We start from the raw sequence: 71,683 nt of genomic DNA, 5'->3' as shown, positions 1-71,683 counted from the left end.
GCATTCGCTGTGTTCTCATTGCGGCTCTAGCTGTATCCTCTTTGCTGCTCTCGCTGTGTTCTCATTGCTGCTCTCGCTGTGTTCTCATTGCTGCTTTCGCTGGGTTCTCATTGCTGCTCTCGCTGGGTTCTCATTGCTGCTCACCCTGTGTTCTCATTGCTGCTCTCGCTGTGTTCTCATTTCTGCCCTCGCTGTGTTCTCATTGTTGCTCTCGCTGTTTCTCACTGCTGCTCTCGTTGTGTTCTCATTGCTACTCTCGCTGTGTTCTCATTGCTGTTCTCGCTGTGTTCTCATTACTGCTCTCGCTGTGTTCTCATTGCTGCTCTCGGTGTGTTCTCATTGCAGCTCTCGCTCTGTTCTCATTGCTGCTCTCGCTGCGTTCTCATTACAGCTCTCGCTGTGTTCTCATTGCTGCTCTCGCTGTTTTCTCATTGCTGCTCTCGCTGTGTTCTCATTGCTGCTTTCACTGTGTTCTCATTGCTGCTTTCGCTGGGTTCTCATTGCTGCTCTCGCTGTGTTCTCGTTGCTGCTCTCGCTGTGTTCTCATTGCTTCTGTCGCTGTGTTCTCATTGCTGCTCTCGCCGTGTTCTCATTGCTGCTCTCGCTGTGTTCTCATTGCTGCCCTCGCTGTGTTCTCATTGCTGCCCTCGCTGTGTTCTCATTGCTGCTCTCGCTGTGTTCTCATTGCTGCTCTCGCTGTTTTCTCATTGCTGCTTTCGCTTGGTGCTCATTGCTGCTCTCGCTGTGTTCTCATTGCTGCCCTCGCTGGGTTCTCATTGCTGCTCTCGCTGGGTTCTCATTGCTGCTCTCACTGTGTTCTCATTGCTGCACTCCCTGTGTTCTCATTGCTGCTCTCGCTGTGTTCTCATTGCAGCCCTCGCTGTGTTCTCATTACAGCTCTCGCTGTGTTCTCTTCGCTGCTTCGCTATGTTCTCATTGCTGCTCTCACTGTGTTCTCATTTTTGCCATCGCTGTCATCTCATTGCTGCTCTCGCTGGGTTCTCATTGCTGCTCTCGTTGTGTTCTCATTGCTGTTCTCGCTGTGTTCTCATTGCTGCCCTCGCTGTGTTCTCATTGCAGCTCTCGCTGTGTTCTCATTGCAGCTCTCGCTGTGTTCTCATTGCTGCTCTCGCTGTGTTCTCATTGCTGTTCTCGCTGTGATCTCATTTCTGCTCTCGCTGTGTTCTCATTGCTGCTCTCGCTGTTTTCTCATTGCTGCCCTCGCTGTGTTCTCATTGCTGCTCTCGCTGTGTTCGCTTTTCTGCTCTCACTGTGTTCTCTTTGCTGCCCTCGCTGTTTTCTCATTGCTGCCCTCGCTGTGTTCGAATTGCTGCTCCCGCTGTGTTCTCATTGATCCTCTCGATGTGTTCTCATTGATGCATTCGCTGTGTTCTCATTGCTGCATTCGCTGTGTTCTCATTGCGGCTCTCGCTGTATCCTCTTTGCTGCTCTCGCTGTGTTCTCATTGCTGCTCTCGCTGTGTTCTCATTGCTGCTTTCGCTCTGTTCTCATTGCTGCTCTCGCTGTGTTCTCATTGCTGCTTTCGCTGTGTTCTCATTGCTGCTTTCGCTGGGTTCTCATTGCTGTTTGGGCTGTGTTCTCATTACTGCTCTCGCTGTGTTTTCATTGCTGCTCTCGCTGTGTTCTCATTGATCCTCTCGATGTGTTCTCATTGATGCATTCGCTGTGTTCTCATTGCTGCATTCGCTGTGTTCTCATTGCGGCTCTCGCTTTATCCTCTTTGCTGCTCTCGCTGTGTTCTCATTGCTGCTCTCGCTGTGTTCTCATTGCTGCTTTCGCCCTGTTCTCATTGCTGCTCTCGCTGTGTTCTCATTGCTGCTTTCGCTGTGTTCTCATTTTTGCCATCGCTGTCATCTCATTGCTGCTCTCGCTGTGTTCTCATTGCTGCTCTCGCTGTGTTCTCATTGCTGCTCTCGCTGTTTTCTCATTGCTTCTGTCGCTGTGTTCTCATTGCTGCTCTCGCCGGGTTCTCATTGCTGCTCTCGCTGTGTTCTCATTGCTGCCCTCGCTGTGTTCTCATTGCTGCTCTCGCTGTGTTCTCATTGCTGCTCTCGCTGTGTTCTCATTGCTGCTTTCGCTTGGTTCTCATTGCTGCTCTCGCTGTGTTCTCATTGCTGCCCTCGCTGGGTTCTCATTGCTGCTCTCGCTGTGTTCTCATTGCTGATCTCACTGTGTTCTCATTGCTGCTCTCCCTGTGTTCTCATTGCTGCTCTTGCTGTGTACTCATTACATCTCTCGCTGTGTTCTCTTCGCTGCTCTCGCTATGTTCTCATTGCTGCTCTCGCTGTGTTCTCATTTTTGCCATCGCTGTCATCTCATTGCTGCTCTCGCTGTGTTCTCATTGCTGCTCTCGTTGTGTTCTCATTGCTGTTCTTGCTGTGTTCTCATTCCTGTGCTCGCTCTGATCACATTGCTGCCTTGGATGTGTTCTCATTGATGTTCTCACTGAGTACTCTTTGTTGCTCTCACTGTGTTCTCTTCGCTGCTCTCCCTGTGTTCTCAATTCTGCTCTTGCTGTGTTCTCATTGCTGCTCTCGCTGTGTTCTCATTGTTGCTCTCGCTGTGTTCTCATTCTTACTCTCGCATTGTTCTCATTGCTGTCCTCGCTGTTTTCTCATTGCTGCCCTCGCTGTGTTCTCATTGCTGCTCTCGCTGGGTTCTCATTGCTGCTCTCGCTGTGCTCTCATTGCTGCCCTCGCTGTGTTCTCATTGCTGCTCTCGCTGTGTTCTCATTGCTGCTCTCGCTGTGTTCTCATTGCTGCTCTCGCTGTGTTATCATTGCTGCTCTCGCTTTGTTCTCATTGCTGCTCTCGCTGTGTGCTCATTGCTGCTCTCGCTGTGTTCTCATTGCTGCTCTCCCTGTGTTCTCATTGCTGCTCTCGCTGTGTTCTCATTGCTGCTCTCGCCGTGTTCTCATTGCTGCTCTCGCTGTGTTCTCATTGCTGCCCTCGCTGTGTTCTCATTGCCGTTCTCGCTGTGTTCTCATTGCTGCCCTCGCTGTGTTCTCATTGCTGCTCTCGCTGTGTTCTCATTGCAGCTCTCGCTGTGTTCTCATTGCTGCTCTCGCTGTGTTCTCATTGCTGTTCTCGCTGTGATCTCATTTCTGCTCTCGCTGTGTTCTCATTGCTGCTCTCGCTGTGTTCTCATTGCTGCCCTCGCTGTGTTCTCATTGCTGCTCTCGCTGTGTTCTCTTTTCTGCTCTCACTGTGTTCTCTTTGCTGCCCTCGCTGTTTTCTCATTGCTGCTCTCGCTGTGTTCGAATTGCTGCTCCCGCTGTGTTCTCATTGATCCTCTCGCTGTGTTTTCATTGCTGCTCTCGCTGTGTTCTCATTGATCCTCTCGCTGTGTTCTCATTGCTGCTTTCGCTGTGTTCTCATTGCTGCATTCGCTGTGTTCTCATTGCGGCTCTAGCTGTATCCTCTTTGCTGCTCTCGCTGTGTTCTCATTGCTGCTCTCGCTGTGTTCTCATTGCTGCTTTCGCTGGGTTCTCATTGCTGCTCTCGCTGGGTTCTCATTGCTGCTCACCCTGTGTTCTCATTGCTGCTCTCGCTGTGTTCTCATTTCTGCCCTCGCTGTGTTCTCATTGTTGCTCTCGCTGTTTCTCACTGCTGCTCTCGTTGTGTTCTCATTGCTACTCTCGCTGTGTTCTCATTGCTGTTCTCGCTGTGTTCTCATTACTGCTCTCGCTGTGTTCTCATTGCTGCTCTCGGTGTGTTCTCATTGCATCTCTCGCTCTGTTCTCATTGCTGCTCTCGCTGCGTTCTCATTACAGCTCTCGCTGTGTTCTCATTGCTGCTCTCGCTGTTTTCTCATTGCTGCTCTCGCTGTGTTCTCATTGCTGCTTTCACTGTGTTCTCATTGCTGCTTTCGCTGGGTTCTCATTGCTGCTCTCGCTGTGTTCTCGTTGCTGCTCTCGCTGTGTTCTCATTGCTGCCCTCGCTGTGTTCTCATTGCTGCTCTCGCTGTGTTCTCATTGCTGCTCTCGCTGTTTTCTCATTGCTGCTTTCGCTTGGTGCTCATTGCTGCTCTCGCTGTGTTCTCATTGCTGCCCTCGCTGGGTTCTCATTGCTGCTCTCGCTGGGTTCTCATTGCTGCTCTCACTGTGTTCTCATTGCTGCACTCCCTGTGTTCTCATTGCTGCTCTCGCTGTGTTCTCATTGCAGCCCTCGCTGTGTTCTCATTACAGCTCTCGCTGTGTTCTCTTCGCTGCTCTCGCTATGTTCTCATTGCTGCTCTCACTGTGTTCTCATTTTTGCCATCGCTGTCATCTCATTGCTGCTCTCGCTGGGTTCTCATTGCTGCTCTCGTTGTGTTCTCATTGCTGTTCTCGCTGTGTTCTCATTGCTGCCCTCGCTGTGTTCTCATTGCAGCTCTCGCTGTGTTCTCATTGCAGCTCTCGCTGTGTTCTCATTGCTGCTCTCGCTGTGTTCTCATTGCTGTTCTCGCTGTGATCTCATTTCTGCTCTCGCTGTGTTCTCATTGCTGCTCTCGCTGTTTTCTCATTGCTGCCCTCGCTGTGTTCTCATTGCTGCTCTCGCTGTGTTCGCTTTTCTGCTCTCACTGTGTTCTCTTTGCTGCCCTCGCTGTTTTCTCATTGCTGCCCTCGCTGTGTTCGAATTGCTGCTCCCGCTGTGTTCTCATTGATCCTCTCGATGTGTTCTCATTGATGCATTCGCTGTGTTCTCATTGCTGCATTCGCTGTGTTCTCATTGCGGCTCTCGCTGTATCCTCTTTGCTGCTCTCGCTGTGTTCTCATTGCTGCTCTCGCTGTGTTCTCATTGCTGCTTTCGCTCTGTTCTCATTGCTGCTCTCGCTGTGTTCTCATTGCTGCTTTCGCTGTGTTCTCATTGCTGCTTTCGCTGGGTTCTCATTGCTGTTTGGGCTGTGTTCTCATTACTGCTCTCGCTGTGTTTTCATTGCTGCTCTCGCTGTGTTCTCATTGATCCTCTCGATGTGTTCTCATTGATGCATTCGCTGTGTTCTCATTGCTGCATTCGCTGTGTTCTCATTGCGGCTCTCGCTTTATCCTCTTTGCTGCTCTCGCTGTGTTCTCATTGCTGCTCTCGCTGTGTTCTCATTGCTGCTTTCGCTCTGTTCTCATTGCTGCTCTCGCTGTGTTCTCATTGCTGCTTTCGCTGTGTTCTCATTGCTGCTTTCGCTGGGTTCTCATTGCTGCTCTCGCTGTGTTCTCATTGCTGATCTCCCTGTGTTCTCATTGCTGCTCTCGCTGTGTTCTCATTGCAGCCCTCGCTGTGTTCTCATTACATCTCTCGCTGTGTTCTCTTCGCTGCTCTCGCTATGTTCTCATTGCTACTCTCGCTGTGTTCTCATTTTTGCCATCGCTGTCATCTCATTGCTGCTCTCGCTGTGTTCTCATTGCTGCTCTCGTTGTGTTCTCATTGCTGTTCTTGCTGTGTTCTCATTCCTGTGCTCGCTCTGATCACATTGCTGCCTTGGATGTGTTCTCATTGATGTTCTCACTGAGTACTCTTTGTTGCTCTCACTGTGTTCTCTTCGCTGCTCTCCCTGTGTTCTCAATTCTGCTCTTGCTGTGTTCTCATTGCTGCTCTCGCTGTGTTCTCATTGTTGCTCTCGCTGTGTTCTCATTGTTACTCTCGCTGTGTTCTCATTGCTGTCTTCGCTGTTTTCTCATTGCTGCCCTCGCTGTGTTCTCATTGCTGCTCTCGCTGGGTTCTCATTGCTGCTCTCGCTGTGCTCTCATTGCTGCCCTCGCTGTGTTCTCATTGCTGCTCTCGCTGTGTTCTCATTGCTGCTCTCGCTGTGTTCTCATTGCTGCTCTCGCTGTGTTATCATTGCTGCTCTCGCTTTGTTCTCATTGCTGCTCTCGCTGTGTGCTCATTCCTGCTTTCGCTGTGTTCTCATTGCTGCTCTCCCTGTGTTCTCATTGCTGCTCTCGCTGTGTTCTCATTGCTGCTCTCGCTGTGTTCTCATTGCTGCTCTCGCTGTGTTCTCATTGCTGCCCTCGCTGTGTTCTCATTGCTGTTCTCGCTGTGTTCTCATTGCTGCCCTCGCTGTGTTCTCATTGCTGCTCTCGCTGTGTTCTCATTGCTGCTCTCGCTGTGTGCTCATTCCTGCTTTCGCTGTGTTCTCATTGCTGCTCTCCCTGTGTTCTCATTGCTGCTCTCGCTGTGTTCTCATTGCTGCTCTCGCTGTGTTCTCATTGCTGCTCTCGCTGTGTTCTCATTGCTGCCCTCGCTGTGTTCTCATTGCTGTTCTCGCTGTGTTCTCATTGCTGCCCTCGCTGTGTTCTCATTGCTGCTCTCGCTGTGTTCTCATTGCAGCTCTCGCTGTGTTCTCATTGCTGCTCTCGCCGTGTTCTCATTGCTGTTCTCGCTGTGATCTCATTTCTGATCTCGCTGTGTTCTCATTGCTGCTCTCGCTGTGTTCTCATTGCTGCCCTCGCTGTGTTCTCATTGCTGCTCTCGCTGTGTTCTCTTTTCTGCTCTCACTGTGTTCTCATTGCTGCTCTAGCTGCGTTCTCATTGCTGCTCTCGCTGTGTTCTCTTTTCTGCTCTCACTGTGTTCTCTTTGCTGCCCTCGCTGTTTTCTCATTGCTGCTCTCGCTGTGTTCTCATTGCTGCTCTCGCTGTGTTCTCATTACTGCTCTCGCTGTGTTTTCATTGCTGCTCTCGCTGTGTTTTCATTGCTGCTCTCGCTGTGTTCTCATTACTGCTCTCGCTGTGTTTTCATTGCTGCTCTCGCTGTGTTCTCATTGATCCTCTCGCTGTGTTCTCATTGCTGCATTCGCTGTGTTCTCATTGCGGCTCTAGCTGTATCCTCTTTGCAGCTCTCGCTGTGTTCTCATTGCTGCTCTCGCTGTGTTCTCATTGCTGCTTTCGCTGGGTTCTCATTGCTGCTCTCGCTGGGTTCTCATTGCTGCTCCCCCTGTGTTCTCATTGCTGCTCTCGCTGTGTTCTCATTTCTGCTCTCTCTGTGTTCTCAATGTTGCTCTCGCTGTTTCTCACTGCTGCTCTCGTTGTGTTCTCATTGCTACTCTCGCTGTGTTCTCATTGCTGCTCTCGCTGTGTTCTCATTTTTGCCATCGCTGTCATCTCATTGCTGCTCTCGCTGTGTTCTCATTGCTGCTCTCGTTGTGTTCTCATTGCTGTTCTTGCTGTGTTCTCATTCCTGTGCTCGCTCTGATCACATTGCTGCCTTGGATGTGTTCTCATTGATGTTCTCACTGAGTACTCTTTGTTGCTCTCACTGTGTTCTCTTCGCTGCTCTCCCTGTGTTCTCAATTCTGCTCTTGCTGTGTTCTCATTGCTGCTCTCGCTGTGTTCTCATTGTTGCTCTCGCTGTGTTCTCATTGTTACTCTCGCTTTGTTCTCATTGCTGTCCTCGCTGTTTTCTCATTGCTGCCCTCGCTGTGTTCTCATTGCTGCTCTCGCTGGGTTCTCATTGCTGCTCTCGCTGTGCTCTCATTGCTGCCCTCGCTGTGTTCACATTGCTGCTCTCGCTGTGTTCTCATTGCTGCTCTCGCTGTGTTCTCATTGCTGCTCTCGCTGTGTTATCATTGCTGCTCTCGCTTTGTTCTCATTGCTGCTCTCGCTGTGTGCTCATTCCTGCTTTCGCTGTGTTCTCATTGCTGCTCTCCCTGTGTTCTCATTGCTGCTCTCGCTGTGTTCTCATTGCTGCTCTTACCGTGTTCTCATTGCTGCTCTCGCTGTGTTCTCATTGCTGCCCTCGCTGTGTTCTCATTGCTGTTCTCGCTGTGTTCTCATTGCTGCCCTCGCTGTGTTCTCATTGCTGCTCTCGCTGTGTTCTCATTGCAGCTCTCGCTGTGTTCTCATTGCTGCTCTCGCTGTGTTCTCATTGCTGTTCTCGCTGTGATCTCATTTCTGCTCTCGCTGTGTTCTCATTGCTGCTCTCGCTGTGTTCTCATTGCTGCCCTCGCTGTGTTCTCATTGCTGCTCTCGCTGTGTTCTCTTTTCTGCTCTCACTGTGTTCTCATTGCTGCTCTAGCTGCGTTCTCATTGCTGCTCTCGCTGTGTTCTCTTTTCTGCTCTCACTGTGTTCTCTTTGCTGCCCTCGCTGTTTTCTCATTGCTGCCCTCGCTGTGTTCGAATTGCTGCTCCCGCTGTGTTCTCATTGATCCTCTCGATGTGTTCTCATTGATGCATTCGCTGTGTTCTCATTGCTGCATTCGCTGTGTTCTCATTGCGGCTCTCGCTGTATCCTCTTTGCTGCTCTCGCTGTGTTCTCATTGCTGCTCTCGCTGTGTTCTCATTGCTGCTTTCGCTCTGTTCTCATTGCTGCTCTCGCTGTGTTCTCATTGCTGCTTTCGCTGTGTTCTCATTGCTGCTTTCGCTGGGTTCTCATTGCTGTTTGGGCTGTGTTCTCATTACTGCTCTCGCTGTGTTTTCATTGCTGCTCTCGCTGTGTTCTCATTGATCCTCTCGATGTGTTCTCATTGATGCATTCGCTGTGTTCTCATTGCTGCATTCGCTGTGTTCTCATTGCGGCTCTCGCTTTATCCTCTTTGCTGCTCTCGCTGTGTTCTCATTGCTGCTCTCGCTGTGTTCTCATTGCTGCTTTCGCTCTGTTCTCATTGCTGCTCTCGCTGTGTTCTCATTGCTGCTTTCGCTGTGTTCTCATTGCTGCTTTCGCTGGGTTCTCATTGCTGCTCTCGCTGTGTTCTCATTGCTGATCTCCCTGTGTTCTCATTGCTGCTCTCGCTGTGTTCTCATTGCAGCCCTCGCTGTGTTCTCATTACATCTCTCGCTGTGTTCTCTTCGCTGCTCTCGCTATGTTCTCATTGCTACTCTCGCTGTGTTCTCATTTTTGCCATCGCTGTCATCTCATTGCTGCTCTCGCTGTGTTCTCATTGCTGCTCTCGTTGTGTTCTCATTGCTGTTCTTGCTGTGTTCTCATTCCTGTGCTCGCTCTGATCACATTGCTGCCTTGGATGTGTTCTCATTGATGTTCTCACTGAGTACTCTTTGTTGCTCTCACTGTGTTCTCTTCGCTGCTCTCCCTGTGTTCTCAATTCTGCTCTTGCTGTGTTCTCATTGCTGCTCTCGCTGTGTTCTCATTGTTGCTCTCGCTGTGTTCTCATTGTTACTCTCGCTGTGTTCTCATTGCTGTCTTCGCTGTTTTCTCATTGCTGCCCTCGCTGTGTTCTCATTGCTGCTCTCGCTGGGTTCTCATTGCTGCTCTCGCTGTGCTCTCATTGCTGCCCTCGCTGTGTTCTCATTGCTGCTCTCGCTGTGTTCTCATTGCTGCTCTCGCTGTGTTCTCATTGCTGCTCTCGCTGTGTTATCATTGCTGCTCTCGCTTTGTTCTCATTGCTGCTCTCGCTGTGTGCTCATTCCTGCTTTCGCTGTGTTCTCATTGCTGCTCTCCCTGTGTTCTCATTGCTGCTCTCGCTGTGTTCTCATTGCTGCTCTCGCTGTGTTCTCATTGCTGCTCTCGCTGTGTTCTCATTGCTGCCCTCGCTGTGTTCTCATTGCTGTTCTCGCTGTGTTCTCATTGCTGCCCTCGCTGTGTTCTCATTGCTGCTCTCGCTGTGTTCTCATTGGAGCTCTCGCTGTGTTCTCATTGCTGCTCTCGCCGTGTTCTCATTGCTGTTCTCGCTGTGATCTCATTTCTGATCTCGCTGTGTTCTCATTGCTGCTCTCGCTGTGTTCTCATTGCTGCCCTCGCTGTGTTCTCATTGCTGCTCTCGCTGTGTTCTCTTTTCTGCTCTCACTGTGTTCTCATTGCTGCTCTAGCTGCGTTCTCATTGCTGCTCTCGCTGTGTTCTCTTTTCTGCTCTCACTGTGTTCTCTTTGCTGCCCTCGCTGTTTTCTCATTGCTGCTCTCGCTGTGTTCTCATTGCTGCTCTCGCTGTGTTCTCATTACTGCTCTCGCTGTGTTTTCATTGCTGCTCTCGCTGTGTTTTCATTGCTGCTCTCGCTGTGTTCTCATTACTGCTCTCGCTGTGTTTTCATTGCTGCTCTCGCTGTGTTCTCATTGATCCTCTCGCTGTGTTCTCATTGCTGCATTCGCTGTGTTCTCATTGCGGCTCTAGCTGTATCCTCTTTGCAGCTCTCGCTGTGTTCTCATTGCTGCTCTCGCTGTGTTCTCATTGCTGCTTTCGCTGGGTTCTCATTGCTGCTCTCGCTGGGTTCTCATTGCTGCTCCCCCTGTGTTCTCATTGCTGCTCTCGCTGTGTTCTCATTTCTGCTCTCTCTGTGTTCTCAATGTTGCTCTCGCTGTTTCTCACTGCTGCTCTCGTTGTGTTCTCATTGCTACTCTCGCTGTGTTCTCATTGCTGCTCTCGCTGTGTTCTCATTTTTGCCATCGCTGTCATCTCATTGCTGCTCTCGCTGTGTTCTCATTGCTGCTCTCGTTGTGTTCTCATTGCTGTTCTTGCTGTGTTCTCATTCCTGTGCTCGCTCTGATCACATTGCTGCCTTGGATGTGTTCTCATTGATGTTCTCACTGAGTACTCTTTGTTGCTCTCACTGTGTTCTCTTCGCTGCTCTCCCTGTGTTCTCAATTCTGCTCTTGCTGTGTTCTCATTGCTGCTCTCGCTGTGTTCTCATTGTTGCTCTCGCTGTGTTCTCATTGTTACTCTCGCTTTGTTCTCATTGCTGTCCTCGCTGTTTTCTCATTGCTGCCCTCGCTGTGTTCTCATTGCTGCTCTCGCTGGGTTCTCATTGCTGCTCTCGCTGTGCTCTCATTGCTGCCCTCGCTGTGTTCACATTGCTGCTCTCGCTGTGTTCTCATTGCTGCTCTCGCTGTGTTCTCATTGCTGCTCTCGCTGTGTTATCATTGCTGCTCTCGCTTTGTTCTCATTGCTGCTCTCGCTGTGTGCTCATTCCTGCTTTCGCTGTGTTCTCATTGCTGCTCTCCCTGTGTTCTCATTGCTGCTCTCGCTGTGTTCTCATTGCTGCTCTTACCGTGTTCTCATTGCTGCTCTCGCTGTGTTCTCATTGCTGCCCTCGCTGTGTTCTCATTGCCGTTCTCGCTGTGTTCTCATTGCTGCCCTCGCTGTGTTCTCATTGCTGCTCTCGCTGTGTTCTCATTGCAGCTCTCGCTGTGTTCTCATTGCTGCTCTCGCTGTGTTCTCATTGCTGTTCTCGCTGTGATCTCATTTCTGCTCTCGCTGTGTTCTCATTGCTGCTCTCGCTGTGTTCTCATTGCTGCCCTCGCTGTGTTCTCATTGCTGCTCTCGCTGTGTTCTCTTTTCTGCTCTCACTGTGTTCTCATTGCTGCTCTAGCTGCGTTCTCATTGCTGCTCTCGCTGTGTTCTCTTTTCTGCTCTCACTGTGTTCTCTTTGCTGCCCTCGCTGTTTTCTCATTGCTGCTCTCGCTGTGTTCGAATTGCTGCTCCCGCTGTGTTCTCATTTATCCTCTCGCTGTGTTCTCATTGCTGCTTTCGCTGTGTTCTCATTGCTGCATTCGCTGTGTTCTCATTGCGGCTCTAGCTGTATCCTCTTTGCTGCTCTCGCTGTGTTCTCATTGCTGCTCTCGCTGTGTTCTCATTGCTGCTCTCGCTGTTTTCTCATTGCTGCTTTCGCTTTGTTCTCATTGCTGCTCTCGGCCTGTTCTCATGTCTGCTCTCGCTGTGTTCTCTTTGCTGCTCTCGCTGTGTTCTCATTGCTGCTCTCGCTGTGTTCTCATTGCTGTTCTCGCTGTGTTCTCATTGCTGCTCTCGCTGTGTTCTCATTGCAGCTCTCGCATGTTCTCATTGCTGCTCTCGCTGTGTTCTCATTACAGCTCTCGCTGTGTTCTCATTGCTGCTCTTGCTGTTTTCTCATTGCTGCTCTCGCTGTGTTCTCATTGCTGCTTTCACTGTGTTCTCATTGCTGCTTTCGCTGGGTTCTCATTGCTGCTCTCGCTGTGTTCTCGTTGCTGCTCTCGCTGTGTTCTCATTGCTTCTGTCGCTGTGTTCTCATTGCTGCTCTCGCCGTGTTCTCATTGCTGCTCTCGCTGTGTTCTCATTGCTGCCCTCGCTGTGTTCTCATTGCTGCTCTCGCTGTGTTCTCATTGCTGCTCTCGCTGTTTTCTCATTGCTGCTTTCGCTTGGTTCTCATTGCTGCTCTCGCTGTGTTCTCATTGCTGCCCTCGCTGGGTTCTCATTGCTGCTCTCACTGGGTTCTCATTGCTGCTCTCACTGTGTTCTCATTGCTGCTCTCCCTGTGTTCTCATTGCTGCTCTCGCTGTGTTCTCATTGCAGCCCTCGCTGTGTTCTCATTACAGCTCTCGCTGTGTTCTCTTCGCTGCTCTCGCTATGTTCTCATTGCTGCTCTCGCTGTGTTCTCATTTTTGCCATCGCTGTCATCTCATTGCTGCTCTCGCTGTGTTCTCATTGCTGCTCTCGTTGTGTTCTCATTGCTGTTCTCGCTGTGTTCTCATTGCTGCCCTCGCTGTGTTCCCATTGCAGCTCTCGCTGTGTTCTCATTGCTGCTCTCGCTGTGTTCTCATTGCTGTTCTCGCTGTGATCTCATTTCTGCTCTCGCTGTGTTCTCATTGCTGCTCTCGCTGTGTTCTCATTGCTGCCCTCGCTGTGTTCTCATTGCTGCTCTCGCTGTGTTCTCTTTTCTGCTCTCACTGTGTTCTCTTTGCTGCCCTCGCTGTTTTCTCATTGCTGCTCTCGCTGTGTTCGAATTGCTGCTCCCGCTGTGTTCTCATTGATCCTCTCGATGTGTTCTCATTGATGCATTCGCTGTGTTCTCTTTGCTGCATTCGCTGTGTTCTCATTGCGGCTCTCGCTGTATCCTCTTTGCTGCTCTCGCTGTGTTCTCATTGCTGCTCTCGCTGTGTTCTCATTGCTGCTTTCGCTCTGTTCTCATTGCTGCTCTCGCTGTGTTCTCATTGCTGCTTTCGCTGTGTTCTCATTGCTGCTTTCGCTGGGTTCTCATTGCTGTTTGGGCTGTGTTCTCATTACTGCTCTCGCTGTGTTTTCATTGCTGCTCTCGCTGTGTTCTCATTGATCCTCTCGATGTGTTCTCATTGATGCATTCGCTGTGTTCTCATTGCTGCATTCGCTGTGTTCTCATTGCGGCTCTCGCTGTATCCTCTTTGCTGCTCTCGCTGTGTTCTCATTGCTGCTCTCGCTGTGTTCTCATTGCTGCTTTCGCTCTGTTCTCATTGTTGCTCTCGCTGTGTTCTCATTGCTGCTTTCGCTGTGTTCTCATTGCTGCTTTCGCTGGGTTCTCATTGCTGCTCTCGCTGTGTTCTCATTGCTGCTCTCGCTTTTTTCTCATTGCTTCTGTCGCTGTGTTCTCATTGCTGCTCTCGCCGTGTTCTCATTGCTGCTCTCGCTGTGTTCTCATTGCTGCCCTCGCTGTGTTCTCATTGCTGTTCTCGCTGTGTTCTCATTGCTGCTCTCGCTGTGTTCTCATTGCTGCTTTCGCTTGGTTCTCATTGCTGCTCTCGCTGTGTTCTCATTGCTGCCCTCGCTGGGTTCTCATTGCTGCTCTCGCTGTGTTCTCATTGCTGATCTCACTGTGTTCTCATTGCTGCTCTCCCTGTGTTCTCATTGCTGCTCTTGCTGTGTTCTCATTGCAGCCCTCGCTGTGTTCTCATTACAGCTCTTGCTGTGTTCTCATTGCTGCTCTCACTGTGTTCTCATTGCTGCTCTCCCTGTGTTCTCATTGCTGCTCTCGCTGTGTTCTCATTGCAGCCCTCGCTGTGTTCTCATTACATCTCTCGCTGTGTTCTCTTCGCTGCTCTCGCTATGTTCTCATTGCTGCTCTCGCTGTGTTCTCATTTTTGCCATCGCTGTCATCTCATTGCTGCTCTCGCTGTGTTCTCATTGCTGCTCTCGTTGTGTTCTCATTGCTGTTCTTGCTGTGTTCTCATTCCTGTGCTCGCTCTGATCACATTGCTGCCTTGGATGTGTTCTCATTGATGTTCTCACTGAGTACTCTTTGTTGCTCTCACTGTGTTCTCTTCGCTGCTCTCCCTGTGTTCTCAATTCTGCTCTTGCTGTGTTCTCATTGCTGCTCTCGCTGTGTTCTCATTGTTGCTCTCGCTGTGTTCTCATTGTTACTCTCGCTGTGTTCTCATTGCTGTCCTCGCTGTTTTCTCATTGCTGCCCTCGCTGTGTTCTCATTGCTGCTCTCGCTGGGTTCTCATTGCTGCTCTCGCTGTGCTCTCATTGCTGCCCTCGCTGTGTTCTCATTGCTGCTCTCGCTGTGTTCTCATTGCTGCTCTCGCTGTGTTCTCATTGCTGCTCTCGCTGTGTTATCATTGCTGCTCTCGCTTTGTTCTCATTGCTGCTCTCGCTGTGTGCTCATTCCTGCTTTCGCTGTGTTCTCATTGCTGCTCTCCCTGTGTTCTCATTGTTGCTCTCGCTGTGTTCTCATTGCTGCTCTCGCCGTGTTCTCATTGCTGCTCTCGCTGTGTTCTCATTGCTGCCCTCGCTGTGTTCTCATTGCTGTTCTCGCTGTGTTCTCATTGCTGCCCTCGCTGTGTTCTCATTGCTGCTCTCGCTGTGTTCTCATTGCAGCTCTCGCTGTGTTCTCATTGCTGCTCTCGCCGTGTTCTCATTGCTATTCTCGCTGTGATCTCATTTCTGATCTCGCTGTGTTCTCATTGCTGCTCTCGCTGTGTTCTCATTGCTGCCCTCGCTGTGTTCTCATTGCTGCTCTCGCTGTGTTCTCTTTTCTGCTCTCACTGTGTTCTCATTGCTGCTCTAGCTGCGTTCTCATTGCTGCTCTCGCTGTGTTCTCTTTTCTGCTCTCACTGTGTTCTCTTTGCTGCCCTCGCTGTTTTCTCATTGCTGCTCTCGCTGTGTTCTCATTGCTGCTCTCGCTGTGTTCTCATTACTGCTCTCGCTGTGTTTTCATTGCTGCTCTCGCTGTGTTTTCATTGCTGCTCTCGCTGTGTTCTCATTACTGCTCTCGCTGTGTTTTCATTGCTGCTCTCGCTGTGTTCTCATTGATCCTCTCGCTGTGTTCTCATTGCTGCATTCGCTGTGTTCTCATTGCGGCTCTAGCTGTATCCTCTTTGCTGCTCTCGCTGTGTTCTCATTGCTGCTCTCGCTGTGTTCTCATTGCTGCTTTCGCTGGGTTCTCATTGCTGCTCTCGCTGGGTTCTCATTGCTGCTCTCCCTGTGTTCTCATTGCTGCTCTCGCTGTGTTCTCATTTCTGCTCTCTCTGTGTTCTCATTGTTGCTCTCGCTGTTTCTCACTGCTGCTCTCGTTGTGTTCTCATTGCTACTCTCGCTGTGTTCTCATTGCTGCTCTCGCTGTGTTCTCATTACTGCTCTCGCTGTGTTCTCATTACAGCTCTCGCTGTGTTCTCATTGCTGCTCTCACTGTGTTCTCATTGCTGCTCTCCCTGTGTTCTCATTGCTGCTCTCGCTGTGTTCTCATTGCAGCCCTCGCTGTGTTCTCATTACATCTCTCGCTGTGTTCTCTTCGCTGCTCTCGCTATGTTCTCATTGCTGCTCTCGCTGTGTTCTCATTGCTGCCCTCGCCTTGTTCTCATTGCTGCCCTCTCTGTGTTCTCATTGCTGCTCTCGCTGTGTTCTCATTGCTGCCCTCGCCTTGTTCTCTTTGCTACCCTCGCTGTGTTCTCATTGCTGCTCTCACTGTGTCCTCATTGCTTTTCTCAATGTTTCGTGTGGATTCTGGGTATGGAATCAGCAGTTTTACAATACTCTCACACTTTCGTTCCGTACTAAACCTTCGGAGTGTGGCACTGATGATTTGACCTCTCTAGATCTTAAGATCCCATCACATGTGGCGTGTATGGTGCTGTTGGGAACATGTAGAGGACTGTGTTGTGTTGTATGGTAAGGATTCTCATGCATAGCTCAATCGTTTTTCCTCTCAATTGTTTCAGGACAATATCCCAGAGGTAAGCCTGTCCTTCAGTCTACCTCTTGTAGCACACCCTCCTGTCTCAAGTGGAGCTTTCCCACGTGAGGTGAGTGTGACTGCCCTTGACATCAAGGCAGCATTTGACAGAGTGTGGCATCAAGGAGCCCTAGCAAAACTGGAGTCAATGGGAATCAGCGTTAAAGCTCTCCGCTTGTTGGAGTCATACCTAGCACAAAGGAAGATGGTTGTGGTTGTTGGAGGTTAGCCATCTCAGTTCCTGGACATCACTGCAGGAGTTCCTCAGGGTAGTGTCCTCGGCCCAGCCATCTTCAGCTGCTTCATCAATGACCTTCCTTCCATCACAAGGTCTGAAGTGGGGATGTTCACTGGTGATTGCACAATGTTCAGCACCATTCGAGTCTCCTCAGATACTGAAGCAGTCCATGTCCAAATGCAGCAAGACCTGGACAATATCCAGGCTTGGGCTGACAAGTGGCAATAACATTCATGCTAAACAAGTGCCAGGCACTCCATGGCATCTCCAACAAGAGAGAATCTAACCATCACCCCTTGAAGTTCAATGGCGTTACCATCACTGAATCCCCCCCTACCAAATTCCTGGGGGTTACCATTAACCAGAAACTGAGCTGGACTAGCCATTTAAATACTGTGGCTACAATTGCAGGTCAGAGGCTCGGAATCCTGTCACGAGTAACTCATCACCTGACTCCCTAAATCCTGACCACCATCTACAAAGCACAATTCAGAAGTGTGTTGGAATATTCTCTACTTGCCTGGATGACTGCAGCTCCCACAACACTCAAAAAGCTTGACACCATCCAGGACAAAGCAGCCCACTTGACTGGCACCCCATCCACAAACACTCACTCCCTGCACCATCGACGCACAGTAGCAGCAGTGTGTGTATCATCTACAAGATGGGCTGCAGGAATTCACCAAGGCTCCTTAGACAGAACCTTCCAAACCCACGACCACTACCACCTAGATGGACAAGGGCAGCAGATGGATGGGAACACCACCACCTGGAAGTTCCCCTCCAAGCCACTCACCAGCCTGATTTGGAAATACATCACCGTTCCTTCACTGTCACTGGTTCAAAATCCTGGAACTCCCTCCCTAACAGCACTGTGGATGTACCTACCCCTCATGGACTGCAGCGGTTCAAGAAGGCAGCTCACCATCACCTTCTCAAGGGCAATTAGGGATGGGCAATAAATGCTGGTCCAGCCAACGAAGCCCACATCCCGTGAGTGAATTAAACAATTTTTTTTTCTTTCATCCATGAATTCGCTTTAAAGATTCTTTTTTTAACCAGATAATAAATGATCTTCTTTAAAGGTGGCAGCAGCTGGATGGCTTCCCTGCCCCACCCTGCACCGCACTCTGTGCAGGTGGTGAACATGTGCAAGGAGGGAGGGACTCACATCACAAGGTACAGCATGGCCCAAAGCAGGTTGCAGTTTTATTCCAAATCTCATCTCCATAGTCCTGGCCAGTTTGCTGGGATTTGGTAACTTAGGTGTATTTGTACAAAGATGACTGTCAGTCTAGATGTGAATTGGGTCGGAATATTGCACTGGTCAGGCTCCTGCCCCTGGAATTGCTATTGTACAAAGCTCTTCATGAAGAGTGTTGAATACTAACATTTATCCCATCAGCCCCAGTGGCCAGGCTTGAGTTTACCAACATCCACCACCCTTGAGCAGATGGGCATTGGCCACCATGGAGCTTGAATTCACTGTTTTTACAAAGTAGAAACTATAAATATGAATAGGAAATTGAACAGCCCACACTGCAACTCACGAAGGATGATCACAGGATTATGCAACAGTTCTAAACCAATTTAGAGGAACTGCTGATGTACTCTCCCTGCCAGGGTTCTTCCCTCTGCACTCCTTCCCTGTTCTCCCCTCTCACTCCTCCCCTCCTCCACAATCCACTCTCCTCCCCTCCATTCCTTCCTTCTCCACTCCTCTAACTCCTCCTCTCCCCTCTCCTTTCTTCCCATTTCATTCCTTCCCACTCCTCCCCTCTCTGTTCCTCTCCTTCTCTGTCATTCCTCCATCCCCTCCCCTTCACTCCTCCCCCCAATCACTTTCTCCTCCACTCCTCCCTTTCTGTCCCCTCCTGGTACCATTCCTCTATTTTCTCACTACCCATTTCCACTCCTCTCTCCTCTCCTTTCTCCCTACCCTTCCTTCTCTCTTCTTCCCTTCTTGTTTCTTCTCTCTTTCCTTATTTAGTTTCAATTCAGTGGAAAAACTATTGATACTGAGAATCTGCAACCCCATACCATATTTCAGAAGAGCAAACTTCACTCAAATGGCAGATAATTGGCTAACCCTACTGAGTGGCAGCGAGACTGATGTAGAATACCAATGAGAGCATTTAAGAGTGTCATGGCCGTGAATTTATATCATAGGTTTTAAGATCAGCTGTTCTAAAGGTACATTTTTTTCCCAAACCTTTAAATTAAGTTTAAAAGCTCTTTTCAAAATGGTGGTATGGCCAGACATCTTAGCACCTTTTGTTGTTTGTACAGACTCTGTCAGACTCTATTATCTCCAGAACTGATCACATAGTCATTAAAATTCAAGACTCCTCCAGGGCTTTCCACTGAATCTTTTAAAGGTGTGAAGACTCCTTAGAATCAGAGAGAACAGGAGACAGGAAGAGACTTAGAGGACCTCAACATAATTAACTTCCTTAAAAAACAAAAAACAGTTCTGTTGAAGGGTCATGTGGACTCGAAACGTCGACTCTTTTCTTCTCCACAGATGCTGCCGGATCTGCTAAGTTTTTCCAGGTAATTCTGATTTTGTTTTTAATTAACTTCCTTGCCTGGTGGAACAATGGCTCATTTGAAATTCTGCTTTGATTATGATAAAGACAGGCTGAGAACAGATATTTTGGTACGCAGAACCCGGGAAGAAATGCGAGAGACATGATCAGAGAGGCTCCGTGGCCAAGGGAGAATAAAGAGGAAGGCATCAAGATGTCAACTGTTGTCCTGCTGAAGTGAATCTAGGCAACCTTAAAGTGTCATAACTGTAGAACTATTGAGGAACAAGAAACTTCTTTCTTTCTCAAAACCTGCTTGATCTGCTGAGTCCACCTGAAAAAGGCAAATGCTGACTAATCGACTACAGAAGCCATTGCAGCTGCTGGACACAACTCTTCAACTTCAAGCCTTCAGTCCAGACCACCAACACTTCAACTGCAAGCTACGGGACTGCAACGACATCTTGAAGGACTGAACTGAATTTTATCTTCAGTGTTTTTTAATGCTTATCTGCATTTAATCTTTGTATGTATTTAGTTAACTTTACTACTTTTACTTTATTACAAAAACAGTTCTGTAAGTTACTTAAGTAAAAGTAGTAAAGCTAACTAAATACTGTTTTTGTAATAAATTACCTTTTCTGGTTTAAGATTATAGCTTTGCCACTGCTTAATTTTAATCACTTGAAAATTAACAGGGGGCTACACACATACACATACACACACACTTACACATACACACACACTCTTAGGCCACAAACCACTTTGAGGAAATGCTTTTTACGTGGTCATGATAAAGGTCAAGCTAAGAAAAATTGTAGAAGACGAATATGTAACCAAAATTAACATGATATAAAAAGCCAAGGTGACTGGCTGATCAGAACAAAGTTAGGATGTAAGCAAAAACATTTATATAACCTCAAAGCATTTAACACTCAACTCAGCAGAGTTGAGTATAAGGAACAACTAAAGGAAAATCAGCTGAAAGGCTAATGGGAAAGAGGACTATCGTCAACTGCGGAAGGAATGGGGAAAGTTTTTTGCAATTCTGTGAGGGCCCCAGGCTGTGTTAGTCCATTGAAGGGTGTTCAAGGCAAGTTACAAAGGGCTCATAGCACATGGCAGAAATATTAAATGCATACTTTGCATTTGTCTTCACTCTTGAAATTTATGTTTAATAATTAGAATTGATTTTCATCATAAAACTCGCAATATTAAATTAGATGAACATATTGTTTGGATAAAATGAAGAGCCTGCAAATAGATAGAGCAGATAGGCCAGAAGCTGAGCACCCAAGGATCCTCAGGAATATGAGATACCTTGTGAGCCCCTTACCCACATTTTTAATAGCTCACAACAATCTGTGACAGTTCCAGTTGACTGGAAGGAAGATAATGTATTCCCCATTTATAAAAAAACAAAGCAAGACTGATCAGGTAACTATGGGCCCATTAGTTTGATATCAGTAATAGGAAATACACTTCAGGAAATCATAGAGATGCAATATATGACTGCTTGGATACACAGGGATATGCACCATGATTTCACAGAAGGTTCAAATTCAATTGTATGTTTTCAGCAACTCACCAAGATGGTAGCTGAGGAAAGCCCAATAGACATTGGGTGGGATCATCCCAGGTTTGCATTAAGTGCAGTAGCAGTAGCAGCTTCTCAAGCTGTATCATCCCAAACCCGCCGCATTAATTATGCATCCCCGTGGAAACATGCCGTTTTGATGGTGGCAGGCTGTGATTCGCCTGCCACACTGTCACCTCGCCACTTCATCACGCCGGGTACCGCATTTAAAATAAAGCAACTCACACACCTCTCAGTGCTTCCAGCCCAAGACTGCTGCAAATAAGGTATGACCCCGAAAGACAAGAAGACTGTAGCCTCCTGATTCAGTGACGCATCTCTCAAGCACCATTTGGATGCTGTAGAAGCCTGCCACGATGTCCTCGACCTGCACTCTGGCCACAGGAGGGGCAGCTACATTACCACTCCGCCTTGGAAGGCAATGGCAGTGGTGATCAGTGCACTGAAGAAGTTGGCCATCCAATGCAGATGGAAGATGAATGATCTCATCCGTGTTGCCAGGGTAAGGCAACCATCTCATCATTCTAAACTCACACTCACAAGCCCATCACATATTCACTGGCATCTCACTCACTGGCAGCTCAAGGGACATCACCACTCTCTCTCACACACTCTCACATCTCCATCTCCTCTGGAGACTGCCTCCTCAGCCCTCACCATCTTGAGGCCACTTGCACAGATCAACTTGTGCCCCATACACACCCTGGGATACCCTCCTTCCCCAGTACAGCCCTTGCCCTGCAGCCTCTTCCCTTGCCTGAGGCCACTTCTCCCCCTTTCCCCAAGCAAGCCCTAGCTCTGCATCAGACTTACAGCTGGTCTGCTAGGTAGAGACCTACCCGTAAGCCCCCCTAAAATTGCTGTGGTGCTGCCTGCAAAGTCTGGCGCCGATGACTGCGAGTGTTGCCCGAAGCAAGGTAGGTAAACAGACCTCTAAGCCCCGAGCAGAGTGCAGCTCACCAAGTGCACGTCACTTATGTGCAGTTGTGAAATATATCGGTGTGAGTGGGCAGACAATCCAACATGAGTCCTGCGGGCTGGCCTTTTCAATGTATGTAGATGTATTACAATGAGGTTCCTGATGTCCGATGGTGGGAAACGTGGCCCACCCCCGATGCGCTAAGCAGGCAATTACAATCTGGTTTCACAATGTCGTGAAACCGATTTTTGGCCCTCTCACCGCATAGTCTGCTCACGCTGCCGGGCATGCCTGACGCCAGCAGGCATGGAAAATTCCACCCAATACTTCCAAAAGCTGTCGATAAGGCATCACACAAAAGGTTTCTCTATAAGATTAAAGTGTCTGGTATTAATGGTAACATAATGATCGGAATGGGGACTGGCTGGTAGGACTTTGGTAGAAAGTAGTTATTGTTCCATGCGGTATGTAAAACTGCTGCTGCCCTAAAGCCTTCATTTACTTACACATCCACAGCCTAACAGATCCTCCATGATTGCTTCTACTCCTGGTAGATCATTGACTATCTTATTCTGTTTGTGTTGATATGCTTCTGGAGCAGTAGAAATGTCAAATGGCATGCACACATCTGTTCTCCCAAACGATGTCCAAAATATAGTCAGAAAACTGATGCTTGCATCCAACCTCACTTGCTGGTAACCATCCTTAGCATCTAGGGTAGTAAAGACCTATGCCTTGGTGAGCTGAGGCAGAATTTCTTCAATGGTTGACATGGATAATGGTATCTCTTCAATGCTTTATTGAGGTAATTTGAATCTGTACACACTTTCAGCTTTCCAGGTTATCTCAGTGTTATCATGCTTCTAAATAGGCTGCAGGAGTTGCATTTTCTTGATTATTTCCATCTTTTCAAGTTCATCTGTCTTGTCTTTCAGGCTGGACTTGAGGGCAGCTGGCACTCTGGCACATATTGAGTTGGCCTCACACTCATCTGGATATGCTTGTGTAAAAGTCAACCCCATGAGTTTTGGACTAAAATTATATAATTTTTCATATACCTTGTGTAAAAGTCAACACTAGTTTTTTAGAGATCGAACCACTTTATGATTATTAACTACCCACTGATAATTACTATGGTTCATTAATTTAAAAGCACGCAAAGGAACCTTTAGATTTTCCCTCCACCAATTCTGGCAGCAATCTCCCATCCAATTAACAAGACTAATGTGTACCCACATGATCTATCACCATGCCCTTGAGAAAGATCTACAGTTCAATTTAAAATGAAGAAAAATGTGGTAGAATGTATTAACAAGCATTGGCAAAATGGTCATATTATCATCTGCGGAGCCATTGGACTCTACACCCCCATAAAAGTGAAGAAAAATGGTGTTTCAGAATTCAAGGCCAGTACCAATAGTACCTGAGGTCCATGAAAAGGTACGATTTAGTACTCCATCAGAAAACAAAACATTCACAGTTGTTTGCCACTTGAACTCAAAATTCACTGTTTTATCATCCACCATAAAGGGAAGAATGTATATTGATTGGTCTGCACTGGAAATATGGATGAAGCACTGAAGAAATTCGACATGCCAGAAAACAAGAACTACCAAGATTGGTTAAAAAAGCCCATCCTTGTAAAGTTGACTGGCCATGATAAGATGCAGTTGACAGTGGTTCCATCTTGTATGATGGATGAGACAAAATTAAAGTCGATGGTGATAGTCAGCCACGAAGCTCTCCCCAAAGAGAAATTTCAGAAAGGTGGTGTTGTCCTTGTGCATGAAAAAGGCTGGATGAATGAAGGCAGTTGCAAGAAATTGATCAAAGAAGTGTGAAATTTGTGACAAGGAGGGCTACGTAAAGAAAAATGCTTGCTCATCTGGGTCATGTTCAAATCCCAGCTTGTCAGCAATGTAGTCCATGATGTGAGGTCAACCAACACAATGTAGCAGTTATTCCTGGTGGTCTTATGAGTGTTGTTCAGCCCTTGGATGTGTGTATAAGTAAATCTCTCAAGGACAGTATCTGAATGATGTGGAATAATTGGATGTGGAAGGCAAAAATACATTCACTAACAACAGAAATATACAAGCACCCTTGCTAACGACATTGTACCAATGGGTCACAGGTACATGGAATGAACTTAATCCCAATATTGTCAAAAATCATTTCTAAATGTGGAATATTGAATACATGCGATGGTACTGAGGATGATTACTTGCACAATGATGATGCCAAAGTTACCAGTAGTACCAATGATGATGAATTATTTGGTGGTTCAGATGGTGATCAAAGTGATTTTGAAGGGTTTCAATGTGAAGTGCTGTAGTTAATTTGTTACGGTACATACTTATATTGCATTGGATGAAGTGTATATAGTTTGCAATGTTATTAAACAGATGTTAGAGAAGTAATGTAAATTCTTTCGTGCTGTTGGTTTTTACTTTATTCCATTGCAAGAGTCATTCTCGAACCCAGATCAAGCACACGTGTCCATTCCTGAAAAACATTATCCATCTAAAAATCAACCCCTGACTTTTGGCCTAAAAGATTGGTCTTAAGAATCCAACTTTTACACAAGTAGACATGATATTCACTAGGAAGACATTCAAAGCTTGTGAAAACATCTTTGCAATTTGTCAGAATCTGTTCAGTAGTCAATGGCTTGATGTCATGTGTAACACTGCAAATCTCTTCTGGTATGTGGATCCCTGGAACAGACTGCCATCTCCTGTGGTGGACACCAATTCACTGAAATTCACTTTAAGTGAGAACTGGCCTTTTCCCGGTTGGGGTGGACATCATCTCTTACAAAAAGTAGGTACTTCAAGGAATTCAGAGCCAGTGATCTTCTGGCTAGTTTTGATCAACTGCATGGGTCAGGTGAAATTTCCCAGACTATTTTTTTCCCCCCAAATTATCTTGGAGTGTTAATCTTGTTTTTATTTTGCCTCTCCCAGGAAATAGCATAGTTTTGGTGTTTACTTATTGTGATAAATAAGAGATCACAATTTTGTGGGCAGGTTAATGGGCTAGAGGATCTTTACCTTTGCATCATTGTTCATATGTTCTCTTTGATTTTCTGTTCCCCTGCTCTCCCTTCTCTCAGCTCTCTCTACTCTTCAATGCTCCTCTCCTTTTGTCCATTGCCTCCATTGTCTCCTTTTCCTCTCTTTGCTATTCTCGTCTACTGCTCAAAGGGACAATTGGGAGTCAGTTAGCTAGATGCCTGGAGTGTGGTGCAGAATGACACCAATGGTGTGGGTTCAATCCCTATACCGGCTGTGGTAGTTCATGGAGGGCTGCCTCCCTGCCTCGCCCCATGTTTCATGAGGAGTGGTGCCCCTCAATCCTTATAACCACTTATCTCTCTCTAGCAGAGAGAGATCCCTATGGAGACTGGTGTGCTATTTCTAATTGCCATCCTTCCTAAAATATGGTGTCCAGGATTAAATGCTATACTTGTCCTGAGGCATAACCAGTGTTTTATAATGTGAATAAGTGTTAGGCACTTTGGTAGAAGAAACAGAAAGGCAGAGTATTTCTTAAATGGTGAGAGGTTGGGAAGTGTTGATGTCCAAAGGGACCTGGGTGTCCTGTTCATGAGTCACTAAAAGCTAGCACGCAGGTGCAGCAAGCAATCAGAAGCCAAATGGTCTGTTGGCCTTCATTGCAAGGGGATTTGAGTACAAAAGTAAGAATGTCTTGGTCTATAAAGCCTTGGTGAAAATGCATCTGGAATGTTGTGTGCAGTTTTGGTCTCCTTATCTAAGGAAGGATATACTTGCCATAGAGGGAGCGTAACAGAGGTTCACCAGGCTAATGACAATGACATCTTTGTCAATCTCTCCTGAGCTCCCACCTACCCCTGACTTTCTATTTTGCACCACCCCCCTCTCTTCAACAGTATAAAACCCATCACATTTCTACCTCTTTTCAGCTCTGAAGAAATCATACAGACTCGAAACGTTAATTCTGTTTCTCTCTCCACAAATGCTGCCAGACCTGCTGAGTTTTTCCAGCATTTTCTGTTTTTAGGCAGGATTGTCTTGTGAGGAGAGATTGAGGAAGCAAGGCCTGTATTCTCTAGTTTTGAAGAATGATAGGTGATCTCATTGAAGCCTGCGAAATTCTTACAGGACATGACAAGGTAGATGTGGATAGAATGTTTCCCCTGACTGGTGAGCCTCAGTCTTAAATGGCATGTCCCTTATTCTGAGATGAGGAGGAATTTCTTCACTCAGAGGGTTGTGAATCTTTGGAATTCTCCACCCCAGAGGGCTGTGGAAGCTCAATCATTGAGCATGTTCAAGGCAGAAATCGATAGTTTTCTGGATACTAATGACATCAAGGAATATGGGGAAAATGGAAAAATGGCATTGAGGTAGATGACCAACCATGATCTGTTTGAATGGCAGAGCAGGCTCGATAGGCCGAATGGCCTACTCCTGCTCCTATGTTCCTATGACTACCTCCTGGGGTATGGTTCTGTAGGCTCAGGAAGCTCCACCCAACAGTGACAAGACATTACAGCAGAGCCCTACTCTGCCACTGACCCCAAGGTCCGCACACCCACACACTCCAGCAAGGACTGCAGGTTAGCTTTTTTTTTCAATAATTTATATAGATTTTTCTTTTCCCACCTATTTCCAATAGTTTTAAATCTACAACTAATACCTCGTCAGTCTTTCCACCCCACCCCCACTAGAGCTGTACCTTGAGTGTCCTGCCATCCATTCTTAATTAGCACATTTTCTTGGATAATATCACCACCTTCAACACCTCTTTGATCCTTTTGTCTGTGACATCTTTTGATTATCTGCTCCTACCACTGCTTGCTTGTCCCTACAACCACCCCACCCTCAACTTCTCTCCCCTCCCACCCCCCACCTTAAACCAGCTTATATTTCACCCCTCTCCTAACTATACTCAGTTCTGTTGAAGGGTCATGAGGACTCGAAACGTCGACTCTTTTCTTCTCCGCCGATGCTGCCAGACCTGCTGAGTTTTTCCAGGTAATTCTGTTTTTGTTTTAGATTTCCAGCATCCGCAGTAGTTTTTTGTTTTTATATCTGCAGGTTAGCTGTCGAGACCAGGAACATTTTCTGATTGCTCTCCTGTCTAACCTAGGATACTGAGGATAATTGTAGCACCCCATCTACACAATCAGCAAACATAGCATGGAAATGAAATTGGGACCACAAATTACATCAACCCTAATGCAATAGTTCAGATTGAGCTCCACAGGATGTTGAGGCAATCGGGCTGTAATAACAGTGCAATGGTGCCTGGTATGGGGAACTACAAGTATGAAGAAAGACTTGAACTGTAGCCGTTTTTATTTGAATAACGGAAAACAAGTGTATAAAATGATGAAAGGGTGGGAGAGAGCAGATAGAAAGAGATTGTTTCCAGCGAATGAGCATTTAAAACAAGGTGACAGTTATAGGATCAAATGTGAGAGATTTCAAACAGGGAACAGAGAAACCTTATTACACAGATTGAGACATATGGAATGGTCAGTAGGAGTGAGTGATTAAAGCAGAGACCATGTCAACATTTAAGACCAGTTTAGAGAGGTGGTTGAAGGAAAGACAGATGGGGGATTATGGGAACAGGGCAGGACATGGAATTAGGATACTGTTTGTGCAGAGGACAAATTACAACACTGCAGTCAGTTCTGGGCACTGCACCTGAGGAGATATACTGATCTTGGAGGCATTGCAGTGCAGATTTAGCAGAATAATACCAGGATTAAAGCATTAAATTATGAGGACAGATTGCTTAGAGTGGGGTTGCAATCCCTTTAATATTGAAGATTAAGAGGTGATATAATTCTGTTTATGGTTATGACTATTCAGTTGGGGAAACTGTGACTTATCCCGCAATGTGAAATTTCAGTGTAACCATTTGCAATATCCTGCTTTTAACGTTCTTCAATTGACTTTGGCTTCCTGAACAAGACTTGTATCACCATTTACACAAAATAAGATCATGTGGTTGTACAATTCCTCATTCAATAGAGCCAGCTCCTCACCCACAGATAAACCAGGGTAGCAATGTTTTACTGAGAATGTTTTTGACAAAGTCTTTGTAACTGTATGAAAGGGAGAGGGTTGGAGGGGAGAGTTAGGAGGTGGGAAGGGTCCAGAGGTCGAAGGGGCAAGGATTGAGAGTGAGAGAGGGGTTGAGGGGCTCAGGAGGAAGAAAAGAGCTGTTAGGGAGGGATTCAAAGAATTGATAGGGTAGTTAGAGAGAAACAAGGGAGCATAATCTTAAAATTTAAAGCTAGGTCATTCAGCAATGATGTCAAGGAGCACTTCTTCACACAAAGGACAGCGAAATCTGCAGATTTCCACTTTAAGGCTGGGTGGCCAATTGATAATTTCAAACTAAGATTGAAAGATGTTTGTTAAGGGTACCAATAATTAGTTACTGGCTGCTAGATGGAGTTGATAAAGATCAGCAATGATCTCACTAAATGGTTCAACAGTTGCAAGGAGATGAATGTTCCTACATTGCTAACATGGACTGATGTGGGATTGCTTGACAAATCAATGTAGCAACTCTTGTACTTAACTGCATTTGGACAAAGTGTGGCTACAGCTCTTTCGCCTCCCTAACTTGGTCAAAGTCCACCTTGATCAGTTCTCCTGATTCTCACTGTACACCTGGGTGTCCATTCCCTTTTGCTGTCTTCTCCCCTGTGTTTTAATGAGGCACTATCAATACAAACTGCTGCCTTTGGTGGCAGTGTGCGCCCTGGGGCAGATGGGAGTGAAAAAGAAACTGGACTCCAGGTTTTCTGAGGTCAGCGTAATTCATTCCCTCCTCCCTCCAGTGTTTCCACTAAAGGTGACAAATCCTTCACATTTTCTCCATTTGTAGCCTGGACTTTGGTGAAGAATTTCTTCAACCAGTGTAACTTTGGCACAAGTGCAGTGGAAACCTTAAGGTGAAAGCAAAACACTGCAGGTGCTGGAAATCTGAAATAAAAACAAAAAATGCTGGAAAAACTCAGCAGGTCTGGCAGCATCTGTGGAGAGAGAAAGAGTTAACGTTTTGAGCTGTATGACTTCTTCAGACTCTTGACTCTTCTTCCAGCTGTGAAGAAGAGTCACACGGTCTCGAAATGTTAACTCTGTTTCTCTCACCAGTGGAAACCCTATTCACCCAGGTACATTGTTCCCCCACATAAAAGGTTTGTGTGTTTAAATGGGGTTACCACCGCTCTATGTCCATCATCCAACTACGCCTATGTCGACCCAGCTTTCTGCTGCCCTCCTCTTTCCCTTCCAGAGGGATCTCTGTGGCTTCTCAGCCCTCATCAAATGGCTGAAATACTGGCATTTTGTTTTCTAGGTGTCACAGAATCTCACAGTGCAGAAGAGGCCCTTCAGCCCATCGAATCTGCACCGACACGTGAGAAACACCTGACCTACCTACCTAATCCCATTTACCAGCACTTAGCCCATAGCCTTCAATGTTATGATGTGCCAAGTGCTCATCCAGGTACTTTTTAAAGGATGTGAGACAACCTGCCTGCACCACCCTCCCAGGCAGCGCATTCCAGACTGTCACCACCCTCTGGGTAAAAAAGTTTTTCCTCACATCCCCCCTGAACCTCCTGCCCCTCACATTGAACTTGTGTACCCTCGAGACTGACCCTACAACTAAGGGGAACAGCTGCTCCCTATCCACCCTGTCCATGCCCCTCATAATCTTGTACACCTCGATCAGGTCGCCCCACAGTCTTCTCTGCTCCAATGAAAACAACCCAAGTCTATCCAACCTCTCTTCATAACTTAAATGTTTCACTTTTTAAAAAGTTATTTTTATGCTTGCAATTTCAAACAACTCTTTATTTTGTCTTATGGTCTGCACATTGAATTTTAAACAAAGGTCAGGTGAGATGGTGAGTGAGAGAGTTTAAAGGGTTTATATTTCTATCAAAAGTCTAGTTTTTTTCTTTAATTTAGCAATTAAGTAAAAATTACTACATAAGAAGTTAAAATTTATTCCAGTTTAAACCAGGGGCATACAAGTTTTCTAAGAGCAGCAGTAGCTACTTAATTAGCTAGCTAGATCAAACTGGCTTCTTAGAAGATTGAATTAGTTGCTTTTCAGGGAACATAAAAATAGGCCTCAGCGTTGCCTTGTCTGCAATGAGAGTAAAGTAGGAGTTTGGTGAGAGGGAGTTTGGGGAAGAGGGGCAGGACATGCTCCTTTCTTTCTCTACTTTATTTCAGTCTCCAGTAGCTGGCTCTTACTTTGGTACAGGGCGAAAAGCTGATTGCTGAGTAACTGGTAAGTTATTCTATTCTATTTTACTTATTCTAATTGTAATAATTTGTTTTTAAAGTTATGGTAAGTAGCTAAGGTGCATTCTATTCCTAAGGTTTAAAAAGAATACCAATTGGTGGTAAGGTTAATAAAGTAGATAAAAAGAAAATAAATAAGTGAATAATATAATTAAGTAATTAATTAAAACACATTAAGGATGGTAGGTCAGGTGATGGTGTCAAGGCTGCAGCATGTGGGAGCTCCTGGATGCCAGTGTGATGCAGGGTAAACACGTCTGCATAAGTGTTTGTGGCTCAAGGAACTTCGACTCAGGGTCATAGAGCTGGAGGCTGAGCTGCAGACCCTGCGACACATCAGGAGGGGGAGTTACCAGGATACTTTGTACCAGGAGGTGGTGACAAACCCTTAGGATAGGGTCTTCTGATTTTGTCAGCGGTCAGGGACAGGAGGATGTGAGAAGCTTGGCACCAAATTAAGATGCAGAACTTCAAAGGTCATAATCTCTGGATTATTACCTGAGCCACGTGCAAATTGGCATTGGACAAATCAGATTAGGGAGATGAATGTGTGGCTCAAAGCCTGGTAAGGGAGGAGTGGGTTCTGCTTCGTGGGACACTGGGTACTGGGGAAAGTGGGATCTGTACTGTTGGGACAGTTTACACCTGAACCATGCTGGGGCCAGTGTTCTTGTGAGCCGCATAACTAGGGAATTGGAGAGGGTTTTAAACTAAGTAGTGGGGGCAAAGGTACAAATCTGGGAAATGTCATAAATCAGAGAGTAGAGACAAGGCAAAAGAAAAAGGTATCATTACGGGAAATGAAAAACAGACCGTGACAGGAAGTGATAGAGAATACAAATCCAACAGTAAATCAACAGGTGAGACAAGAGGTTATAAAAAGAATAAAAGGATAAAACTAAAGGCTCTGTATTTGAATGCTCGAAGTATTTGAAACAAAACAGATGAACTGAGAGCGCACATAGAAATAAATAAGTATGATTTGATAGTCATTACAGAGACATGGCTAGGGACCTGAATATTAAAGGATTTGTGACACTTAGGAAGGACAGGAAGTGAGGAAAAGGTGAGGGGTGGCCTATTAGTTAATGATGGTATTAGCACAATAGAGAGGGATGACCCAAGTTCAGGTAACCAGGATGTGGAAACAGTTTGGGTAGAGATGAGAAATGATAAAGGCAAGAAGTCACTTGTGGGAGTCATGTACAAGCTCCCTAATAGTAACCACATGGTAGAATGGAGCATAAAAGGAAGAAATAAAGGGAGCTGTCAGAAAGGCACGTAATAATCATGGGGGTTTTAATCTACATATAGACTGGAAAAGTCAGATGGGCAAAGGTACCCCTTCATGCCCATACTCCCTCAGCAGAATCTCTTTCTTAATCCTATCTATGTCTTTGGTATCCATGTTCACCACAACAACTGGATCTTTCCTCTCCCACTCCACCTTCTCAAGGCAAACTAGGGATGGGCAATAAATGCTGGCCCAGCCAGTGAAGCCCACATTCCATGAATGAATCAATAAAAAATGTTCCTCCCCAGCCTTGAGATGTCGTCTTTAACCCTGGCTTTGGGCTGGCAACACAGCCTTCAGGACTCTAGCCCTCCATAAGAGTTAGGAGCAGAAGTAGTCCATTCGGCCCATCGAGTCTGCTCCACCATTCAATGAGATCATGGCTGATCTGATAATGCTCGACTTCACTTTCCTGCCTTTCCCCCCATAACCCTTGATTCACTGACTGATTAAAAATCTGTCTATCTAAGCTTTGAATATACTTAACATCCCAGCCTCTACAGTCTTCTGAGGTAAAGAATTCCACAGATTGACTACCCTCTGAGAGAAGAAATTCCTCACCTTGGTATTAAATGGGTGACTATATGCCCTTTGGTCCTAGACTCTCCCACAAGGGAAAACAACCTCTCAGCATCCGCCCTGTCAAGCCCCCTAAGAATCTTGTATGTTTCAATAAAGTCGCCTCTCACTCTTCTAAACTTCAATGAGTACAGGCCCAACCTACTCAACCTCTCCTCATAAGAAAATCCCTCCATACCCGGCATCAGCCTAGTGAACCTTCTCTGGACTGCCTCCAATGCCAGTATATCTTTTCCTTAGATAAGGGGACTGAAACTGTTCACAGTATTCTAGGTTTGGTCTAACTGGTGCCTTGTAGTTTTAGCAAGACTGCCTTATTTTTATACTCCATTCCCTTTGAAATAAAGGCCAACATTCCATTTGCCTTCCTATTACCTGCTGAACTTGTATGCTAGCTTTTTGTGATTCATGCACAAGGACTCCCAAACCCCTCTGTGCTGCAGCTTTCTGCAGTCTTTCTTCATTTAAATGATATCCAGCTCTGCTATTCTTCCTGCCAAAGTGCATGACCTCACATTTTCCAACATTATATTCCATCTGCCAAGTTTTTGCCCACTCACTTAACCTGTATATATCCCTCTATAGACTCTTTGTGTCATCCTCATCGCTTGCCTTCCCACCTATCCTTGTGTCATCCGCAAACTTGGCAATAGTACATTCGCTTCCCTCATCTAAGTCATTAATATATATTGTAAATAATTGTGACCTCAGCACTGATCCCTGTGGCTCTCCACTAGTTACAGATTGCCATCCTGAAAATGCCCCCCTTATCCCAACTCTCTCTCTTCTATTAGTTAGCCAATCCTCTATCTATGCTAATATACTACCCGCAACACCATGGGCTCTTATCTTAATAAGTAGCCTTATGTGTGGTACCTAATCTTTTAGAAATCCAAATATATTACATCTAATGGTTCCCCTTTATCTATCCTGGTTGTTGCCCTCTCAAAGATTTCTAATAAATTTGTCAGGCATGATTCCCCCTTCATGAAGCCATGCTGACTGTGCTTGATTATATTATGCATTTCTAAATGCTCTGCTATTATATCCTTAATAATAGACTAACATTTTCCCAATGACAGATGTTAAGCTAGTCGATAGTTGCCTGTTTTTTGCCTCCCTCCCTTTTTGAATAAGGGCCATTAACATCGGCCGTTCTCCAGTTCTCTGGGACTTTTCCAGAATCTAAGGATTCTTGGAAGATTACTGCCTGTGCACCCATTATCTCTGCATTTACTTCCTTTAATATCCCAGGATGTAGCCCATCAGGTCCAGGGGACTTATCCTTCTTTAGCCCCATTGGTTTCTCTAGTGATAGTCATTATATTTTTTTCCTTCCCCATGCCCCCTCCCTACCTTTTGTCCCTTGATTATTTTGTATTTTTGGAATTAGTGTCTTCTACTGTGAAGACTGATGCAAAGTATTTATTCAATTCCTCTGCCATTTCCTGGTTCCCCATTACTATTTCCCCAGCCTCATTCTCTAAGGGGCCTATGTTCACTTTGGCCTCTCTTCCTTTTTATGTCTTTAAAGAAGCTCTTACTGTCCATTTTTATATTACTTGCTACTTTACTCAAAATTTATTTTCTCCCTCTATTATTTTTGGTCATCTTTTGTTGGTTTTTAAAACTTTCCCAATCCTCTGGCTTACCACTAATCTTTGCCACATTATATATTTTTCTTTCAATTTGATACGGTCCTTAACTTCCTTGGTTAACCATGGTTGGTTTATCCCTTTCCTAGAATCTGTCTTCCTCACTGGGATATATCTTTGTTGTGAGTCATGAACTATTTTCTTAAACATCTGCCATTGTTCATCAACCGTCTTTTCTGCTAAACTCCTTTCCCAGTTCACTCCAGCCAACCCTGCCCTCATTCCATTGTAATTACTCTTATTTAAGTTTAGCACAGTTGTTTCTGACCCAAGTTTCTCACTCTCAAACTGAATGCTAAATTCTACCATGTTATAGTCACTGTTCCCGAGAGGATCTTTCACTCAGATCATTTGTTAAACCTGCCTCATTACACGTTACCAGATCCAAAATAGTCTGATCCCTGGTTGGATCCACAACATATTGCTCTAAGAAACTGCCCCGAATACACTCTATGAATTCTTGCTCACGTCTACCTGTGCCAATTTGATTTTCCCAATCTACATGAAGATTAAAGTCACCCATGATTAATGTACTGCCTTTTTTACATGCCCTCATTATGTCCTGATTATTCTCTGTCCTACAGTATAGCTACTGTCAAGGGATCTATAGACTACTCCCACCAATGTCTTCTTCCCCTTGTTAATTCTTACTTCCACCCTTATGGATTCTACATCTTCTGATCCAAGATCCTTTCTTGCTATTGTACTTATTTCATCTCATACTAACAAAGCTACCCCCACTTACTGCCTGTCCTTTTGAAAAATCACATACCCCTAAATATTTATTATTGCATAATCAAACATTTGAAGCAATGAGGAGGAAGGGATTCTGGCTAGTTTCCTTGGAGAAGAGCTGATTTTGAGGTTTTGGAATTGAAGTTTGAGGATCGTGAAGGAATGGTGAAAAATCAACCCAGGCAAATTGATTTGTACAGTAGAGATAGACCTAGGGAGAGGAGTTACAAATTAGGGGTTTGTGGAGTGAGTCTTAAAAGTAGGTCTTGACATGCCAATGGGTAGGGGAAGAGATTGAGAAACCTGGAGCATTCCTAAGAAATATTTTCAAACCGGGTTTAGTTGAGCTTGGGAAGCAAGAGGAGCTTGATCTTCCAAGGATAATTGGAGCAGGTGAGAGTTCAGTGTTACAGTGATGGCTGCTTCAATCACACTATGTGGTGGGGATGGCGGTGCTGGGAAAGCTGTACACAAAATAAATGTGTTGCATGAGTTTTCTAGAAATTCAGCTTTGGCTCAGTCAAATCTTGCCTCTGGTCAGCAAATTGTGGGTTCAAGTTTCAATCCAGAGACTTCAACACAAAAATCTAACCTGACATACCAGTGCAATAGAGAAAATGCTGCACTGACAGAGAAGCATTAAACTTAGATGGGTGTAAAGGCTGCATCTAGTTTGTATCACAACACTGGGGTGGGAGGGGAGAGCACTTCCTGCACATGCGCAGATGCAGCATCAGTGCTTGTGACCTCACTGACAGCAAGCTTCTCGTCAGTTACCTCCATTAAATGAATAAAGACAGAAAATAAAGCCCAACATATTCTGATTGTGCTGAGGCTGTGAAAGATATGGTAATGGTAGTATAGTGATATTGTTACTACATATGAATTCAAATCATATCGCGGCAGCTGGTCGGATTTAAATTTAATTCATAAATCTGGAATAAAAAGATAATCTCAGTAATGGTGACCATAAGAATATTGGATTGTCTTAAAAACCCATCTGGTTCACTAATGCCCTTTAGGGAAGGAAATCTGCCCTCTTTACCCAGTTCGGCCTACATGTGATTCCAGGCCCACCCACAGGCTATGCCAATCAACCACCAAACAGAATCATACCTTATAGCCAATGTCCCAGACACCACTATCACCATCCCTGGATATGTCCAGTCCCACAGGCACTAGGGAGGGAGTTGCCCGGGGAGTCCTGAAAGCTGACTCTGGACCTCATGAATTCTCATGGCGTCAGGTCAAATATGGGGAAGGAAACCTCCTGGTTACCACCTACCACCACCCCCCAACTCAGCTGATGAATCAGTACTTCTCCGTGTTGAACAGCAATTGGGAGAAGCACTGAGGGTGGCAAAAGCCACTGTACTCTGGGTGGGGGCTTCAATGTCCATCACCAAGAGTGGTTTAATAGCACCACTACTGACTGACCCTTGAAGGACGTATCTGCCAAATTGGGCCTGCACCAGGTGGTGAGGGAGCCATCCAGAGGGTGAAACCAACTTGATCTCAACCTCACCAATCTACCTCTCACAGATGCATCTGTCCATGACAGTGTCGGTAAGAGTGACTAGCTCAGTCCTTGTGGAGATGAAGTCCCGTAATCACACATTGTGTGAGATGTCACAACCACTGTGTTAAATGTGGTAGATTCAAACCAGAACTAGCAACTCCAAACCGGACAGCCATGAGGCCATCAGCAACAGCAGAATTGCATTCAACCACAATCTGTAACCTCATGGCCCAGTATATCATCCACTCTACTATTACCATAAATTCAGGGGACCAATCCTGTTGCAATCGGGAATGTAGGAGCAGAGCCAGACATAACTAAAGATTTGCCAACCTGAATAAGCTACAGCATGTCAAACAGGGGAACAGCATGCAATAGACAGAGCTAGGCATTCACACAAACAGATGATGCAGTCCTGCCATATCCAGTCATGAATGGTGATGCAGTCATACCTAACACAAAGGAAGAAGGTTGTTTGAGGCCCAGGATATCACTGCACGAGTTGCTCAGAAATTTCCTATGCAAGGCCATCTTCAGCTGCTTCATTCACTTCGCTTCACCTTCACTTCAACATATGGTCATAAGTGGGGATGCTCACTGATGACTGCACAATGATCAGTACCACTAGGAACTCATAGGACGCTGAAGCAGTCTGTCTCCATACGCAGCAAGACCTGAACAACATTCCGGCTTGGGCTGGTAAGGAACAAGTAACATTTGCACTATACAACTGCCAGACAATGACCATCTCCAAAAAGGGAGAATCTAACCATCGCTCCTTGACATTCAATGGCATTAGCATTGCTGAATCCCCCCACTATCAATATTCTAAGGGTTACCATTGACCAGAAACTGAACTGTATCAGCCATATATATGCTGTGGCTACAGGAGCAGGTCAGAGACTGGGAATTCTGCAGTGAGTAACTCTCCTCCTGACTCCCCATCTACAAGGCACAAGTCAGGAGTGTGATGGAATACTTCCCACTTGTCTGGGTGAGTGCAGCTCCCACAACACTCAAGAAGCTCGACACCATCCAGGACAAAGCAGCCCGCTTTGTCAGTACCCCGCTCACCACCTTAAACATTCACTCCCTCCACCACCGATGCACAGTGGCAGCAGTGTGTACCATGTACAAGATGCACTGCAGCAACTCACCAAGGCTCTTTTGACAGCACCTTCCAAACCCGTGACATCTGCCACCCAAGGACAAGGGCATCAGACACATGGGAACACCAACACCTGGAAGTTCCCCTCCAAGTCACTCATTATCCTGACTTGGAAATATATCGCCATCCCTTCACTGTCACTGGGTCAAAATCCTGGAACTCCCTTCCTAACAACAGTGTGGGTGTACCTACACCACATGGACTGTAGCGGTTCAATTAGGTGGCTCAGCATCCCCTTCCCAAGGGCAATCAGGATGGGCAATAAATACTGCCTTGCCAGGGATGCCCACATCCCGAAAGAATATAAATGGAAGCCTTCCTTCTATTTACATTTGAAGAGACAAAGCACAATGGCAACTTCACTGAGTGTGTCAGGTATGTTTATTACACAGGGAAGTACAGCCACTGGGATAAGTTAATGAAGCAGATCTCTGGAGCAGTTTAGTCATTGCCCTTAGGAAAACGCCACTAATTTAGCCCTTAGTTTCTCCATTCTTGCTGGCAGTAGGGTGGTCATCTCTGCACAGAGCTCCAGCTCGGGCTCCATCACCCTGGCAGCCTGGGGCTGCCTCTCACAGTAATCTACCACAAAGCGGTAACAGTCCACCGACTGCTGCAGGTTGCCCAGCTGTATCTTCGGATCAGAAGTGATCATCTTACCGTACAACCAACCAATTCGAAACTTGCAAACCAGTGCAGGCCGCAAAACATCAGCTTCCAGCATCTCCGGAAATTTCTTTTCCGAATTCTTCAGCGAGTCGAGGAAGAGGTTATAGTAAGTAATGGCTGACTGAGCAAGGTGGTTTATTTTCTTGATGTTGTGACTATCTAGCTCATCTAGTCGGTTGGCAATAGAAACCTTTAGCTCCATCATTTCATAGTATGTATCTCCTATCTCAAACTGAAGCTGTCGGCAGACCAAGAGGTAATACTGCGGGTTTAACTCTTTGTAGACCGTCTCCAGCATGTCTATGCGCCGTTTGTGCATCTTACAGCGCCTCTCCTGGTCCTCTTCAAAAAATGCCAGGGCCTTGAATAACGCACTGTGATCCTGAACAACCTCAATGTGGTCTGTCACATGGTCATCAAGCTGAAAGAATTCCTTGGCCTCTTGCACATAGTTCTGCCCAACCAAGAACACCTCGCGGGCTTTGGTAAAGTCCGCAGGGTAAGTGCAGCTCACCTTCTCCTCAACAGACTGGATCAGATCGAATGTTTCACTGGATCCAAACAGCACAGCACTTTTTCTCCCCTGTTCCTTCTCCTCCTCTTCTTTTCTCAATTGGATTTTCAGTTCTTCCTGCCGATCCCAATCCAGTTCACCAACATCGTCCTGTAGGAAAATATGACAGCTATAATAAATAAAGTGTTCCCCTGGAGTTACTGTGACAGTGTGTATGACACTTGCACTTTCACCATCAACATCTAACACAGTCAGACGTATATGATTCAACAGTGGCCAAACTACATGGTCTACTAAACCCCAGAGACCAGGAACAACCCTCATCTGATGGCTAAGGGCTGAGTTCAGCACAATGGTATGCTATCTGAAGATGATGAATATACAGGTTTCAAACAGGGGACTCAGAGTCGATTCACTGGGGTGGGGGCAGTTCAGAGGCTAATCCAGATATGTGCTGGGTTAGCTGGTCTCCGTCGAGGAACTGAATGTAAGAATGGCCACTTGGGGACCTGAATGTAATTGGGACCTGTGGTGCCATCTGCCAGGAAAACTGAGCACCTTCGAACAAAGGAGCTAGCCTGAACCACAGCCCCACCTACTGGTGCCCAGACATATCAGAAGATAGAGGGGAAGAGCAGACTGGTATGCCTCACTGCTCAGATCTTCCCCTATTCTCTGCCGTAATTTTGTGTACAATCAAGGGGATTTTTTCCCCTCTCGCACCCTGTTTTTTATCTTGTTGAAGTTCAGGGCACAGTGACTTGTGAGATTTCAAGTGTTTCTGTGTAAGAGTGAAAGACAAAGATTCAGCTACCAAGCTAACTCATTGCAGATACCTCGAGCAGCTTGCGGGAATCTTGCAGCAGATTGAGACAATACTTTATCCAACACCGGGCTATTTCTGCCTTTTTCTGTTGGAGTTGGTCACGACGGTCCCTCTCCTCTTCACCTGTGGGCACATAAATGACTCACTGAGTCTTTCTCATTGTCCTGCGAGTCACAATATGAAGCAAACACTGGAGTAAGTAATCTCACGGGGCTGAATGTTTTAGAACAATTTTGAGTTAAAAAAGCATCAGGGTCTACAAGTAGCTCACATCGTTCTGTAACTCTGGGCAATGTTTCAGTGCAAATGCGTCATTTTTGCAGTGAAAGTGGGACAGGTGAACAGTTCTGGGATTGGGCACAGCTACCCGCTCCAGGACAGGTGAACAGCCGCCTCGCTCTGGGATTGGGCACAGCTACCCGCTCCAGGACAGGTGAACAATCGCCTCGCTCTGGGATTGGGCACAGCTACCTGCTCCAGGACAGGTGAACAGCCGCCTCACTGTGGGATTGGGCACAGCTACCCGCTCCAGGACAGGTGAACAGCTGCCTCACTCTGGGATTGGGCACAGCTACCCGCTCCAGGACAGGTGAACAATCGCCTCGCTCTGGGATTGGGCACAGCTACCTGCTCCAGGACAGGTGAACAGCCGCCTCGCTGTGGGATTGGGCACAGCTACCCGCTCCAGGACAGGTGAACAGCCGCCTCGCTGTGGGATTGGGCACAGCTACCCGCTCCAGGACAGGTGAACAGCCGCCTCACTCTGGGATTGGGCACAGCTATCCGCTCCAGGACAGGTGAACAGCCGCCTCACTCTGGGATTGGGCACAGCTATCCGCTCCAGGACAGGTGAACAGCTGCCTTGTTCTGGGATTGGGCACAGCTACCCACTCCAGGACAGGTGAACAGCCACCTTGCTCTGGGATTGGGCACAGCTACCCACTCCAGGACAGGTGAACAGCTGCCTCGCTCTGGGATTGGGCACAGCTATCCGCTCCAGGACAGGTGAACAGCCGCCTCGCTCTGGGATTGGGCACAGCTACCCGCTCCAGGACAGGTGAACAGCCGCCTCACTCTGGGATTGGGTATAACTACTAAACCCAGTTTGGGTTCAGGGCTGAGACAGCTGGACTTGGCGCAGGACAGGGGTTTGGGTTCAGGGCCCAGACAGCTAGACTTGGCCCAGGACAGGGGGCTGGGTTCAGGGCCCAGGCAGCTGGACTCGGCCCAGGTCAGGGGGCTGGGTTCAGGGCCCAGGCAGCTGGACTCTGCCCAGGTCAGGGGGCTGGGTTCAGGGCCCAGGCAGCTGGACTCGGTCCAGGTCAGGGGGCTGGGTTCAGGGCCCAGGCAGCTGGACTCGGCCCAGGTCAGGGGGCTGGGTTCAGGGCCCAGGCAGCTGGACTCCGCCCAGGTCAGGGGGCTGGGTTCAGGGCCCAGGCAGCTGGACTCGGCCCAGGTCAGGGGGCTGGGTTCAGGGCCCAGGCAGCTGGACTCGGCCCAGGTCAGGGGGCTGGGTTCAGGGCCCAGGCAGCTGGACTCGGCCCAGGTCAGGGGGCTGGGTTCAGGGCCCAGGCAGCTGGACTCCGCCCAGGTCAGGGGGCTGGGTTCAGGGCCCAGGCAGCTGGACTCGGCCCAGGTCAGGGGGCTGGGTTCAGGGCCCAGGCAGCTGGACTCCGCCCAGGTCAGGGGGCTGGGTTCAGGGCCCAGGCAGCTGGACTCGGCCCAGGTCAGGGGGCTGGGTTCAGGGCCCAGGCAGCTGGGTTCAGCCCATGGACTTGGGCACTATCACTGATGTCTGTGCCCTTTGGAAGTAAGTGCAGGATCAGCCAGGTTTTACACTCCTGTCATTTCTCACCACCAGCACCCCTCAACCCATTCAGTGGAGACTTTACATTCACAGATAGTGTTGGCCACTGTTATAATGCCCTTCATGATTGAATAGCCTGTCTACACACAGTTGGGAGCCTGCAGATGCTGTTCTAACATGAGGCAGCATCTGGTATATGTGCTCCAGGACAAATCGGACAGTCTAGCATCCAGCCACATGTAAAACAGCTGCTTCATGAGAGCATTCAGACTGAACACAAAACACAGCTACAAACATACTTCTATACACATTCAATCTCAGACACATTCTGCCAAGGTAGAAAAGTATGTTGTGAAGAGGACATGAGGAGGTTGCAGATGGATATAGATAGGTTGAGCGAGTGGGCAAAGATCTGGCAAATGGAGTTTAATGTAGAAAAGTGTGATGCTGTTCACTTTGGCAGGAAGAACAAAGAAGCAGAGTGTTACTTAAATGGAGAACGGCTGCATAATTCTGAGGTGCAGAGGGATCTAGTTGTTCTAGGACATGAGTCACAAAAACTTAGTATGCAGGTACAGGAAGTATTTAAGAAGACTAATGGAATGCTGTCCTTTATTACGAGAGGAATCGGACATAAAAGTAAGGATGTTATGCTTCAGTTATAGCGGGTATTGGTGAGACCTCACCTCGAATACTGTATGCAATTTTGGTCTCCTTATTAAAGGAAGGATGTAAATGCATTGGAGGCAGTTCAAAGGAAGTTTACTAGATTGATACCTGGAATGAGTGGGTTGTCTTATGAGGAAAGGTTGGACAGACTGGGCTTGTTTCCACTGGAGTTTAGAAGAGTGAGGGGTGATTTGATTGAAGTATACAAGATCCTGAACGGTCTTGACAAGGTGGACATGGGAAGGATATTTCCTCTTGCGGGTGAGTCCAGAACTAGGGGGCACTGTTTTAAAATTAGGGGTCACCCTTTTAGGTCAGAGATGAGGAGAATTCTTTTCTTTCAGAGGCCTGTGTGACCTTTGGAACTTTCTGCCTCAGGTGGTGGAGGCGGGGTCATTGAATATTTTAAGGCAGAGGGAGATAGATTCTTGGTGGGCAAGGGAATCAAAGGTTATCGGGAGTAGATGGGAATGTGGATATCGAAATACAAGATGATCAGCCACGAACCTATTGAATGGTAGAGCAGGCTTAAGGGGCCGAATAGTCTACTCCTGTTCCTATTTCTTATGTTCTTATGTAAGATACAGAAACCACTACTAGATAATGTAACTTACTTTGCTCTGTAGGAGATTCAGAGGATGGCCCTCCCACCTGGTTGAAGATCACACTGGAAGCAGCAAGACACAAACGACCTTCCATGTAACTCTGCTGCTCAAGAGAAAACAGTCATCCTGTAAGTACAACCTGAGCTTTAAACTGTTCACTGCAGCCTGCAGCCCACGCTGTGATTCCCAGCACCCTGGGCTAACAGGATGCAGTCTACAGTGTAGTCTGCATTATAACCTATAATCTGTGCGCTGCACGGTGGCCAGTTGCCCTGTGCTGTGCCCCACAGACCACATTCTCCTGATGTGATGCACTCCTGTCCCCTGGGGCCCTGTCTCACACTCAAAAGCCCCGATCCTTCCTTCCTCCCCCTGGGCCTTGCCCCACTGCTTGCGCCCTGCCTACTGCCCCCACCCCACTCCCCTTCAACCCTTTGCTCTCCTGCTGTGTTAACTCAGCACCTGCAGATCTTCTGGGTCCTGATCAAAATGGCCTCCTTCCAGTGTGAGCTTTGTCTGTCCAGTAGCATCAATGTCCTGTCGGTTCCTCCGCCTCCACGACGCCCATCAGGAGTCATGGCACAGCTATCAGGTGCTCAGGGACATTGCCTAGTGTCAGTTTAGCTCTGGGCAGTGAGGGCTTTCCCTGCCTGATCCAAGGCTGGTTCATTCAGAACAGGCCAAGGGTTAAACCTGTGGTCACTCAATGATACCTTTAAACCAGGAATGCAAATGTTTACAGAACCTATCATCATCTGTCATTCAAAGAATTGCCCTCAGGACCCTTGTAGCCTCATTCTCAAATTCTCAAAGCTGTCATATGACCACACCCACCGCTCCTTATGTCTTAACCGCCACTAACCCCTCACAGACTCACCCGATCCCACCCCACTCTGTCCTGCCTCCACATGTTCCTTCCTCATTGAAGCATCTTTTTGAGTTCTTTCTGCAGGAATTCCCTATCTCAAGTCATAGGGGGCAACATTCCACAGGGGATGGAATACCACATGTAGTTGTCACTACAAGTGACTGTGAGTTCACGTTTCAAATCAACTCTTAAATCCTCAAGTCAAACCCACACCACCTTGCACTGCTTCTGGTATCCAGGGAGACACATTAACAATCCATGCTGAGGGTTGCTGTCCAGAGACAGTACAGGCAGACTTACCTTAGTGATATAATACTGTGACAAGGTGGCAGCGTTGATGGCCCACTCCACAGGGTTGTAATTGGTGAACTGCAGTTGGCGTTGCAGGGTAGTGTGGCAGTACCAGGCAGCCTTCTCATTCATATCCAAGTGTTTGTAGACTTGTGCCAGGTAATACAAAGTGTGAGTGTAAACTTTCTCAAACCTGCACAATCCAAACAAAACATAGTGACATTCCTAGAAATGGCCGGGCAACACATAACTGTAAAACTGGAATCAATGGGAATCAGGGGGAAAACTCTCTGCTGGTTGGAGTCATACCGAGAACAAAGGATGATGGTTGTGGTTGTTGGAGGTCATTCATCTCAGTTCCAGGACATCACTGCAGGAGTTCCTAAGGGCAGTGTCCTCAGCCCAACCATCTGCAGCTGCTTCATCATAAGGTCAGGAGTGGGGATGTTCGCTGATGATTGCACAATGTTCAGCACCATTCACAACTCCTCAGATACTGAAGCAGTCCGTGTCCAAATGCAGCAAGACCTGAACAATATTTAACAACAGAAAATGCTATCTGATGATAGCCGCTACTCCTGACGGCGGAGAGCTGCGTCGTGAGGCGACCATGTTCCAGACTTTGATTAGGTCCTGGTAAAAGACGGGCAACGCCTGCAAGGAGCCACGAAGGCCCCTCAGGTCTACAAACAGGAGCTGCACGTCATAATTCAGGCCGTGCACCTGGCGGAAGAAATACGTCACCAGGGCACACCATCTCGGAGGGGGCTCAACGTAAAGGTATCGCTGCAGGGCCTGAAGGCAGAAAGTCACCACCTGGGTGCATAGGCACACCAGCGCCTGACCGCCCTCCCTAAGCGGGAGACTCAGAACCTCAGCAGCGACCCAGTGCAGCCTTTTGTCCTAGGAGAAGTCGATAAGCATTCTCTGGACTTTTGTGACAAAGTCTGGCGGAGGGGTCAAAGTGACCAGCCGGTACCACAGCATGGCGGCAATCAGCTGGTTTATGACCAGAACTCTAGCCCGGTAAGACAGCACTCGGAGCAGTACTGTCCAGTGCAGCAAACGAGTGGTGACTTTGGTCTCCGGCTCCTGCCAGTTTGCCGGCCAGGATTCCTCAGCAAGCCAGAGGTGGACCTCCAGGTAGAGGATGCTGGTGCTGCTCCAGGTGAAAGGCCTGAGCTCCTCGGGTAGGGGATCCATCTGCCACTGACCGATCAGGAGTCCAGAACATTTGTCCCAGTTGATACTGGCAGAGGACACGGCAGAGTAGACCTCCTGTCACTCGTGCATCCTCCGCAGGTCAGCCGGGTTGGTGAATATGAGCACGTCATCGGCATAAGCCGAGAGGACCACCCCGATGCCCGGCCTGTGCAGAACCAACCCCGACAACCTCCTCCGCAAGAGGCGCAGGAAGGCTCCACACACGTAGAATACAATTGGCCAGACAGGGGCAGCCCTGACGCACTCCCCTCCCAAAGTGAAGGGGTGCCATCAGGGCGGTTAACCTTAACTCGACTCTCTGCGACAGCGTACAGAAGTCAGATCTGGGCGACGAACCTGAATGCTCGCAGGGTCCCGAATAAATATTTGTGATCTGCCCTGTCGAACGCCTTCTCCCGGTCAAGAGACAGGAAGGCGCTGGACAGACCAGTCACCTGGGAGAAGTGGATGACGTCCCGGACCAGATGGATATTATCGAAGATGGTACAGCACTGGACGTTGTAGGACAGGTCAGGGTGGATCATGTGGTCCTGCACGGTGCCAAGGTGAGAAGACATGGCCTTGGCAAAGATCTTGTATTCCGTGCTGAGGTGGGAGACCAGGTGCCACTTCTTAAAGTGGCAGAGATCCACCGTCTTAGGCAGCAGGGCAATAACTGCCCTACGCCATGAAAGGGGCATCTCCCCGGTCGCGATACTCTCCCTCCAGGACCCCCGCGTCCCAGAACGCCCTGAAGAACTCCGTGGTCAGCCTGTCCAGCTCTGGGAACTTGCCCTTAGAGAGGCTGTCGAGGGTGCCGGTCAGCTTCCCCAGGCTTATTGGAGCATCAAGCTTTCCGGCGCCCTCTGGAGCGACCTGCGGCAGGTCCTTTAACAAAATTTTGCAAACACCCTTGCTGGATAGATCCAGAGAGAACAGAACAGAGTAGTAGGCTATGGCGTGAGCACTGATGCCATCTGGATCCGAGATGGGATCTGTCGTCGGCCAGCAGCGTAATGAGCTGCTGACGGACCCTGTGCCTTTTTTCCAGCGAATAGAAGGGGGAGCCACAGTCCAGGTCCTGGGGGAACTGGATCCGCGACCTCATGTACGAGCCGCGAGGCCTGACGAGCTGCAGGTCCCGCAGCGCGCCCTTCTTCTCATCGTACACCGACCGCAGGGCCGGGTCCTCGTCGGGCTGACGGAGACGTGCCTCCAGGTCGAGCACCTCCTTCTCCAACTCCTCGACCCTGGATTTCCGCCTCTTTGTCGACCCCCTCGCGTACTCCTGACAGAAAACGCGGACGTGAGCCTTGCCCACGTCCCACCATAGCCTCAAGGAGAAGCCTCCCCGCTTCCTTCTCCAGGCGGCACAGAAACGACGGAACGAGTCCAGGATCTGCTCGTCCTCCAGCAGCAGGTTGTTAAAGTTCCAGTACTTGGACGCCGTCCGAGCGCAGAACAGAATGAGTTCCACCCACACCAGACAGTGGTCCGTGCGCAGCACTTGCTGCACTGAAGCCGGCGGAACGCAGGACACGAATGTCATAGAAATGTAAAGGCAGCTGAGTCTGGACGCTCTGACTCCAAGTGACACAAAAGTGAAGACGCTGGAGTCAGGATGGAGTTGATGCCAGACATCCACCAAGTTGAAGGACCCAACTAGGTCCCTTAACTTCCCCACCCCCAGCAAGTGGCATGAGGCATAGAGTTAGCCATCCCGCACGAACTGGAGGATGGGTGACTCATGTAGACACCACCTTGCCATTCTAGGAGCCACGTAGTTTTGTCTCCCAGAACTGTGTGTGTTTCCTGCAGGAAGCACACCGCATACTTTCTGTTCCTGAGGATTGAGGAGTTCTGGAACCTGCACTGTGCTTCCCTGCTGCCATTGATGTTGAGGCTGGCTATGGTTATCTTCATTGTCAGAAGTGTTTTTGCCCATCACCAAGTAAAGTGTGGGAAGAGAGGACGTCTAATGTTTCCCCTCCTTCAGGAGCCCAGCGAGATGTGTGGAACTGCTTGGCGTTTGGGTCCAGCCCTGGGGCTTTTAGGGCCATGCAGATGTACCAGGACACCAGCAGAAAAGGATGCCATCTGTCCAGAGCTGACAACTCTTTTGGCGACTGCAATTGCTCGCCAAAAAATCCTGGAGCTCCCTTACAGGGGTGAGGGGAGAATCGGTGGGGTGGGGGTGGGGGGGCACCAGGGCTTCCACCACCTCACCCGATACCGGCTCATCCCGGTGCTCACCAGTGAAGCCCCATCCTCCTCTGGATCATCACCTCCGACTACTACCCCCTCGATCACATTGAGTGTGGGGGTTGTTTCAAAGCCGCCAGTCAGCTCTACCCCTGCCTCGTTCTCACCCCCAGGATGAATGGCAAGGAGGTCCTCTCTGGTCTCCTCTACAGGTTTTGGGTTGCCGAATAGCTGCATTTGGGGACCCGCCCCGCTCCCGGGGCCAGGTCGCTTGGAATCACGGGAAACAGCTAGGAGGGATGCTAATCTGGGGGCTCACCTCAGCCCTTTTTGCTTTTTTTTGGCCTTCACGCCTTGCAGACGGTTGCTCTCCTCACCCCCCACTCCAGTGGTCTCTTTCGCAGGGGAGGAAGGAGGGGGGAGCACCAGCCGTGGCCACCTCAGTGGTGCCGGTGGCTTTGGAGGTGGGGCAATGCTTTCACAAGTGCTCCACATCCTTTCACAGGTGGCACCGCAGGCCATCCACAGACCAGAAGACCTTCCGTCAGACTGAGCGGTGAATCATCCCTCCAGCATCTCCTCCTGGTCTAGGTCAACAAATCTGGCGCTGGAAGGTGTAAATATGGTGCAGGTTCTGCTCCCCGAGGGCGAGCAGGACCAGCACCACCTCGGACCTGACCTCCCCAAGGAGTTGTAAATGGGGGAGGAGTAGCACACCAGGGATGAAGGGTGAGAAGTTGGACAACAGCACTCTTTGTGCAGTGGCCTCCAATAGGGGTCCACTGCCAAATACATCCCACCCATGGTGAGCCCCTTGGTCATGGCCAGGTGCATCATCCGCTTGAGCCTCAGGAAGAATCCCACCTTCCCATACACGTGAGGCTGCAACTATGGCTGAGGGGCTGACAACACTAGCCACAGCTTTGACACATGCCTCTATTGTCATCTTGGGGTGGATGTAGCTCTTTACCCCAAAGCAGAATGGTGACAGAGCCACAAAAGCAACTGCTGATGGTGTTGCCTCCATGGGGGTTTTAGAAGCCCCCGGCACTGGCAAAGGTGTTCCTGACATGCGGTATGAGCCACAACCACCCCAAGCTCCTTTCTTTTGTTTTGCTATAAGGGCAAAGAAAATCTTCAAGCTCACTTTCCCTGCGGTAGGCAAGTCCACCCTGACATCCTGATCCCAAGTCTTTCTTCAAAACCCTGAGCTACTAATCTAGCTTTAGCCTTGTAGGTGCTGTCGGGAAGCACCTTTTCTGTACATATCCACCTGTGAGTTAAGGCTGGCTGTCCCCTGTCTGGTATTTTGGTGTATACCCCAAATTTCTTCCAGCTCTTTTTGTTTGGCTTCCTTCATCAACTTGTCTTCTAATTTGTTAATTGCCACTAAAACTTCTTGATCATAAGGGCTTCTACTCCTAGCCACACTCCTAGATGTTCTATGGTCCTTGTTCTTGTCAAACTACAACCTCTACTCGCCCTCTCTCTTTCTGGACTCTGGCTACAAGATCTCTACGATCAAAGTTCCTTTCGCAAATCCGTAATCTTTTCCCAGGGCTGCGATCACTTCCCAGTCCACTTTCAGAACACACACTGCATTTTCTGGCCTTCCACATCGTTACCTCATTTTGCCAGTTAGGAATTTAGCCGGTGCTCCCAGTCCAATTCTTATCCTTTTTTCCATTATCTTGTCTACAATTACCTTTTCTCTTTACTATATTGTATTTGTGAGTGGCTTTTCCTGCTCTCCCTATAATGGTAATATTCCCTCCACACACTGGCCCCTACTGGTATATAAATTAATCTAGTACAAAAACAGAATTACCTGGAAATACTCAGCAGGTCTGGCAGCATCGGTGGAGAAGAAAAGAGTTGACGTTTCGAGTCCAACATGACCCTGTTGAAGTTGACCTGCTGAGTTTTTCCAGGTAATTCTGTTTTTGTTTTGGATTTCCAGCATCTGCAGTAGCTTTTTGTTTTTAAATTAATCTAGTGCCTATCTTGGTTGGGTGTCCTTTGGGATAAATAGCCTTATCCTGCAGTTCAGTATCACTTTGTTCACATTCATTCAGCTTTTTATCTGCCATAAGCTGCTCCTCTTAACTGTCCAACATGTATATGTGAAGTGCATGCTGCCTCTTCACTTTGTTACCTGTTCAGGTTCTGTAAATGTATAATCAGTGCCAATTAGCCTCAAGGAATGTACCCTAACAGTTTGATTGCCATGTTGTAAATTTACTGTCTTTCTTTCACTGCCTATAACCTTACCAGGTCCTTTCCTTTATTTCTGCCCTTCTCTTTAGTAATATACTATGTCCCTGGATTAAACTATATTTCTGACGGCCTTATGCAGTACCTTAAGACTCGCCAAATTTTCTCCAAAACCTCAGTCTTGATAAATGCCCTTCTCCCTGCATGCAGGGTATTCAAATGCTCATTAAAAAACTGAGCTAACTGTCAGCTGTGGCTCAGTTCATAGCACCCTCGCCTTTGAATCAGACGGTTGTGGGTTCATGTCCCACTCCCGGAAAACCAAGAACTGTGATTGTACTCGAAAGAAGTTGCAATCTGTGACTGTTGGTAACTCGAAAGAGTTTCCAAGGCCAGGTGATGATCCCACGTCACTAAAGGTATTTTTGGATTTTTCCCAGAGGCTGTAGTCCCCAACCATTTAAAGTGAATTCTTCGCATTGACTGCCCACGCCAGGGCAGATGTCACCTTACAGCTCGATTGGTCAGCTAAGACTTTGTGAAGTATCTCGTCAATTACTGTGATTTCTTTCACAAACCCCATTACTAAAGGAACTTTCTGCTGCTGTGTTTATTACTACGATGTTCACATTTTCACACATACCTTTAAACTCATCATTGGCAGATTCCACCCCCCCCACTTTGTCAATTAGGAATTTAGCCTGTGCTCCCAGTCCAGTTCTTATCTTTTTTCCCATTATCTTGTCTACAATTACCTTTTTTCTTTACTAAATATTACTGTTGACAGACTGAATCTAGTTGCCAAGTCTATGAAGTGCAACAGGAAAATGTTTTTTGTCCTTATCCCTTACCTTCAAGTCTCTTGCTAATGGGAGACTCACTAAGGGCCGTGATGGTGTCCTCCTACATTTTCTACATATATCGCTTTTCTCACTGATTTCTTCTACAAGTTTAGTATATCATCATCCATTATCCCGCATCCTTTAGTAGGATTTTTAACTAATGACCAGTTGGATAAGCAAACTCCCAATGTAATTTGCAAATAATTTGCCTTTTTTCCTTTAAACTCCTAACCCCTGATGTCATCAACACTTCTTTAATATGGTGATTAAAAATGTTAGATCTTGTTGAGGGGATACAATAACATCCTGATTGTGTAAACTGTAAATCTACAGATTTCAAAAAAACTGCCTTATCATGCTCCACAGCTAACTTCATTAGAGCCTTTTTCATAGACAGCTTACTCAACAGCAAGGGTATTTCACTGGATGCTACATCTGTGCTGATAAATTGGTTTACCCCAGCTATGTTACATGGAATTACCACTCTTTTGTGATTTTAACATGTTATCCTCCCCAAACTTACGTAGAACTTTCATAATCCTTAACTTTACTTCAGTCTTTCCTATTTAGAGAATCCAGGTGGCTCTTTAATCAATCCACTCCACACACTGTGACGTACACCCATTGTCTAATGCAGCACAACTGAATGAGTCCAAAACCAGAGCACCAGCATTACCAGACTAAAGCTTCTGGTGACCAGTACAATTCCTTCTGACCAATAGTATCATCAGCTTCCCCTCCCAATCCTTCTTTGTCATGAGCCATTTCAAAAACCCTGTTATCCCGTTCTGTTATCATCGCATAATGATATTTCGAGTCACATCTGAAGCATCTGTTTATTATTCCTTGGTTCTTCCTGGGGTTCATTCTCCTGCCTTAGTTGCCCAATTCCTGTTGTCTGTTAGAGCTACCAAAAGGGTCTCTATCCACATTTTTTTTGTTGGTAGAAGGGTATTAAGAGGCTTCAAGGCGATTTAGACAAGTTGAGTGAGCGGACAAATACATGGCAGATGCAGTATAACGTGGATAAATGTGAAGTAATTGCCATTAAGCAGTAACAATGTAACTAATAAGACACTGACACTGGACACCACACTTTTTAGGGAGGATGTGAAGGCATTAAAGAGCAAAAAAGATTCATGAGAATGGTTCCAGAGATGAGGAACTTTTGTTGCGTAGAAAGATTTGAGAAGCTAGGACTGTTTTCCTTAGGGAAGAGAAGGTTGAGAGGACATTTGATAGAAGTGTTTAAAATCATGAGGGGCCTGGACTGAGATGAGGAGAAATTTCTTCACCCAGAGAGTGGTGAGCCTGTGGAATTGGTCACCACAGAAAGTAGCTGAGACCAAAACTTTGTCTGCTTTCAAGGAGGAGTTAAATATAGCTCTTAGGGCGAAAGGGATCAAAGGGTATGGGGAGAAAGCGGGAGCTGGATGATCAGCCATGATCATAATGAATGGCGGAGCAGGCTCGAAGGGCCAAATGGCCTACTCCTGCTCCTAGTTTCTATGTTTCTAGTACAGAGGGAGAAACTGTTTCCATTGGTGGAAGGATTGAGAACCAGAGGGCACAGATTGAAGGTAACTGGCAAAAGAAACAATGGCGACATGCAGAAACCCTTTTCATGCAGCAAGTGGTTTCAGATCTGGAATGCACTCCCTGAGAGTATGGTGGAGGTAGATTTGAGGATTTTAAGGGGGAATTGGATTATTATTTGAAAAAGATGAATGTGCAGGGCCACAGGGAGAAGGCAGGCGAGTAGCACTGGGTGAGTTGCTCCTTCAGAGAGCCAGCACAGACACGACAGGCCCAATGGCCTCCTTCTGCATGCTGTAACCATTATGTGATTCATTTTGATCAGTGAGTTATAAAATTCTAACATGATCTCTTGGCTTTTATATTCTATTTCTCTGTTTATAAACCCAGGTAACCCTTATGCTTTTTAACCGCCTTCTCAACTCGTTCTGCCACCTTGAAGGTCCCTTCTTAACACACTGAAATTCATTCTTCCCATTTGAGCATTTTAACCATTGATATTTTAAAATTTATTATGTTGAAAATATTTTATGAATTATGTTATGGTCACTGTTGGCCAAAAGTTAGAGTAATTAAAGTCCTTTAATATTAATACTCTATTTTTTATTTACGTGCCTTTGAAATTTGCCACCAAATTTGCTTCATCTCCTCACAGCTTGGAATTCTATACAAAGAAATTCCCAACAATGGAACAGCTCCCCCCACTGTTCTTCAACTCAAGCCAGATAGATTCAGCCTTAGAACCAGCCAGTAGATTCTTTCTATTTAGAGCTGTAACATCCTTATTCAACACTGCCATCACCAACCCCACACCCCATCCTTTTTTCTCCTTCATCGCTCTGGAACGCATGACAACCAGGAATACTGAAAACCCATTCCTAGTCTCCTTTGAGTCATTTCTGTTAATGCAACCGCATCGTAATCCCCTGTAGCAATTTGTGACTGCAACCTTATAGCTACGCTATGGATGTACCAGAAATGTAATACCTCCAACATCGCTTGTTCTATTTTCCTCAATCTGATCCCTGCAATTTTTGAGACATTTAAATTTTATTGTTGTTTATATCTCTGTCCTCTGATCTCACTGCTGCTCCTTTCTGCCATCTTCTGGTTTCCTTCCACCTGCCAAATTAAGTTAACCCGTTCCCCAACAGTTAATCTCTCAGCAAGCACATTATCATTTTTGTTCATAGCTTCTTTTAAATGGAATCTTATTAAATGTCTTCGAGAAGTCCATGCAAATAACATCTATAGATATTCCCTTATTTACCACATGAGTTGTAGTTAGTTAGTTTCCCAAAACATTCAATAAGATTTCTTCAAAGATAAAACTGAACTGGGTTACAAAGTTGCAATATAATTTCAGCAACAGAATTCCGAGCTCTCAGGACTCTCCAGGCCATCTCAGTTATTTACAGAAAAAATCCAAGTTTGATTCCTGACGAGTGCGAGTTTGAAACCACCCTACCTTTTTTGTCTCTCTTGCTCAGTCAGCCTTTCTTCTTCGGTCAGGAAATGCTCATGGGTATCGAATGGAGGAGTCCCAATCTAAACAATAAATAACATACTGGTTTTACGTAGCTACTGCATTTTATACACATACTGCCTTCCTTTTGCAATTACTGCTCAGTGCCCCCGTCCTTACTCAGTTTTCCCTCCTCTCCTAAAGCCATCAATTCTTCAGCTGCAGTTTCACAGCAGCTCACCCAAAGGCCCAATGCTTCAAGTTGGCCCAGGCAGTGGCAGGTTATAAGACCAAAGACAGCAATACAACCAGACTCAATCTTGTGCCCACAAGTATATCACACAAAATATCTAAATGAGACTCAGTAGCACCCACCCTGGCTGATATTCCTCTCGCTCAACAGTCACTGCTGATAATGCTGTCGTCCAATCACATTCAGCGTTACATTTAATTCCTTTAATAAAAATTGAGAGATAGTGAGAATGCAGTTGAAGGCAAGTGGCAGGATGGGGAGCACATCCAGGCTTGGGCTGACAAGTGGCAAGTAACATTCACGCCACACAAGTGCCATGCAATGATCATCTCCAACAAGAGAGAATCTAACCGTAACCCTTGACGTTCAATGGCATTACCACCACTAAATCGCCTAATATCAACATCCTAAGGGTAGCCATTGACCGAAGCTAACTGAAATTAAATCGATAGCAAGAAATGATGTAGGGTCAGATGATGTAGAATCTGTGTGGGTAGAGTTGAGGAACCACAAAGGTAAAAAAACCATAATGGGAGTTATGTACAGGCCTCCGAACAGTAGTCAGGATGTGGGGCACAAGATACACCAGGATATAGAAAAGGCGTGTAAGAAAGGCAAGGTTACAGTGATCATGGGGGATTTCAATACGCAGGGAGACTGGGAAAATCAGGTTGGTAGTGGATCCCAAGAAAAGGAATTTGTGGAATGTCTACGAGGTGGCTTTTTGGAGCAGCTTGTGGTGGAGCCCACTAGGGAACAGGCAATTCTAGATTTAGTGATATGTAATGAGGCAGATTTGATAAGGGAGCTTAAGGTGAAGGAACCCTTAGGAGAAAGTGACTATATTATGATAGAATTTACCCTGCAATTTGAGAGGAAAAAGCTGGAATCAGATGTCACAGTATTACAGTTGAATAAAGGCAATGACAGAGGCATGAGGGAGGAGCTGGCCAGAACTGACTGGGAGATGAGCCTAGCAGGAAAGACAGTGGAACAGAAATGGCAGGAGTTTCTGCGAGTACTCTGGGAGACACAGCAAAAATTCATCCCTAGGAAGAAGAAGCATACTAAAGGGAGGACGAAGCAACCATGGCTGACAAGGGAAGTCAGGGACAGCATAAAAGCTAAAGAGAAAGCATACAATGCGGCGAAGAGCAGTGGCAAGCCAGGGGATTGGGAAGCCTACAAAGACCAACAAAGGACAACTAAAAAAGAATAAGGAGAGAGAAGATTAAATATGAGGGTAAACTAGCCAGTAATATAAAAGAAGATTGCAAGAGTTTTTTGGATATATAAAGGGTAAGAGAGAGGCAAAAGTGGACATTGGGCCGCCGGAAAATGACGCTGGAGAAGTAGTGGTGGGGAACAAAGAAATGGCGGAGGAACTGAATAGGTACTTTGCGTCAGTCTTCACAGTGGAAGACACGAGTAACATCCCCAAAGTTCAAGAGAGTTGGGGGGCAGAGGTGAGTATGGTGGCCATTATCAAGGAGAAGGTGCTAGGAAAACTGAAAGGTCTGAAGGTGGATAAATCACCTGGACCAGATGGATTACACCCCAGAGTTCTGAAGGAGATAGCTGAAGAGATAGTGGAGGCTTTAGTAGTGATCTTTCAGGAATCACTGGAGTCAGGGAGAGTCCCAGAGGACTGGAAAATCGCTAATGTAACTCCCCTGTTTAAGAAGGGAGTGAGGCAAAAGACGGGAAATTACAGGCCGATTAGCCTGACCTCGGTCATTGGTAAGATTTTAGAGTCCATTATTAAGGATGAGATTTCAGAATACTTGGAAGTGCATGGTAAAATAGGGCAAAGTCAGCATGGTTTCATCAAGGGGAGGTTATGCCTGGCAAATCTGTTAGAATTCTTTGAGGAGGTAATGAGGTTAGACAAAGGAGAGCCAATGGATGTTATCTACTTGGACTTCCAGAAGGCCTTTGACAAGGTGCCGCACAGGAGGCTGCTCAGTAAGATAAGAGCCCATGGTGTTAGAGGCAAGGTACTAGCATGGATAGGAGATTGGCTGTCTGGCAGGAGGCAGAGAGTGGGGATAAGGGGGTCCTTCTCAGGATGGCGGCCGGTGACTAGTGGAGTTCCGCAGGGGTCAGTGTTGGGACCACAACTTTTCACTTTATACATTAATGATCTAGATGAAGGAACTGAGGGCATCCTGGCTAAGTTTGCAGATGATACAAAGATAGGTGGAGGGACAGGTAGTATTGAGGAGGTGGGGAGGCTGCAGAAGGATTTGGACAGGTGAGGAGAATGGGCAAAGAAGTGGCAGATGGAATACAGTGTGGGGAAGCGTGAGGTCATGCACTTTGGTAGGAAGAATAGAGGCATAGACTATTTTCTAAATGGAGAGGGAATTCAGAAATCTGGAGTGCAAAGGGACTTGGGAGTCCGAGTCCAGGATTCTCTTAAGGTAACTTGCAGGTTGAGTCGGGAGTTAGGAAGGCAAATGCAACGTTGGCATTTATTTTGAGAGGACTAGAATATAAAAGCAGGGATGTGCTGCTGAGGCTTTAGAAGGCTCTGGTCAGACCACAATTAGAACATTGTGAGCAATTTTGGGCCCCGTATCTCAGGAAGGATGTGCTGGCCCTGGAGAGGGTCCAGAGGAGGTTCACGAGAACGATCCCAGGAATGAAAGGCTTAACATATGAGGAACGTTTGAGGACTCTGGGTCTATACTCGATGGAGTTTAGAAGGATGAGGGGGGATCTGATTGAAACTTACAGAATACTAAAAGGCCTGGATAGAGTGGACGTGGGGAAGATGTTTCCAATAGTAGGAGAGGCTAGGACCCGAGGGCACAGCCTCAGAGTAAAGGGAAGACCTTTTAGAACAGAGATGAGGAGAAACTTCTTTAGCCAGAGGGTGGTGAATCTATGGAATTCATTACCACAGAAGGCTGTGGAGGCCAGGTCATTGAGTGTATTTAAGAGCGAGATAGATAGGTTCTTGATTGGTAAGGGGATCAAAGGTTATGGGGAGAAGGCAGGAGAATGGGGTTGAGAAACTTATCAGCCATGATTGAATGGCGGAGCAGACTCGATGGGCCGAATGGCCTAATTTCTGCTCCTATATCTTATGGTCTTATGAAACTGAACCGGACCAGCCATATAAATACTGTGGCTACAAGAGCAGGTCAGAGGCTGGGAATTCTGCGACAAGCAACTCACACCCTGACTCCCCAAAGCCTGTCCACCATCTACGAGGCACAAGTCAGGAGTGTGATGGAATACTCTCCGCTTGCCTGTATGAGTGCAGCTCCCACAACAGATGGCTTGATACCATCCAGGACTAAGCAGCCCGCTTGATGAGCACCACATCCACAAACATTCATTCACTCCCTCCATCACCGATGCACAGTGGCAGCAGTGTGTACCATTTACAAGATGCACTGCAGGAATTTACTAAGGCTCCTTCCCATTTCTGACCTTATGATGGAAAGAAGGTCATTGATGAAGCAGCTGAAGATGGTTGGGCCGAGGACACTACCGAGGAACTCCTGTAGTGATGTCCTGGAGCTGAGATGATTGACCGCCAACAACCACAAGCATCTTCCTTTGTGCTAGGCATGACTCCAACCAGCGGAGGGTTTTCCCCGATTCCCATTGACTCTAGATTTGCTAGGGCACTTTGATGCCACACTCGGTCAAATGCTGCCTTGATGTCAAGGGCAATCACTCTCACCTTACCTCGGGAGTTCAGCTCTTGTCATGTTTGAACCAAGACTGAAATGAGGTCAGGATCTGAGAGGCCCTGGCAAAACCGAAACTGGGTGTCAGTGAGCAAGTTCATCGTACATTGTTCCTTCACTGTTGGGTCAAAATGCTGGAAATTCCTCATTAACAGCACAGTGGGTGCACCTACACAACCTGGACTGCAGCAGTTCAAGAAGGCAGCTCACCACCACCTTATCACTGCCCTGTCCAATCGACACATCCCAGTCACTGGTTAGCTCCGCCCTGCCCGCCCCGGACGCGGTTGATCACCGCCCTACCCAATCGGCACACTCTGGTCACTGGTTATCACCGCGCTGTCCAACCGACACGACCCAGTCTCTGGTTATCACTGCCCTGTCCAATCAAGACACCGCAAATCCTGGTTATCACCACCCTGCCCAATCGACACACCCCAGTCCCTGGTTATCACCGCCCTGCATAAAGGCCACGACACAGTCTGTGGTTATCACCGCCCTGCCCCATTCACGCACCCCAGTCACTGGTTATCACCGCCCTGCATAATTCACACAGCCCAGTCACTGGTTATCATGGCCCTGCCCAATGACACACCCCAGTCACTGGTTATCACCGCCCTGCCCAATTCACACACCCCAGTCACTGGTTATCACCGCCCTGCCCAATTCACACACCCCAGTCACTGGTTATCACCGCCCTGCCCAATTCACACACCCCAGTCACTGGTTATCATGGCCCTGCCCAATTCACACACCCCAGTCACTGGTTATCATGGCCCTGCCCAATTCACACACCTCAGTCACTGGTTATCACGGCCCTGGCCAATTCACACACCCCAGTCACTGGTTATCACCTCCCTGCCCAATTCACACACCCCAGTCACTGGTTATCACCGCCCTGCCCAATGACACACCCCAGTCACTGGTTCTCACCGCCCTTTCCAATTCACACATCCCAGTCCCAGGTTATCACCGTCCTGCCCAATCTGCAAATACCAGTCACTGGTTATCATGGCCCTGCCCAATTCACACACCACAGTCCCTGGTTATCACCGCGCTGTCCAACCGACACGACCCAGTCCCTGGTTATCACTGCCCTGCCAATCAACACACCGCAAATCCTGGTTATCACCACCCTGCCCAATCGACACACCCCAGTCCCTGGTTATCACCGCCCTGCATAAAGGCCACGACAGAGTCTGTGGTTATCACCGCCCTGCCCCATTCACGCACCCCAGTCACTGGTTATCATGGCCCTGCCCAATTCATACACCCCAGTCACTGGTTATCACCGCCCTGCCCAATGACACACCCCAGTCCTTGCTTCTCACAGCCCTGCCCAATTTAGACACCCCAGTCCCTGCTTAGCACTGACCTGCATAACGGACACGACCCAGTCCCTGGTTTTCACCACCCTGCACATTTCACACACCCCAGTCACTGGTTATCATGGCCCTGCCCAATGACACACCCCAGTCACTGGTTATCACCGCCCTACCCAATTAACACAACCCAGTCACTGGTTATCACCGCCCTGCCCAATTAACACACCCCAGTCACTGGTTATCACCGCCCTGCCCAATTAACACACCCCAGTCACTGGTTATCACCGCCCTGCCCAATTCACACACCCCAGTCACTGGTTATCACCGCCCTGCCCAATTGACACACCCCAGTCACTGGTTATCACCGCCCTGCCCAATTCACACACCCCAGTCACTGGTTATCACCGCCCTGCCCAATTCACACATCCCAGTCCCAGGTTATCACCGTCCTGCCCAATCTGCAGAAACCAGTCACTGGTTATCATGGCCCTGCCCAATTCACACACCACAGTCCCTGGTTATCACCGACCGGCCCAATCGACACACCCCAATCCCTGGTTATCACCGCCCTGCCCAATGACACACCCCATTCCCTGGTTATCACCGCCATGCCGAATTCACACACCACTGTTACTGGTTATCACCGCGCTGCCAATTTAGATACCACAGTCACTGGTTATCACCGCCCTTCCCAATTCACACACCACAGTCCCTGGTTATCACCGTCCGGCCCAATCAACACACCCAAGTCACTGGTTATCATGGCCCTGCACAGTCGACACATCCCAGTCCCTGGTTATTACCGCCCTGCAAAATGACACATCGCAGTCCCTGGTTACCACCGCCCCACTTAATGGACACGACCTACTCCCTGGTTATCACCGTCCTGCTCAATTCACACACCCCAGTCCCTGGTTATCACCGTCCTGCCCAATTCACACACCCCAGTCCCTGGCTATCACCGCGCTGCCCAAACAACACATCCAACTGCCTGGTTATCACCACCCAGTCCAATACACACACCCCAGTCACTGGTGATCACTGCCATGCCCAATACACACACCCAAGTCACTGGTTATCACCGCCCTGCACAATCGGCACACCCAGTCACTGGTTATCTCCGCCCAACCCGCCCCTGACTTAGTTAGCACTGCCCTGCCCAATACACACAACCCAGTACCTGGTTATCACTGCCCTGCCAATCGACACACCCCAGTCACTGGTTATCACTGCCCTGCTGAATCAACACACGCCAATCCTGGGTGATCACCGCCCTGCCTAATTGACACACCCCAGTCCCTGTTTATCACCGCGCTGTCCAATCGACACGCCCAAGTCACTGGTTATCACCGCCCTGCATAACGAACGCGACACAGTCCCTACTTATCACCGCTTTGCCCCATTCACACACCCCAGTCACTGGTTATCACCGCCCTGCCCAATTCACACACCCCAGTCACTGGTTATCACCGCCCTGCCCAATGACACACTCCAGTCACTGGTTATCACCGCCCTTCCCAATTCACACATCCCAGTCCCAGGTTATCACCGTCCTGCCCAATCTGCAAATACCAGTCACTGGTTATCATGGCCCTGCCCAATTCACACACCACAGTCCCTGGTTATCACCGCGCTGTCCAACCGACACGACCCAGTCCCTGGTTATCACTGCCCTGCCAATCAACACACCGCAAATCCTGGTTATCACCACCCTGCCCAATCGACACACCCCAGTCCCTGGTTATCACCGCCCTGCATAAAGGCCACGACAGAGTCTGTGGTTATCACCGCCCTGCCCCATTCACGCACCCCAGTCACTGGTTATCATGGCCCTGCCCAATTCATACACCCCAGTCACTGGTTATCACCGCCCTGCCCAATGACACACCCCAGTCCTTGCTTCTCACAGCCCTGCCCAATTTAGACACCCCAGTCCCTGCTTAGCACTGACCTGCATAACGGACACGACCCAGTCCCTGGTTTTCACCACCCTGCACATTTCACACACCCCAGTCACTGGTTATCATGGCCCTGCCCAATGACACACCCCAGTCACTGGTTATCACCGCCCTACCCAATTAACACAACCCAGTCACTGGTTATCACCGCCCTGCCCAATTAACACACCCCAGTCACTGGTTATCACCGCCCTGCCCAATTAACACACCCCAGTCACTGGTTATCATGGCCCTGCCCAATGACACACCCCAGTCACTGGTTATCATGGTCCTGCCCAATGACACACCCCAGTCACTGGTTATCATGGCCCTGCCGAATTACAAACCCCAGTCACTGGTTATCACCGCCCTGCCCACGGCACACCCAGTCACTGGTTATCTCCGCCCAACCCGCCCCTGACTTAGTTAGCACTGCCCTGCCCAATACACACAACCCAGTACCTGGTTATCACTGCCCTGCCAATCGACACACCCCAGTCACTGGTTATCACTGCCCTGCTGAATCAACACACGCCAATCCTGGGTGATCACCGCCCTGCCTAATTGACACACCCCAGTCCCTGTTTATCACCGCGCTGTCCAATCGACACGCCCAAGTCACTGGTTATCACCGCCCTGCATAACGAACGCGACACAGTCCCTACTTATCACCGCTTTGCCCCATTCACACACCCCAGTCACTGGTTATCACCGCCCTGCTTCATGGACACGACCCAGTCCCTGATTATCACCACCCCTTCCCAATCAACAGGCCCCAGCCCCTGGTTATCACTGCCCTCCCCAATCGACACACCCCAGTCTCTGGTTATCACCACGCTGCCCAATTTAGACACCACAGTCCCTAGTTATCGCCGCCCTGCCCAATCGACACACCCCAGTCCTTGGTTTTCACCGCACTGCCCAATCGACACATCCCTGGTTATCACCGCGCTGCCCAATTTAGACACCACAGTCCCTGGTTATCACCGCCCTGCCCAATGACACACCCCAGTCCCTGGTTATCACTACGCTGCACAATTCAGACACCACAGTCACTGGTTATCACTGCCCTGTCCAATCGACACATCCCAGTCACTGGTTGCCAAAGCCCTATCCAATTGGCACATCCCAATCCCCGGTTATCACCATCCTGCCCAATTCACACACCACAGTCCCTGTTATCACCGTCCTGCCCAATCCACTGGCCCCAGTCCCTGGTTACCACCGCTCAGCCGAATCAACACATCCAACTCCCTGGTTACAACTGCACTGCGGAATCGACAAGCACCCATCCTGGTTGATTACCACCCTGCCCAATCAACAAACATCAGTCACTGGTTATGACCACCTTGCCCAATACACACACCCCAGTCCCTGGTGATCACAACCATGCCCAATACACACACCCAAGTCACTGGTTATCAATGCCCTGCCCAATCGGCACACCCCAGTCACTGGTTATCTCCGCCCTACCCGCCCCCGACCTGGTTATCACCACCCTGCCCAATCGACACGTCCCAGTACCTGGTTATCACCGCCCTGCCAATCAATACATCCCAGTCACTGGTTATATCCACCCGGCCCAAACCGGCACAACCCAGTCCCTGGTCATCACCGCCATGCCGAATTCACACACCACAGTTACTGGTTATCACCGCCCTGCACAATTCACACACCACAGTCACTGGTTATAACCACGCTGCCCAATTTAGACACCCAATTTTCTGCTTAGCACCGCCCTGCATAACGGACACGACCCAGCCCTGTTTTACACCACCCTGCCCAATTCTCACATCCCAGTCACTGGTTATCATGGCCCTGCACAATTCACACACCCCAGTCCCTGGTTATCACCGTCCTGCCAAATCGGCACACCCCAGTCCCTGGTTATCACCACCCTGCCCAATGACACACCCCAGTCCCTGGTTATCACCGCTATGCCGAATTCACACACCACAGTTACTGGTTATCACCGCCCAGCCCAATTCACACACCACAGTTACTGGTTATCACCGGCCTGCCCAATTCACACACCACAATCGCTGGTTATCACCGCGCTGCACAATTTAGACACCCCAGTCCCTGCTTAGCACCGCCCGGCATAACGGGCAAGACCTAGTCCCTGGTTTTCACCGCCCTACCCAATTCACACAACGCAGTCACTGGTTATCACCCCCCTGCCCAATTCACACACCCCAGTCCCTGGTTATCACCGCCCTGCCCAATTGAAACACCCCAGTCCCTGGTTATCACCGCCCTGCCCAATTGACACACCCCAATCCCTGGTTATCACCGCCCTGCTCAATTGACACACCCCAGTTGCTGGATATCATCGCCCTGCCCAATTCACATACCACAGTCACTGGTTATTACCGCCCTTCCCAATTCACACACCACAGTCCCTGGTTATCACCGACCGGCCCCATTGACACACCCCAGTCACTGGTTATCACTGCCCTGCACAGTCGACACACCCCAGTCCCTGGTTATCACCGCCTTGCCCAATGACACATCGCAGTCCCTGGTTACCACTGCCCCACTTAATGGATACGACCTACTCCCTGGTTATCAACGTCCTGCCCAATTCACACACCCCAGTCCCTGGTTATCACCGCCCTGCCCAATTGAAACACCCCAGTCCCTGGTTATCACCGCCCTGCCCAATTGACACACCCCAATCCCTGGTTATCACCGCCCTGCTCAATTGACATACCCCAGTTGCTGGATATCACCGCCCTGCCCAATTCACATACCACAGTCACTGGTTATTACCGCCCTTCCCAATTCACACACCACAGTCCCTGGTTATCACCGACCGGCCCCATTGACACACCCCAGTCACTGGTTATCACTGCCCTGCACAGTCGACACACCCCAGTCCCTGGTTATCACCGCCTTGCCCAATGACACATCGCAGTCCCTGGTTACCACTGCCCCACTTAATGGATACGACCTACTCCCTGGTTATCAACGTCCTGCCCAATTCACACACCCCAGTCTCTGGTTATCACCGTCCTGCCCAATTCACACACCACAGTCCCTGGTTATCACCGTCCTGCCCAATTCACACACCACAGTCCCTGTTATCACCGTCCTGCCCAATCAACTGGCTCCAGTCCCTGGTTATCACCACACAGCCGAATCGACACATCCAACTCCCTGGTTACGACCACATTGCGGAATCGACAAGCACCCGTTCTGGTTGATTACCACCCTGCCCAATCAACAAACATCAGTCACTGGTTATGACCACCTTGCCCAATCGACACACCCCAGTCCCTGTTTATCACCGTGCTGCCCAAACAACATATCCAAATGCCTGGTTATCACCGCCCGGTCCAATACACACACCCCAGTCACTGGTTATCACCGCCCTGCACAATACACACACCACAGTCACTGGTTATCTACGCCCAACCCACCCCTGACTTGGTTAGCACTGCCCTGCCCAATCCACACATCCCAGTACCTGGTTATCACTGCCCTGCCAATCGACACACCCCAGTCACTGGTTATCACTGCCCTGCATAACGGACAAGACCCTGTCCCTGGATTTCACCGCCCTGCCCAATTCACACAGCCCATTCACTGGTTATCACCGCGCTGCCCAATTCACACAGCCCATTCACTGGTTATCACCGCGCTGCCCAATTCACACACCCCAGTCACTGGTTATCACCGCCCTGCCCAATTCACACAGCCCAGTCACTGGTTATCACCGCGCTGCCCAATTCACACACCCCATTCACTGGTTATCATGGCCCTGCCCAATTCACACACCACAGTCACTGGTTATCACCACGCTGCCCAATTTAGACACCCCAGTCCCTGCTTAGCACTGCCCTGCATAACGGCCACGACCCAGTCCCTGCTTTCCACCGCCATGCCCAATTCACACAGCCCAGTCACTGGTTATCATGGCCCTGCCCAATTCACACACCCCAGTCACTGGTTATCATGGCATTGTCCAATTCACACACCCCAGTCACTGGTTATCACCGCGCTGCCCAATTCACACACCCCAGTCCCTGGTTATCACCGCCCTGCCCAATTGACACACCCCAGTCCCTGGTTATCACCGCCCTTCCCAATTCAGACACCACAGTCACTGGTTATCACCACCCTGCACAATCGACACACCCCAGTCCCTGGTTTTCACCGCACTGCCCAATCGACCCACCCCAGTCCCTGGTTATCAACTCCCTGCCCAATCGGCACACCACAGTCACTGGTTGTCACCACGCTGCACAACTCAAGTCACCACAGTCACTGGTTATTACTGCACTGCCCAATCGACAGACCCCAGTCACTGGTTATCACCTCCCGTCCCAAAGAAGACATCCAACTCCCTGGTTATCACCGCCCTGTCCAATCGACACATCCAGTCCCTGGTTATCACCACCCTGCGCAATTGACACACACAAGTCCCTGGTTATCACTGCCCTGCTGAATCAACACACGCCAATCCTGGGTGATCACCGCCCTGTCTAATTCTCACACCCTAGTGCCTGGTTATCACCGCCTCGCTTAATGGACACAACCCAGTCCCTGATTATCACCACCCCTTCCCAATCAACTGGCCCCAGCCCCTGGTTTTCACCACACTGCCCAATCGACACACCCCAGTCCCTGGATATCACCGCACTGCCCAATCGACACATCCCAGTCCCAGGTTATCACCGCCCTGCCCAATCGACACTTCCCAGTACCTGGTTGTCACCACCCTGCCCAATCGACACGCCCCAGTCCCTGCTTATCACCACGCTGCACAATTCAGACACCACAGTCCCTGGTTTTCACCCCGTGCCCAATCAACACACCACAGTCACTGGTTGTCACCGCCCTGCCCAATCGACACATCCCAGTCCCTTGTTATCACCGCCCTGCCCAATCGACACACCCCAGTACCTGGTTTTCACCGTCCTGCCCAATCGACACACCACAGTACCTGGTTATCACCGCCCTGCCCAATCGACACATCCCAGTACCTGGTTCTCACTGCCCTGCCCAATCGACACATCCCAGTACCTGGGTATCACGACCTGCATAACTGCCACACCCCAGTCCCTGGTTATCACCACCCTGCCCAATTCACACACCAAAGTCACTGGTTATCACCTCCCTGACCAATCAACACACCACAGTCACTGGTTATCACCGCCCTGCCCAATCAATACACCCCGGTCCCTGGTTATCACCGCACTGCCCAATCAACACACCCCAGACCCTGGTTATCACTGCACTGCCCAATCGACACACCCTAGTCCCTGTTTATCACCGCCCTGCTCAATCGACACATCCCAGCCCCTGGTTATCCCTGCCCTATCCAATCAACACACCCCAGTCATTGGTTATCACCGTCCTGCCCAATTTATACAACCCAGTCCCTGGTTATTAAAGCCCTCCGAAATCAACACACCACAGTCCCTGGTTAACACCGCACTGCCAAACTGACACACCCCAGTCCCTGGGTATCATCGCCCTGCATAATGGACACGACCCAGTCCCTGGTTATCACTGCCCTGTCCAATCGACACTCCCGAGTCCCTGGTTTTCACTGCCCTGCTGAATCGACACACGCCAATCCTGTGTGATCACCGCCCTGCCTAATTGACACACTGCAGTCCCTGGTTATCACCGCGCTGACAAATGACATGCCCAAGTCACTGGTTATCCCCGCCCTGCATAACGAATGCGACACAGTCCCTGGTTATAACCGCTTTGCCCCATTCACACACCCGTCACTGGTTATCACCGCCCCGCTTAATGGACACAACCCAGTCCCTGATTATCACCGCCCCTTCCCAATCAACAGGCCCTAGTCCCTGGTTATCACCGCCCTCCACAATCAACACACCCCAGTCCCTGGTTATCACCGCCCTGCCCAATTCACACACCACAGTCACTGGTTTTCACCGCCCTGCCCAATTCACACACCACAGCCACTGGTTATCACCGCCCTGCCCAATTCACACACCACAGTCACTGGTTTTCACCGCCCTGCCCAATTCACACACCACAGTCCCTGGTTATCACCGCCCTGCCCAATCAACACACCCCAGTCCCTGGTTATCACCACCCTGCCCAATCGACACATCCCAGTACCTGGTTATCACCGCCCTGTCCAATCAACACACCCCAGTCCCTGGTTATCACCGCCCTGCCCAATTCAGACACCCCAGTCCCTGGTTTTCACCGCCCTGCCCAATCAACACACCCCAGTCCCTGGTTTTCACCGCCCTGCCCAATCAACACACCCAGTCCCTGGTTATCACCGCCCTACCCAATCGACACACCCCAGTCCCTGGTTATCACCACATTGCACAATTCAGACACCACAGTCACTGGTTATTACCGCCCTGCCCAATCGGCACACCCCAGTCACTGGTTATCACCTCTCTGCCCAAAGAACACATCCTAGTAACTGGTTATCACTGCCCTGCCCAATCGGCACATCCCAGTACCTGGGTAGCATGACCTGCATAACGGCCACACCCCAGTCCCTGGTTATCATGGCCCTGCCCAATTCACACACCCCAGTCACTGGTTATTACCGCCTTGACCAATCAACACACCACAGTCACTGGTTATCACCGCCCAGCCCAATCAACACACCCCAGTCCCTGGTTATCACCGCCCTGCCCAATCAACACACCCCAGTCCCTGGTTATCACTGCACTGCCCAATCGACACATCCCAGTCCCTGGTTATCCCCGCCCTGCCCAATCGACACATCCCAGTCCCTGGTTATCATGGCCCTGCCCAATTCAGACACCACAGTCCCTGGTTATCGCCGCCCTGCCCAATCAACACACCCCTGTCCCTGGTTATCACCGCCCTGCCCAATCGACACAACCCAGTCCCTGGTTTTCACCGCCCTGCCCAATCAACACACCCCTGTCCCTGGTTACCACCGCCCTGCCCAATCAACACACCCTTGTCCCTGGTTATCACCACCCTGCCCAATCAACACACCCCAATCCCTGGTTATCACCGCCCTGCCCAATCAACACACCCCAGTCCCTGGTTATCACCGCACTGCCCAATCGACACATCCCAGTCTCTGGTTATCCCCGCCCTGCCCAATCGACACATCTCAGTCCCTGGTTATCACCGCCCTGCCCAATCCAGACACCACAGTCCCTGGTTATCACCGCCCTGCCCAATCAACACACCCGTGTCCCTGGTTTTCACCGCACTGCCCAATCGACCCACCCGAGTCCCTGGTTATCAACTCCCTGCCTAATCGGCCACACCACAGTCACTGGTTGTCACCACGCTGCACAACTCAGACACCACAGTCACTGGTTATTACTGCACTGCCCAATCGACACACCCCAGTCACTGGTTATCACCTCTCATCCCAAAGAACACATCTAACTCCCCGGTTATCACCGCCCTGTCCAATCGACACATCCAGTCCCTGGTTATCACCGCCCTGCCCATTCAACCACCCTAGTCCCTGGTTATCACCACCCTCTCCAATCTGTACACTCCAGTCACTGGTTATCACTGTCCTGCCCAACTGACACACGCCAATCCTGGGTGATCACCGCCCTGTCTAATTCACACACCCTAGTGCCTGGTTATCACCGCCCTGCCCAATCGACACTCCCGAGTCCCTGGTTATCACTGCACTGCTGAATCGACACACGCCAATCCTGGGTGATCACCGCCCTGCCTAATTCACGCACCCTAGTGCCTGGTTATCACCGCGCTGTCCAATCGACACGCTCAACTCACTGGTTATCACCACCCTGCATAACGAACGTGACACAGTCCCTGGTTATCACCCCTTTGCCCCATTCACACACCCCAGTCACTGGTTATCACCGCCCCGCTTAATGGACACAACCCAGTCCCTGGTTATCACCGCCCTCCCCAATCGACACACCCCAGTACCTGGTTATCACCGCCCTGCCCAATCGACACACCCCAGCCCCTGGTCATCACCGCCCTGCCCAATCAACACACCCCAGTCCCTGGGTATCACGACCTGCATAACGGCCACACCCCAGTCCCTGGTTTTCACCGCCCTGCCCAATCGACACACGCCAGTCCCTGGTCATCACCGCCCTGCCCAATCGACACATCCCATTACCTGGGTATCACCAACCTGCATAACGGCCACACCCCAGTCCCTGGTTGTCACCGCCCTGCCAAATTGACACACCCCGGACCCTGGTAATTCACCGCCCTGCCCAATCAACACACCACAGTCACTGGTTATCACCGCCCTGCCCAATCGACACATCCCAGTGCCTGGTTATCACCACCCTGCACAATTCAGACACCCCAGTCACTGGTTATCACTTCCCTGCCCAAAGAACACATCCCAGTACCTGGTTTTCACCGCAATGCCCAATCGATACATTCCAGTACCTGGTTATCACCGCCCTGCCCAATCGACACACCCCAGTCACTGGTTACCACCGCCCTGCCCAATCAGCACACTTCAGTCATTGGTTGTCTCCGCCTTACCCGTCCCCGACTTGATTTATCACCGCCCTACCCAATCGGCACACCCCAGTCCCTGGTTATCACCGCCCAGCCCAATCAACACACCCCAGTCCCTGGTTATTACTGCTCTGCCCAACCAACACACCCCAGTCCCTCATCATCACTATCCTGCCCAATCAACACACCACAGTCGCTGGTTATCACTGACCTGCCCAATTGGCACGCCTGAGTCACTAGTTACCACCATCGATTTGCTGTTCAATGAAGACTACTTTACCTCCTTGGTATACTGGTTGTAAAGTGATTCTGCATCTTCCAGATAGGTTTGAGCTTTTTCCATTTCTTCCAATCCTGCCCACAGGATGCCCAGCTGATTCTGTATTAAAAAAGAGAAAACCTGGTTCTACTTTCTGTATCTTTATTGGGGAGATTGAAAATATAATGTCATGGTGGATGGTTTGGGGTTATGTTAACTGCCATTGCAACTATCCTCCTTCATTCCAAACCTGCCAGCATCAGTCCTCTCCTCAAAAAAGCCAACCTGGACCCCACTCCCCATCCAAACTATGACCCATCTAACCTTCCCTTCTTCTCCAAAGTTCTTGAACCTGCTGTCACCTCCCAAATCCGTTCCAATCTTTCCCACAATTTCATGTTTGAATCTCTCCAATCAGGTTTCTGCCCCAGCCACAGATCTAAACTGGCTCTTATCAGAGTCTCTAATGACATCCTGTGTGACTGTGACAAAGGAAAGCATTCCCACTTTGTCCTTCTCGACCTGTCTGTACCCTTTGACATGATTGACCCCACACCATCCTCCTCCAACACCTCTCCATTGTTGTCCAGCTGGGTGGGACTGCTCTCACCTGCTTCCATTCTTATCTATCTAATCATAGCCAGAGAATCATTTGCAATGGCTTCTCTTCCTGCTCCTGCACTGTTACCTCTGGGGACCCCACCACCCACACCAAGGATATGTTCTTGACCCCTCCTATTTTGCATTTTGATGCTGGCCCCTCAGTGACATTATCTGAAAACACAGTGTTAGATTTCACATCTACACTGATGACACCGACCTCTACCTCAACCACCACCTCTCTCAACTCCTCCACTGTTGCTAAATTCTCAGACAGCTAGTCCGACATCTAGTAATGGACAAGCAGGAATTTCCTCCAGTTGGGAAGAGTGAAGCCCATTGTTTTTGGTCCCTGCTCCAAATTCAGTTCCCTAACTACTGACCTCATCCCTCTCTCTGGCAACAGCCTGAGGTTAAAGCAGACTGCACACAACTTCAGCTCATCGAGGGGTGGGGTCAAGGCCAAAGCCAAGAACATAGGCTGAGGATGGGGCCAGAGCCAGGGACGAGAGCCAGAGCCGAGAGCCAGAGCTTGCTGAATGACAGGCTTTGACTGGACAAGAATCAATAAACAGAAACCGGCAAATGCTGGAAATCCTCAGCAGGTCTGGCAGAGTCTGTGGAGAGAGAAATAGAGTCTGTGGGTCTTTCATCAGAATGGGAAAAATTGGAAAAGTAACAGGTTTTGATCAAGTGCTGGGAGCAGGACAGGGGGAAGGTCTGTGACAGGAAGAGAGTGTTGCAGGATCAGGGGGTATTGCAGGGATGGGGGGGGGGTATTGCAGGGTCAGGGGGAGGGTGCTGGGGACGGGGTACTGCAGAGTCAGGGAGTGGATGCTGGCGGGACCTGGGGGGGGTGGTACTGCAGGGTCAGGCGGTGGGTGCTGGGGGGGTACTACAGGGTCAGCGGGTGGTTGGTTGGGGGGGGTGTACTGCAGGGACAGGGGGTGGGTGCTGGGGACGGTGGGGGTGGGGTACTGCAGGGTCAGGCGGTGGGTGGGTACTGCAGGGACAGGGGGTGGGTGCTGGGGACGGGAGTGAGGGGTACTGTAGGGAAGGGGGGGGGGGTGTACTGTTGGGTCAGGTGGTGAGGGGGTACTGCAGGGACGGGGGGGGGGTGCTGGGGACGGGGGGGGGGGTGCTGTGGACAGGGGGGATGGGTGGGGGGGGGAGAGATGGGTGGGTGCTGGGGACGTGTGGGGTACTGTAGGGACGGGGGGGGGTGGGTACCGCAGGGTCAGGCGGTGGGTGCTGGGGGGGGTACTGCAGGGACAGCGGGTGGGTGCTGGGGGGGGAGGGTACTGCAGGGTCAGCGGGTGGGTGCTGGGGGGGTACTGCAGGGACAGGGGGACAGGGGGTGGGTGCTGGGGGGGTACTGCAGGGTCAGGCGGTGGGTGCTGGGGGGGTACTGCAGGGTCAGGCGGTGGGTGCTGGGGGGGTACTGCAGGGTCAGGGGGTGGGTGCTGGGGGGGTTACTGCAGGGTCAGCGGGTGGGTGCTGGGGGGGTTACTGCAGGGTCAGCGGGTGGGTGCTGCAGGGACAGGGGGTGGGTGCTGGGGGGGTATTGCAGGGTCAGGCGGTGGGTGCTGCAGGGACAGGGGGTGGGTGCTGCAGGGTCAGGCGGTGGGTGCTGCAGGGTCAGGCGGTGGGTGCTGCAGGGTCAGGCGGTGGGTGCTGCAGGGTCAGGCGGTGGGTGCTGGGGGGGTTACTGCAGGGTCAGCGGGTGGGTGCTGCAGGGACAGGGGGTGGGTGCTGGGGGGGTATTGCAGGGTCAGGCGGTGGGTGCTGCAGGGACAGGGGGTGGGTGCTGCAGGGTCAGGCGGTGGGTGCTGCAGGGTCAGGCGGTGGGTGCTGCAGGGTCAGGCGGTGGGTGCTGCAGGGTCAGGCGGTGGGTGCTGCAGGGTCAGGCGGTGGGTGGTGGGCTGAGCTCCCGCCAGCAGCTGCAGAGGGTTTGCAGCTTGAGTGCTGCTGGTTTTGGGCTGGTCAGCTGGTTGCCGGGAGACCGGCTCCTTACCTCGGCCTGCATAAAGACGGAGACAGCCTCGGGGCTGAGTTTGCAGGTTTCCAGGATCTGTACACACTTGGCCAGGTGTTCCTCCCCGGCAGACAGCTCCTCAGTCTCCGTGTGGTTCAGGCCGAGCTGCAGCTCCAGCACCGCCGCTTTCTGCAGCCACTCGCCATCCTGGGCCCGCTCATCCTCCGACTCCCCGGCCTGAGCCCGCTGGCCCAGCACAGCCTTCAGCTCCTTCAGGAGCTCCCGGGCCGCGTACTTGGAGCGGTACGGCTCGGACTCCGGGTCCTGTTTGGATTCCACCTCCGACAGGTTCAAGGCCCGCGAATATTTCAGCTCCAGCTCCCGGCCGACTGCCTGCGCCATCTTCACCCGCAGTGATAAGATAGCGCCACCTGTGCCGGGGAGGAGGCAGTGCAGGATCTGGGACAGCGCCACCGGGCGGCCGGAAGGAGGCAGTGCAGGACCAAGGATAGGCGCCACACTGACATTCTCCTTAACCCTTCCTCACTCCTTAAAAACCGATCTTTTCAACTAAGCTTCTGCTCATCTGTCCTAATATCTCTTTTAAGGGCTCAGTGATAATTTCTGTTTGTAACGCTTTTTATGCGCCTTGCCAAGTTTTGTTACATTAAAGTTGCTATATAAATTTTTGTTGGTGTTATCTGTGCATTTTAAACACTCATGTGACCAATTTCATGGCTTTACCACTTTGCAATCGAATGAACATGCAGGTCCCCAGAAGTAGCAGCTTGACTCCTTGTAATGTAATTGTCAGAACCCTGGTCTGACTCATTCTCACCCAACACCTGCAACTGTCCCAAATCTCAAACTGTCTCATTTTGGTATTCAATGGGTGGTTACCAATGACATGAGGCAGCTTCTGATGTACCAGTCACCTTGGTATTCCAGAAAACACTGTTACTTACTAGCCCCCTGTATGCCTCCAGGCAGCTGGCAGTATCATTCAAACAAATGTTAAATGAAGGTCCTGGTCAGACTCATCTTGATAAAGGAATTGTAATGGA

The 71,683-nt window shown here is 49.1% G+C and overlaps 1 protein-coding gene across 2 annotated transcripts; it reads right to left on the bottom strand.

Moving 5' to 3' along the window:
• Positions 1-36,761: 36,761 nt before the first annotated feature.
• On the bottom strand, positions 36,762-71,049 carry kifbp (kinesin family binding protein). Of its 2 annotated transcripts, XM_078565812.1 has the most exons (7): positions 70,659-71,049; positions 68,066-68,164; positions 52,113-52,192; positions 42,657-42,840; positions 41,498-41,591; positions 38,418-38,530; positions 36,762-37,731 (listed from the first exon to the last, which is right to left on the bottom strand). In XM_078565812.1, exons 1-7 carry the CDS (start codon positions 71,019-71,021, stop codon positions 36,853-36,855), a joined length of 1,812 nt encoding a protein of 603 aa, XP_078421938.1. In that variant the 5' UTR covers positions 71,022-71,049; the 3' UTR covers positions 36,762-36,852. The 2 variants fall into 2 exon arrangements, with proteins under 2 accessions (XP_078421938.1, XP_078421939.1); XM_078565813.1 differs by lacking the exon at positions 68,066-68,164.
• Positions 71,050-71,683: the final 634 nt, after the last annotated feature.

This window comes from Cetorhinus maximus, chromosome 20, assembly GCF_964194155.1.
Source record: "Cetorhinus maximus chromosome 20, sCetMax3.hap1.1, whole genome shotgun sequence".
Taxonomy (NCBI): Eukaryota; Metazoa; Chordata; class Chondrichthyes; order Lamniformes; family Cetorhinidae; genus Cetorhinus; species Cetorhinus maximus.
Note: the sequence above shows the minus strand (reverse complement) of the source record. Positions and strands in the feature narration are given on the sequence as shown.

Bases quoted from the DNA above. Each gene is read 5' to 3' on its own strand.
- kifbp (XM_078565812.1), bottom strand. From the start codon at position 71,021: ATGGCGCAGGCAGTCGGCCGGGAGCTGGAGCTGAAATATTCGCGGGCC. The intron at 41,592-42,656 runs GTAAGTCTGCCT...TCTCTTGAGCAG, and splicing joins CACAGTATTATATCACTAAG to CAGAGTTACATGGAAGGTCG. The intron at 37,732-38,417 runs GTATCTGCAATG...ATTTTCCTACAG, and splicing joins ATTCCCGCAAGCTGCTCGAG to GACGATGTTGGTGAACTGGA.